The following is a 58,161-nucleotide window of genomic DNA, read 5'->3' as shown; positions in this document are numbered from 1 at the left end:
TGTTATTTTTGTATTTAGAGTGTTAATAAGATTTATACTCTGATATTTTATTTATTTAATTTAAAATGCTCATGATAATCATTATACTTAATTTATTTTAACATATATAAACTATCTGATAAACAATGATGCGATTTTCATGCAGGAAATTTCTGCAACAGTAGTAATTTTTATTTCTCTACCACTAGAATAAACTTCTTAAAAAAGTGAAAGTGTTGACAGTTAAGAAGTAAGATTTGTCTAATATAGACTATAAACAAAGTGAAATAATTTTTATACATATAAAAATTTTAACACCAATTATTTATTTCTTATTTAAAAAATGAACAATGTGATATTTCACTCATCAAACATAACTGAATAAAAAATTTTTGTCGAGTTCAAAAAAGTAGTAATTTTTATAGAATAAAATAAAAGGATGTAATTCATTTCTGTAAAGTGTTGACAGTTAAGAAGTAAGATTTGTCTAATATAGACTATAAACAAAGTGAAATAATTTTTATACATATAAAAATCAATAAAAATTTTAACAACACCAATTATTTATTTCTTATTTAAAAAATGAACAATGTGATATTTCACTCATCAAACATAACTGAATAAAATTTTTTTGTCGAGTTCAAAAAAGTAGTAATTTTTATAGAATAAAATAAAAGGATGTAATTCATTTCTGTAACTAATATTTATTTTACTATTGTTATATATAATATTAACAATTTTATACTGAATTATTCTAGTCAATAAATAAAATGTACCATTTGATAATTAAATATATAAAAAGGAAGAAAGAAATCAATTTGTATCTAAGATGACATTTTTGTACTATCTTTTAATAAGTAATTTGATGATCTGCAGATCTCATTGAAATACTGAACAGGAATACAATATTCTAGGAATTTAGTCTCTTCATTAAAAATGATCCCATTTTTTTTATTGAAAGAATATTTGCCATAAATTTCATTGTGTGCAAATGATATGTCAAGATGTAATAAAAAGAAAATGCATTTTTTTGTAAATCTTTCACGATTCTATAACAACACCAAAATAAATATATTTTAATTATACCCATATGGTTTTATGTTTATTTGAATAGGAGTGCTTTTTAAATGGATAGTTGATGTATTCCAATATTGAAGAAAGATTTGAAACTTACAATAACCACAGAAACTTAAGATATTTTTTTTCTTCATCAAGTATTCTATTTAAACTAATTTACTATTCATTGGATATCTAACTAACTGACAAATTGCCTCTTTGTCTTTGAAATTTTAGGACGTTAGGCTCAAACAAATTTTATCATATAATTTGGCTGGTAAATATAAAAAAAAAATTTGATTTAAATAAAATAAGGAAAGTTTGATTTAAATCAAATAAATTTGATATCTTAGATAGTGATTTTTGCAAATAAAATACAAAAACAGTATCAGAAGCATAGACCTTTAATTGTTTACAATGTGTTGCATGGCAAATATCCAGTAGAAAAATCTGTTGAAGTTTTGTATTCAGTACTCGAAATGAGAACCTTTTTCAAAGTGTTTAGGAAAGAGGATCCCACTTTGTAAAAGTCAACGTTGAAATCCTTGCTCCACTTTTTGACGAGAGGTGAAGAGAGTTGACCCACGTAATATTGCACTTGGTACATATCCCGAGTAGAGAAGTCTACTCGAGTAGATTGTCGAGAAAGAAGAGGAGATTGTAGTTTGAATTTTGCAATCTTCATGGGGGGTATCCACATCAGGATGCACAGATCAGTACAATCAATCTAAAATAAAGCTAAAATGAGTTCAAATTATGGAAGAGATGGTTGACTGTGGAAAGCTAAGCACAAGCGGCACTAAGGGTCGTCTTAAGATTTCCCTGTCACTATTTCCGATCTATTTTTATGCCTAAGCTTGGAGAAGCGCACCATTCAATATAATTATACTTGTAGTGTTTTCAATATTATGTATTCTTTCAATTTAACTTTCTACAAAACAAATAATATAAGAATTCAGAAGACCCCAAAAGCATTCTATGATGCTATCCAAAAAATAACAACGGGAAATGTTTTACACAATTGTAGCAAAATAAAGAAAAACACTCAAAACGTGGCACATTTTACACTTCATTTATGTTGCGACATTAATTTTTTTCAATTTATTTTAGGCTCACGACCTATTAGAATTTATAAATTATAGAAAACTCTTATAAATGGTAAAATGTCGCGTACATTTTAAGAAAAAAAAATCATAGTGATATAACTCCTGAACAATAAGGCTGTTCACATATCACCTGGTAAGCATAACATAAGCAGATACACTGGCAGGGCTGATTGTGCTCCGGAAAAAATCCGGATTTCCGGACTTTTCGCTAACCGTGACCCGGAAGTTTCCGGAGATCGAAGGTTCAGATGTTTAAAAAAATTGGTGATCACAAAAGATTTCGGAAATCAAATTTCCAAAGGTGGAACTTAAAAACGCATTTTATTTTATTTGTTTATAAGAGAGCTACTTTATAAGCTTAAATTCAAGATTAATATCCCTTTTTTATCAGTAAATAGTTATTATAATCATAAACTCAAGAAAAAAAGACATACTATTTGTAAATTTCAATTGCTTCTCTAGGTCATCATAGGTACGTGTAAAATTTTAAATATATTTTAAGTAGACTGGGAAATATTGAGAAAAAGGAAAAAACCTTGTTTAAATTTTTTTTCTAATTTTCCGGTTTAAACTTTTTTATTTATTTATTAATTTTTTTTACTCAAGAAATTTTCCGGAATTTTGACTGGGGCTCGCAATCACCCCTGCACTGGTGGTTTTCTAAATTTCGTTTGCATTCAGTCAACCATCTGTAACAACATAGGTAAAAATAATGAGAATTTAGTCACAAAACAGAATGTGTCAAAAGTTGCTGGATCCAACAACACTTACTTTTGATTGAAATAATATTCGGCACGTATAGGACTTTTGACTAATAATAGTCCACAAAGATAAAAGGACCATTTTATGATAATATTTCTCTGAATTAATAGGTTTTGAATCAATCTTTTTCAATGCAACAGCGTCTACATAGAATGGCCTCAGGTCATCCTTGTTGCCACCACGCGACAGAACGGAGCTGCAAGTCTTGCATTTTATTTCTTCATCGCAAGTATCAATCAAGAATGTATCAAAAAGACTGGAATGCAGATAAATACAAGTTTCACTCACGTACAATGTATTCTTTTGAAGACCGTGTTTGGGAGTCACTTTCTTATGACAAAACCAACTCTCTGACAAATCTGAAAAACTGTCACAATATTCCTGAACACTGTTAAAAGTTTCAGGGCAGGTTGATAACGGATTATCACAATTTACGCAAATGACTCGATACGTTTCGTGACACTTTATTTTTGATTTGAAGAAGTCTTGTAATGTATGGGACTCTGATGCGCTTTCTTTCACACTTTCTGGAATTAATTCCCCACTTGAAATTTGTATCCGAAAATTGATTTCCACTTGGTTAACATCAACATGTTTTTCACAATCAGGGTTACTAATCTTTTCTGCACTATTTTGTGATGAATCAATTTCGAGAAGCCCATTGGTTATTGTAAGATCTGAATTATGACAGTATCGAGAAATAGTTAAAATGTCATTGTTTAGGTCAATTTCCTTAAACAAATTATCATGTACCAACACTGATGACGGAATTAAAAAATTTTCGGGTGTTAAAATCTTAACATCATGGAGTAGTTGACAACTATTACAAAATTGAACGGATAAATGAGTTTTTGTGCACGTAACTTTTATATAATTTATCTCCGTATTCTGAAGATTACATTTAACAGAGCATTGAGCTGATAAAATGTTTCGGTGTACATCAATCACAACAGAATACATTCTTAGTTCTTTCGTAGCATTAAGTTTTTAGAGATTTATTTGCTTAACAACTAAGTTTGAACTAAAATTGGCTTGTCTTTTATTTCACATTCTTTGTTTATTGCGGCTGTTTAACAGTATCAATCATCAAAAATTGATATTATTGATATATTTGTTAAAAAACAGCTTGTCTTTTAGTTTTGAAAATTGCGTTCGTAAATAGATAGAATACTTAGTATTTCAAACAATGACATGAACTCAAAAGTCAGAAAAATTTATTCTGCATTACAGTTCACATTACATTTTAGTTCTTTGAAAGCTAAATGCTAAATAAAATCTTAAGCATACAAAATTTCGTTTGTTCTTCGGAAACCCAAATACCGGTCAATGGACTTGTCATTCTAAGAAGTTTTCTTTTAAAACTGTAATTGCTTTCTTTTACCAAAAAGTAATATAGTGTATTTATTTTATGGCAGAATAAATTGAGTTTAGCAATGAAATTTCATTTTCTAAGCATCAGTTGATTCAAGCTTCAGTTGATAATGTTAAATTATGAAATAATTTTTAATCAATTTGTTCTTTCTTTCAAGTTTTTAAAAGATTTATAAGTATATTTAGTTTGGATTTGCGTTAAAAATATCTTCATGAAATAAAAATTTGTACCTTTTCAGTTATAATTTTTTAGGAAGAGTAGTAGTTGTATAAAACATTCAGAATGTTTAAGTTTTTACATTAGCTGCAGTTAAAAGATTTTCTTTCTTTGTGTTGATATGCATAATAAACTTTTTATGACCTATACATAATGGAATGATTTCATGATACGAAATATCCCCTACATTATTACATTAATCAGTTGTTTAACTTGGTAGAATGGTTATTTTGGTTACATAAGTAAAAAAATAAATGTTAAAATTTATCTTTATTGCATTGACTAATCATATTCATCTAACAAAAGGACCGATTGGTATGATTTACTATGATTCAGTTATAATTATTAATTCATCGATATGCAGAATAGAAATATTAGTTCATACAACATTATAATTTTAATAACAAACTTAGTTATAGCATAACATTAAATCACCTTATTTAAACTGCTTAAAGAGTTAGATAGCCTATATCATTTGATGATTTATTTTTTATAATTGTGTGTTCATTATTCTTTCTTCTAGAATCATGTGTGAAATATCCAGTCTACTTCTACGGCAGTTAAGAACTGTGTTGATATATTTATCTATGATCTGTTTAGTAAGTCTTTTTACAAAAATCATTTTTATTCTGTATTATTACTCAAAAAAAAAAAAAAAAAAATTAATATTCTTCTATTGTTCAATTCTATGTTGACTGATGTAATATTTTGATAGCTTTTCTGATTTTTAAACTTTTTTTTTCATTAATAAATATTTAATATTTGTTTTTAAAATTTATATAAGATGTTTTCCAATAGCCTAATATTGAAATTTATAAATGTGTTATTTAAATGAAATATATAAAATTTGACTGCTGCAACATTGAAAGGACATGGAGTAAAATATTTTTTTATTTTTAAATTCCCTTACTTCTATAAGCAATTATTTTTTTTAAGTTTAATTTTAAATTTATTTAAAGATAAATTTTAATTTTACCAGAAGCATTGAAAGTGCACATAATGTGATACACAGAATCATAGAAAAGTGCAAGCTGAGAAAAAGTTTATTTGACTGATGTTTCAATTACTATTTGATTGATGTTACAAATACAAACTATTGAAATTTTAAAAAAAACTTTTTTTTTTCATTATTATTACAAAATAATTTAAAACTACAATTTTTGATTTAATATTTAAAATAGTTAATTAAAAACTTAGATTTTTTAATGGAGTGATGCTATTTAATTTTTTATTTATAAATTTTTTTTTATGTTGTCCTTTATATCATGGAGTTCCCTTGTTCTACCTTGCAATCAATATTTTCCGTCGTCACAGAAACTTTTTTAGCATTAATCACTTAAAAAAAAAATAGTTAAAATCAATTTGGCAGAGACTGATGAAAATAAATTTTTTCTCTCATTCGTGCACCCACCTTTTTGTTACGATTACTTCATTGCATTTGACTTCCAGCCATCAAGAATTGAACAATAAGGCAATTGGTTTTTCTTCTGGGCATAGAGTGTTGTTTTTCGGCATTTAGTTGTCATTTTAGCGTAGTGCAACTTATTCATTTTTGGTGATGTCACAGTATTGTAAACATAAACTTTAGATACAACTTTTTATGCTATGTGATTTGGCCCGAATACATGCTTTTCAAAGTTCAGTTTTTTTTTTCAGAAATGATTTAAATAATGAACAATTACCTGAGTTTTTGGCAAAAAATGAAATGCTGCTTTAGTTCTGAAGAATTTATGGAACCACATTTGCAATGAAACATCTGCTCACGAAACATTGTTTCGTTTTTTGTGTCTGCGACAAGAAATCTGCAATTTTTGAGCAAATTTCCAAAATTAGGTGAATGAAAGGGGGGATACCAATTAAGAGTCAATAAACTGCTTGCAGAAAATTTTGTCTAAGTCTGCTTATATTATTCTAACATTATATAAGATAAAATAGAATATCGTCTATATTATATAAAACGCTAATAAGTATGTATCAATAAAACCGATGATATTTCTTTTCTCCCGTTGGCAACAGTTTTCATTTTTAATTGATGGGCTTCGGCGCGCAAGAGCACGTAGTGAGCATCATATGGCTAATCTACATTATATAAAACGCTAATACGTTTTAATCGATAGGCTTCGGCGCGCAAGAACACATAGTGTGAATCATATGTCTAATCGGGTGAATTCTCACCAAATTATCAAAACATTTCTCACAAAATTATCTTCATCGAAGCCGATGCTTTACATCCGGCATTCAGTACTACAGTGTAACGTCCCATATCCGGACGTCCCTTTCCCGGAAGGGTTTTAACAATCAAAATAAACAAACATCTCTCCATCTTCCCCTTTCCTAAAAAAAAAAAAAGCCATAAATCACCAGAAAGGGGAAGTGAAGATCTATCAAGACCATTGAGTGACCGTTAGTGACGCTCCTCCCTTGGAATGTAGGAAAAAGAGGGAGATTTGTTTTCAAAAGACCGCAACTGAGTTCCCTCCCCCCCTCCTTTCCCATGCAGGTGGCTAGTAAAGGAGGCATTTCCTGGAACCTTTCTACTGAAAGAAGAAATACTGTGGAAAAGGGTAAACAGGGCAAACGTTAAGGTGGAGGGGGAGTCAAAATGGAAAATTTGAATAGGTCTAAAAGGATACACATCCTTGAGAAACGAAACATTCGTTCTTCCCCATACCATGTAATATTTAGGAGGCTGGGGGAAAAAGGGGGTAATGTTCTTTCTTTAGCAGATTCCTTCAGTCATGGAAGAAAAAATAAAGAGAACCCGATCAGCGAGCCCCGCCTTTATGCTTGATTGATAGCCAATGATTGGAGAGAAAATAATAATTTGTTACTTCCCCACCCTCAACTTAAATGATCTCCTCTTTACGCTTATTTTCTTTCACAAATAAGGAGGAAATGAATTTTTCTCCTCCACCTACCCACCTTAATGAATGACGGGAATTTCCCTTTCTTGCTTGAATCATTCTAGTTAAAAATGGCGGATTATTATTTTCATATGTAAATTTTTTTTCGTTTTCTATATTTTAAGCAATAATATTTTTTTTCTAATATTTCATATTTTATTGATTAGATATTCTAATACTAAAACATTGATCCCCTTAAAAATAATGTTTATTTATTTTTTGCTTCTTAGATTTAGATCATTTTAAGCTTTATTCCAGAATGACATGAATTTCCCCTTCCTGCTTAAATCGTTCTAGTTCAAAATGGCGGATTAATATTTTCATAACTGTTCAATTTTATTCGTTTTCCCTATTTTCAGCAATAATATTTTTTTTCTAATATTTTATATTTGATTGATTAGATATTCTAATGCTAAAACATTATACCCTTTAAAAATAATGTTTATTTATTTTTTGCTTCTTAGATTCAGATCGTTTATTAAATCATTTTAAGCTTTGTTTACCTTGGGGGTCTATTATACGGAAAAATCTATTATACGGACTTCTGGAAGTTCCACCGATTCCGGATACGCGACTTTACACTGTATTTCATATTGTTTTACAACACATGGTTTTAGCTCTCTGGTGGGAAAGACTTTAAAACAAAACTTGCAACTGTCACTTTTCTCAACAACTTAAATTTAGAATAGTGTGATTAAGAAAAATATGTGAACCGTTTGCAATTTCAAATTAATATTGAAATGCACAGGTTTAGAATTTTCTACAGTGAAAAGTTTTCGGAGCTTCAGTGTTCAAAAAAGTATACAAAAGCTAGACGTAAAGAACATATCCAATGAGCGAGTTAAGCGAGCATCGGATTGCAAAGCAATCCGAAATGAACTGCGAAAGCAGTTCCGAGGGTTGGCGAGCAGGGGGAGAAGCCTCCTAGTATTTATTTATTACCTAACTTTTTCGCGCCAACTGTCACCGGTACGTGCCAGCAAGAAACACGCTCAGTTCTCGGCCGACATGCCGGCGTGCAAAAGCGTATTCTCATTCACCCCCCGGCCGTCACCCATTAGTGCCAGTGTTCTGGAACGTTTTAAAAAATAAAATTTTTGCCAGAAGATGGCATTGTATGTCCATATGGTTTCAGATAATTTTAAGAATCGAATCACCAATCATAGACATGGTTCTTCTCAATGTTATTTTTTCTGAAGTGTAATTGTGCAAATAAGTCCAACTCATTAATCTAACAGGTAAAGGTTAATATATATTTTTCTTCAACTGATTGTTGGTTTTTCTTCACAATCAGTTTCACACAAATGTCTTTTAAAAATATACATTTAAAAAATCGTTCTGAAACCTTAAAATTCTTATTGCTTTAAAGTTATTTAAATCTTTTTTCTTTTAGGGTATGTGTACGGCCATACCAGGACCTACATTGCTTGATCTGCAACGAAATGTTCATTCTGAAACGAATGAAATTTCAAAAGTATATATCGGTCGTTCTATCGGATATCTTCTTGGATCCTTCTTTGGTAAATAAATTAGAACTAAAAGCTGATTTTTTTTTTTAAAAAAAAGCTTTTTTTTATCTAAGAATGTTGTTTTAAGCTGTTCAACCCTTTAGAGATATTGATTTTAAATTATAATGTTGACTTTGAAATTATTATTTAAATTAAACTAATTAGGAAATTTTTTTTATTCTCATAATTTGAAAACGTTATCTGTCATCACTGTCTCCTTACATGTTTTATCTCAAATTAAAAAATGAAACTGAACCTGCTTTTAAAAACATTAAGAATTTTGTACTCATAACATGTTAGCTTTTCACAGTAAGTATAAAAAGAGATTAAATCAATAATTGAATCAATAATTGAATCAGTTGATTTTTGTCTTGTCAAATCACTACGTGATTTAAATGGAGTAATTTAAGTCACATAATTATTTTCATTATCATTTGATTTAAATCATGATTTTAATGTGATTAAAATCAGTCCATTTTCTTTTCAAAATCAGTTGATTTTTTTTATAAAGTTTATAAATTAAAGTCGAAAATATTTTCTGAAATTTTTATATAGAGAAGTAATGCCTAAGTTATTATTTAGTCTTTTAAGTAGACAAAATAAAGTGATCGATGAGGATTTTAGAACTTTTAAATTATAATTTGCCATTAGTTTAAAAAAAAAAAAGAAGCAAATGATCGAAATAATTTGCTGTTTCATGTACATCAATCTTTCAATTATATCTATTTAGTTTTATGTTTAGTGAAATTAAACACAAGGTCTTTTAAAATTTGTTTGTTTGTTGTTGAGTTCATTTAAATTTCATTTGAAATCTAACTTATAAATTGAGTATGGATGGTTGACTGGATGTGAACAATAACAAATTTCCTAAAACCGTAAGAAATTTAGAAAAACTTCCGACGTATCCCTCCACTCGTGTTATGTTTACGAGACAATGTGTATTTAATACACACTTAATATTCTAGGAAGTTTAATTATTGTGATTTGTGTTTAAATTTACACATCATTTTACCATTCGTAAGAGTTTCCTACAATTTATCAATTCTAGCAGGTTGTGAGTCTAAAATATATTTACCAAAATTAATATCACAGCATAAATAAAAGGTAAGGTTTGACATTTTTTGACTGTTATACCTTATTTGGCTATATTAGTGTAAAATAGTGTTATTTTTTAGATAGCGTGCTCGTGGAGTCTTCAGAGTTCATTTGTTTAATGGAAATTTAAAGGTAAAGGACGCGTTATTTTCTAAATATTACAAGTATAACAATATTCAATGGTGCGCTGTTTCATGCTCAGACGTAAAAATCAATCAGAAGTAGATTACAATGAGTTTTATCCTCTAGTGCCATCTCTGCTTACTTTTACACGGTCAACCATCCATTTGTTTCTACAAATTCATGAAAGTGTTGAACTGCTTGTATAAAAACAACAAGAATTTTCTTTTAATTCAGTGATATGTTTTCAATAATGTTACAATATTAATCGTTTGAATTAGAAATGTTAAATATTTTAATTGAAACATTGTTTTTAGATAATTTTAGGCATTTCTAATCATAGATTTGGTAAAATGAAAGAAAATTACATAAACATTATTTGAATGAAAAAAAAAGAAGTCTGTTTTCTTATTGCGATTTTAGTCAACCTGAATATAAAGTACATACTTGAATAATGTTTTCTATTTTTCAGGTGGTGTTCTGTTGGATCGTTTACAAAAACCTCAACTTCTGATGTTTTTGTTCAGCTTTATTATGTCAGTGTGTACGGCAGCCATACCATGGAGCGATGATCTTCTTTTATTGGTTGGAATAATGGCTTTTAGTGGTTGCGCAATGGGAGCATTAGATACTGGTAGGGAATCATTTTTTTTATTTATTTCCTTTCGTGTTTTTATTAGACTAGGTCTAAACAGTCAAAGTCAATGGTAAAAAATTTAAAGTGCTTTGACTCATTTAGGTCACAAATATGTTTTATTATCAGTTTTGAGTTATTTAACTTTTTTTAATGCACCTTACAAAATGGTTTTTAGGCTATAAAAGACATCAAGTAAGGTAATCGTAGGGGTTCATATATGCATATATATATATATATATATATATATATATATATATATATATATATATATATATATATATATATATATATATATATATATATATATATATAAAGGAATAAATTTAAAAAAAAGGGCAGGGCGCTTTGAGTTTTGAAAGAGCACTCATTTGACGTCTTAAATATTTATCAAATTGTGTAATAACTGATTTTAATGCTCAACAATTTTTAAATTATCCTCTCCTACAATTTTATGAGTGTATTTCCTCAAGTAATTTTCTTTGATTATCAAAATAAGAAAAAAATTTGCAGTTTATGAAAGTAATTAAAGGCATGCTAAAAGGCAAACATTATGCAATTTTTTTTCTTCAAAAAAAGTAAATTAGCAAAAAATGATTCATTGATAAACAACTTTTAAGCTTTCCTCTATAACTTAGACCAAAAATTATTAGGAAATAAACATTTAAAGATGCATTTTTTTTTTAAAAAAAAAGGGTTTTATTTAAAAAATTAGTTTTACGATTTAAAATTACTTAAATTATTAATATCCACCTCCCTTGAAAAATAAAATACAATCCCAACAATGTAAATATTGGTAATACATAGTAATCAGAATTATACCGATAAATACAGATACTTTTACCAGTGTGGAATTATTATTTAAAAACTATGAATAATTTTTTTCAAAATGGAATCTGAGTAAAAAAAAACAGTTTCTTTAAGGGATTGCTGCTTACTTTTACCAAAAGGTCACATTTATTAAGATCAAAGGGCCGTGCTTCAAAAAATGCTTAGGGAGAACACTGGTATATATCTGTTATCTATTGTAGTAGAGTTTTTACATTAGATAGATCACGTCTGTGAGATGCTCCATTTGGCTTTGTTGATCTTCTGTTGATCTTTAAATCCATAATTTTTGTAATCTCTATCATTAGAATCAAGAAATCTTTAAAAATCCATTGAAGTCTCTGAAATTCTTTGAAAAATCCCGGAAATGCTTAAAAAATATCATTAAGAATCCCTTTAAAAAAAACTAATTCTGAACCTTTAATGCATTTTACTTGGATTATTTCTTTTTAGGTTTGAATGTTTGGTGCTTAGATCTCTGGAATGATGAAAGCAGTCCTTTCTTCCAAGCTCTTCATTTTTTCTTTGGACTTGGAGCTTTTGTTGCCCCCATCATAGCAGCTCCCTTCCTCTCCCATAACGACCACAACGACCTGAACTCCACTCTTTCCTCATTCAACCAATCTTCTTCTCCTCTAGACTTCTCCGACTACGAGAAGGCAAACGTTATTTACATTTACAGTATAATTGGTGCTATTTCATTGTTTGTATCTTTGATGTTCATGTTTTTGTTTCTAACTTCTGTAAAACTTAATTCTTCTGATGAAATGCAGAAATACAAAGATCCAAAAGTGCGTTTTAAAATATCCATTCTTCTCTGTGCCTTTTTGTTGATTTGTGTGTATTGCGGACTCGAAATCGGATTCGGGCAGATGATAGCAATTTATGCCGTGAGGAGCACTCACAAGTTTACAGAGTCTTTAGCTTCCTATTTCACTTCCGTTTTCTGGGGGACATTTACTTTTGCGCGTGGTATATCTATAGTTCTAGCTGTGAAATTCAGCCCTTTTGTGATAATTGCTTGTGACTGTTCCCTAATGTTCTTTGCAGCGACACTATTAGTTTTGTTCGGAAATACTTATGAAACCTTTTTGTGGATTGGGACGGGAGTGTTGGGTGTCGGATTTGCCTCGTTCTACCCTTCTACTATCACTTGGGTCGAGCAGTACGTAAATATTGACAATAAAATCGGCTCCTACTTTGTTGTCGCTGCGTCTGTGGGTGAAATGGTCGCACCGCTGACAATCAGCCAATTTGTAAACACTAAACCCGAGTTTCTTTTTTATGCCACAATAACTTGCGTCTCTTTATGCGCAATGTTTATTATTATTTTAAGGATAATAACTACACATGTGGGTTTAAAGATACCCATCACAACTGAGATTTGCTCACCCACCGAATTACTGGAATCCGAAAAACAGTGTGACGAAAAAGGTACCATAGGTGAAAGAGAGACCTTAACGAAAGTTTAGATTATCTCTTTCTACTTTTAAAATTAAAAAAAAATTATAAAAAGTTCTCTGCTATTTAAGATGTTTCATTCCTGATAATTTGTACTATGTATTGAGACAATTCCATTATTAGAGACACAACATTGTCAAATATTTTATAGCTTTAGATTTAAAAAAAAGTGAAACAATTTTACTAGTTTTGGTTAAAATAGATCTTGGGCATTATTTATATTTGCTAAAATTTCTATTTATTTTCATCAGTAAAACAAATTAAAACGTTCTGTTAAAAATATTAAATTGAATTATATTATGCAATATATTAAATCATTTCAAATTTTAATTTCTTAAAGTATTTGCAGTCATACCTAGCTTTATTTTAATGAAAAATATTGAAACTGCTCAATTTTTTTCTGAAGTTATATGCATTGCATTTAGTGTGTGTAAATATTATAATGGAATCTCCCTTTGATAAAGTTTCTTAGTTATTCTTACTTTTCACTTAAATGCAGTAATATCTTTGCAAAGTCAAACATGCGATCAACTGATCTGTTATACACATTTACTGCTAGGCCCCTTCTTTTTATGCTTACCTAAAAATAACTAAGATATTTAAAAAAGAAATATTATTAGTCTGTTTGAAGCAATAAAAAAAGCAAGTTGAATTTGCCCTTACTATTCCTTGATTATTACTCTGCTAAGCATTTATTTTCATACTAGTGGTATTAAAACAAATGACAAAAATATATATGAAAAAATGTGTATAATTTTATGATATACATGAAGCAAGATTTTATCTGCTTTTTTTTGCTTTTCATGAAAGAAAATAGTGTTGAAATGTATTCTCTGGTGAAATCGATAATCAAAAATATTGAAAATGCAAAAAAGTCGAAGCTCACACTCAGGGTTGTTCTGGGATTTTCGTATGATTCTTCCAGGTTTAAAAACTAGGAGCAGGGCTTCCACGCATTTCTCGTAATTCTGTGTATCTCAAGACTATTGATTTGCGGAAGTCCACGAATCGAAATTCGACAAGAAATCCGCCGATTTTCACAAGTTAAAATTTAAATTGCGAAACTTTCGTTAAATTGCGATAAAGAGACACTTTCATAAATTTCTTTATATCTATATTGAAACCACAATTCTGTAAAGATTATTAAAAATGCTATAAAATTTAAGAATAAGACTTTTTGTGCTTTGAGGAATACAATATATTTTGTCCGTAAAACTTTCGCTCAGCCTTTTGCTCAACTTGGTGTCTTGAAATAGAAAAAAGTGAGGGTCTCTTAGAGACCATTTATATCAACCAATGTTCCTTAGACAAAATGCAGCCAGAAGAATCAACAAGTCTATTACGGTTTAGATGTAACTTATAAAATTCGTGTCCAACCTGACACTCTCATATCCTTTGGGGGAAACCTTTGATGATTTTTAATGGAGGTTCCCCTGGAAATTAATGCCGGCACCTCGTATAAATTAAATTTTTTTAAAATTTACAGTGTTGAACTTCTTAAATAGCTGAGAATAGTTTATGAATGTCGTAGATCTATATTACAAACTACATGGTTTAGATGGGCACAGTTAATAAATGAATGTTTATTTTTTAACTGTTAGTGGAATTGAATTTTAACTGTTCTCTCTTTTAAGTGTTCATACAAAAGCACATCATCCTCTGAGATCCCACAATTTGCTTCATAAATATCTGTGATTTTTAATGTAGCTAGATCAAATCAAATCTCAATTTTTATCGTCTATAGAGTACTTATTTTATCTCATTGTTGAACTACTACCAGGGGTCAATCTTTAAGTTTTGCATAGCTTATAACTTACAGTTTGTCTCAGCCCACCTGAAAAAAGAATTTCCATTCAGTAATTTGTAAACACAATTTTATCGGAAAGAAACCTATTTTACTCTGGAAGAAACTGTACAATAGGGTTGATGTCCTCTTAGACTAGGGGTGCACAACTTTTTTGAGTGAAGGGTTGCAAACATGATAATTTTTATATTAACGTTGGTGTTCTGTTCACCAAATATTTTAATCAGTAAACTTAACATATTTGCAGAAAACTAAATACTTTTATTTATTTGAATTTAGTTAAAATTAAAAAAGTGATAAATTTTTTTAAAAAGCTTATTCCATTTTTCACAATAATTAATTTATCAAATATATATATATATATATATATATATATATATATATATATATATATATATATATATATATATATATATATATATACAGGGTTATTCATAATTCCCTCCGGGGCTTCGAAGCGTTATAGTTAAAAAAAATGAATATCTCAAAAAAGAACATATGAAATTATTACGAAAGTATTCAAGTTTTAATTTAAGCAGTTACCGGTAGATGGCAGTAACATGTACCACTGAAGCCAATTGTAGTAAAGAAAAATGGCGTTTACATGCAGAGGGAATTATGAATAAACCTGTGTGTGTGTGTGTATATATATATAGCATAAATATTTGGGGGGAGGGGATATAAATTCTAACCAAAAAGAAGCTTATGGAATGAAAGTGCAAAAAAGTGCACATTTTATAGAGTAATATAAATTTGAATTAAATATTTAGTAAAAGAAAATGTATAATGTTTAAATTAAAACCAAATGAAAAGAAATTTTCTAATGTGTTCTGAAGCTCTTGTGGACTGCATGCGGCCCTCAGGCCAGGGGTTGTGCACCCTTGTCTTAGATTGAGAAACATCCCTGATCCATATTATTTTGATCGTCTCCTGCTTTGGTTACACAATAATCTGCCTGCAAAATTGAGCTCTTTACGATAGACAGGGACCAATACAGATTGCATCTTTAAGATTGCTTTCATATTAGTTACTTTTTTTTATTTTTTATGAAAGAGTTTCTTCCACTTGGGTTCGAATAAACCTATTTCTTCCAGGCTTTCTTCTATTTTTTTCAACACAAAACAAACTACTTGCCACCCTTGCACGTGTGTTGAGCTCATACTCTCTTGATATTTCAGTAGTTTGTTGCCAATGAAAAGAATTATTTTCATTGTTTTTTTTAACAATATAATACACATTAGTGTTTTATTTCATAGCAATAGAACCTTAGTTTTTGACGAAAAAGTTTTCACAAAATTTAAAAAGTAGAAATTTTGGATGGACCCCTGACTACCCTGTGATGGGTGTGATATTATAGTAAATCTTGTTGTGACCATTTTTTCTTCATCATTTAAATCAACATGTGCTGGCTCTTTTTCTGATTAATTTAGTTATTGGTTCATGTGTTTTTGACATATCTGGAATATTTCTCATAAATTTATCTTCTTCTTAGGCATAGGCATTTCTAAATTTTTCTTTGATGGTTTATTACTTAAGGCTGTAAAGTTGGTTGGAAAAATAATGGCTTATATATATATATATATATATATATATATATATATATATATATATATATATATATATATATATATATATATATATATATATATATATATATATATATATATATATATGTATATATGTATATATATGTGTGTGTGTGTGTGTGTGTTACAGCTGATTTCTTTAAAAATAAAAAAAATTATGGGGAAAAAAATTGTTGGTATAACAAATGTGAATTTTTTTAAACTTACCTTTTCTAGAATGATTTGCATATCTTCATTTAAGTTAGGTTTAATCTCTCGTTTTGTAGCTTCTCATATCAAATTGTGTCTAATTTTGTTTTAATCAGCGGTTTAAATTTTTATTATTTGTTGAATACTTATTTGTATTTATTAAATGTTTTCTGTATCCTAAAACCATAATTGCAGAGATAGGTTAGCATCCCCTAGGGAATGGGTGTCAATGAGATAGAAAAAGCAGCAGTGTTTCAGTGATTGGCTTCAGTTCAAAGAGCTGGAATTACTGAGATTGTACTCTACTTAAATTTTTCTCAGCCATATTTTTTTGTGTCTACATTTCTTAATTTCATTCTACTATTAGCATCTAACATTTAAGATATTTTTTTTTCATTCTTTTATGTTCAGTATTAGGTAAAAAAAGAGAAAAATTATATATTTGTTTTAATTGAAGTATTAGAATCTCTTTTACATTTAATTTATTGACTAAAATATTTTTACTTTTAGTTCTACATTAAGCTGAGTTTTTACAGTATTACTAAGCTCTCCTGCTAAACTGTAAGCACCGGTGACTTAGTTTTTTTAAATATGTATGTGATATATTTCTAACTACTGAAAATGGTGTGTGATGTTTTTATATATATATATTGCCTTAAAAACAGAGTAAAAATATGACTCTTAGATCAAAATATGATTAGGTATATGGAAAGTATTTGTCATGTTATCAAATTTGTAAAAATGTGAAGATTAGTTTCCTAAGAATACAGGAATGATACAGCTGCGACTATTGTGTCCATCAAAATGTACTTTATTGCGACCATTAGAGTAAAACTATTTATTTTATGCTTATTGGCAACATTTTTCCCCAAGCTACAAGAATTTCGAATTCTAAATTAACTTTAAAAACGAAACTAGCTAATTTGAAAAGCTAGTTGTAGAAAGTGGAAAATGTACACAGTGTATAATGGGTAGTTTGCTATGCATCTTTACCTATCTATATTTAATATTCATATTTGCGTATGATTTTCACTTCATATGTTATGTTTCTCCGAATTAAAAAAATCGTTTGTTGTACTTACTTTATTATCCTTAACAGCCTGCTATTTTCATTGTATTATTATTAACATGAGTATTTATCGTTTAACTAAAAATGTGCTAGCATCACATATAACGCCATGTTCTAATTGGACCAATTATACTTTCTTAAAAGAACGCTATATTTTTTACTGAGGCAAATCTTCTGGGCCATTTTCTGTTTTTGCTGTATTATTCCTGTGATTCATGCTTGGCTATGAATTGCAATCAAAAAGTTTAATTATTGATTGTTATAAGATTATACAAAAGGTCAACTAAAATATGTACCACTATTTGTAGAATCCTTGGTCAAAAATATACCATTAAGGGATTGCAAATTAATATTTAAGTAAGAAAAAAACAAAAATGCTATTGTAATTGGACTCATGAGAAAAGCTTATGTAAAAACCTGTTGGATTGTCTGTTAAAAGTGTTTAGAAGTGGAAAGAAACACGTCCCCAAATGCTCTCAGACTACATGTATTATGAGCAGACTAAATAACTCCTTTCTCAATCTGCAGGAAAGCAAACAGGTCTTAATGATTTTACACCTACTTTCCTCACTATTGATTTGATAGATTTTAATATATTTTTGGGACTTAGCTTTTGACAAGGATTTTATTTATATAATATTAGGGGCGGTGATTAAATAACACCCATTATAGTAAAACTGTTTCATTTTGTCGTTACGTCTGGAGTGTTATTAGTACAATCACCTAATTATGATGAATTCTTCCAAAAACATGTTTTTTCAATGTTACAAATACAGTATTCTTTTTATACTTTTGATTTTTAAAAAAATATTTTTGTAACAAGTATCGTTTCGTATGAAATATGTTGTATTATTTTCAGGGGAGGTTTACAACTGTTAGGTTAAAATTTTATGCACAGTTTTGAATTAGTGTGTTCTGAAAAAGATTCTTTTAAATTTTAGAAAAGGGGAGTAAACTCTAAATCATCATTAACCTGCTAATCATTACTACTTGCAGCTCTGAAATTTTTTATCTTACATTCGATATCATTTAGAAAAATGTTACAAAAATTATATAATTTTTATAAACTACATTAAAATTAATGATGAAAAAAGTTACATATTAAATTATAACTAATGTAAATTCTTTCTCACTGCACATTATAAAACTAAAAACAAATGAATTATAAAATTTATTAAATATGCAGTTAGTTTATATCAATAATGTATTTTCCATTGATGTTTTCTCATCTAAATTAATTGACTCTTTGTTGCATATCTAATTGCTTCCCTCCCTTTAAAATTTATTAGAATGTTGAGCTTGAGCAAAAATAAATTGTTTTATTTTGTCAGGTTATAACAATTGAATAGTGGTTTTAAACTATTTAGTTGGAAATATTAATTATTTTAGCTACTTCATTTATTTTTTTTAAATAAACGTAGGTATTATTCATACATCAGATGCTTTGCTTGGTAAATATTAAAAAAAAACCTGATATAAATCAAATGAATCCAATTTTTTTTAAAAATTTATTTTTGAAAATTATGATTTTGGCCAACTGTATGTTTAACCCTTATTGTGTATCAAGGATATTTGAAAAGAACTATAAAATTTTCATTCTTTAATCGCATTTCTTTTTCTTATTTTGTATTACACACAGTATTTGCATTTTATTGTTAGTTTTTGCTTATTTTGTAATGTTTCCCCAAGCATCCTGTACTTCAGGTTCCCACTTCATGTATTTTATACTCTTGTCATACAGATACTTTAAAAAAAATATTTGTAAATTATGACTAATTGTGATAAATTGTGTAGTTTTACTGAGTATTTTTGTGTGTCAAACAAATCAAGTACTTTTATATTTTTAATTAATTGGAAAATGTTATATGCACTTGAATTGTTATGGAATCTCATAAATGTCTACTACCTAATAAATTTGACATTACTTTTTCTCTATTCAGCTGTTTTTATTGCTACTTACCAATGCCAGCAAGCATGCTTGGGAAGCAAGCAAATTTAAAGCAGAGGGTGCGTTTCTTGTTTTTCAGTGGCTCCATCTATTGCCAAAAATGTGATTTCAGCCTCAGACACACAAGTCACTGTCTGTTTTATAGGATGGGCCCATTCATACAGCCACAGATCGTAATTTTGACCTGAATCGAGAACAATTAATGTCCAATTCAATACCCCCAGAGGTATTGATTTGTCCTAGGAACTCGGAGGACTTGCTGACCCCCACAAATTTAGCGTGCACTAGTCACCATTTTTCAGCCGGTGGGATTCGAACTTCTGTTCTCACGAATACGAGTCCAACGTCCTACCCTCCAGGCTATCCTGACCCAAAAAGTAAATGATTAAATTGTGTTCTATCATGCACAGTGACGTGGAAAGGGTTGCACCGCCCCCCTCTCATTAAAGGGAGAATACATTCCACGACTACTAAGTCCTGAGTACTGAAATCAGTCTTCATAAAAGTCAGTGAACTAAGTTCCATCAATAATTATCTTTTCCAACTCGTTTCTTATATTCTTTATTTTTTCCTTTAAAATGTAACATATTTTCTGTTAAAAATTCAAATAATATGAAACAAAATGTATTTTTCCCAATTATAGCGAAATGATTAAGTAATGATGTCATCTCAATGAAGGAATGGGTCATCTGCTTTACTGTTACTAAATCTAAATCTGATTGAGTTCGATCAACGTATTGACATGCTGGTCGAAGTTAAGTAAAAATTATACTGAAGACAATGTTGAAGTGGAAAATATGACGTTTATTTACGTCGCACTAGAGCTGTACAGTGGGCTATTGGCGACGGTCTAGGAAACATCCCTGAGGATGATCCAATTAGAATTGTGTGTTTATAGTGTTCTGTCAAACATCTTTGAAGCATGGAGTCTCTGTTCTTCATCTTTGGAAGTTATAATAATCCTATGTAATGAGAATGCAAGAACAACAAAATAAAATAAATTGTTTCTTTATTGGCGATCGAAATGGGCTGCAGGTGGCGTAGAGCAGAACTCTTTTTCTTATGGCAACACTTCACATGCTTTCCCCATTAGCGTGTGGAAAGTCATAGAGGAAGGAAGTACGTTAGTTTCTCTCTTGATTTTCATATAGATTGAAATCTTTTAACTTGAAAAACTATATGGAACTGAAAGCTACATTAAACATAGTTCTAAAGAAAAATATTATGGAAATTTTAAAAAATATTCTTATTCAATAAAAAGGAAAAATATTAAGAAAAGGGAAAATATCGTAGTACATTCCTATACAACTGAAAAGAGGAAGAGAGGGAAGGGAGAAGTGCTAAAGGCATGAAACCGGTCTCTCCCCAGATGGCGTATTCGAGTGTTGCGATCGCGAATTGTTACACATGTGCAGACTTATCTTATGTGCTCATTACCATGTACGGCTGATAAGCCCTCGTCAAGAACTATAGATGAGGGATATCTCGGCATTCTGAGGTGGTCATGTAACCTAAAAAGAAATGAAATGTAGAGATTCTGTGGAAGTCAAGTGAGATCATGTCTTGGAGGAAGTGGAAATTCATGTTTAATTCTTGGTCTCAGGAAGAAGGGAACGAAGAAGCTCTCCTCATTCTTTATCAGTTCCTGCATTTCATTGAAAAGCTGAAAGCGGCTGGCAGTGTCTTTGGGTTTCCGGGGCTAGGTCTTTTTCTCCTTCGGCTTCTTCCTGGGTCTTGCACCACAGGTCGTTGCAGTTGATGCAGGTCGGATCTGGGCTTCGAACACCTTTCAGGCGGACAGGATCGGGAGATGTTCAGCTTCGCTGGGTGGGGCCAAATTTTTGGCATCGGTAGCACTGTATTTGGTAGCGTCCCGGAGACGCTCTTATCTGAACTGGACTCCTAGCAAAGATCTGGTGTTGAAGTTGCTCCTATTCGGTCTGGTATCTGATGGGTTGATGAGGATTATACTCCTGTCCGCTTCTTCTCTTGAGCTGAACTATTTTCAATGGATTGAGTCCAAATTCTTGAAGATTCTTCTCCAAATCTGAGATGTTGGTCTTTAATCCTCTGAGGAAGATTTTCAGCTTTTTTACTTGGTGTAGAGTCATTTGAAGAAGTAGTAGTGGATATGGGTGGTTCCTCTCGCTTCGTCTGAACTGTATCTGCTGGATTCTAGTTCAAGGCGGTTGGGCTCGCCGTTAGAATCTGTGTCCACTGTCATCGTGATGCAAGTCTTCTTTTTTTCCTTTTCTGTTGTTTAACAGAAGGAGTCTCAGTAACGGAAATCTGGTGTTGTTCCCCAGTCTTTAAGCTGGTTGTCAAGGCTATTTCTATCGGTGTGGAGGTGGTCAGCTATCATTTCAGGTCTCTCAGCAGATCCTTGATCAACAGGTAGCGTTCGAGCCTGTATTCCATTCCGAATTTGTTTACATAGCAGGTATCATCTCTCGCTTATTGTTGTTCGTAATGGTCTTTATTGTCTCTGCAAAATCTAATCTTTTCGTCGATGTTGTCTGGAGTCGCTTTTTTACTGGTGATCTAGTAAGGTAGTATCTTGAAGAACTGATTGTCGGTGAGCTTTTTAGTCTAGGCACAGCTCAACATTCGTGTTTAAGAAAACAAACTTCTAGCGATACTTCATTTTCGTCGCACTTAAAGCTGTTGGTGACGGTCTGAGAAACATAATGAATATAATCTTACAACATACCATCAAAATTTTTATCGTCAGCCTCCCCCGTTTTGTTAGCCTATTGACCTGCGCTCGAAATCGAGAACTTAACAGTAGAACAGTTAAATGAGGGCCGATACCGTGTACCCTCGGTCAATTCGAAGGCTGATCAAAGTGGTCAACCACGTGCTCCCTGTTCGCTTTCAGTGATGCTTGACGTCGGTGATCTATCCGGCAATTGTGTTTTAAGATCAATTCAATCCACTGCATGACGTCAAAGAAAATGGACACGGCGCAAATCGCGTGTTTAAGATAAGGAACTCAACAAATGCTTGTTTAAGAAAACGGACATTGCCTTTTAAAAAGATGGACGTTGCGTTTGATTTTGTTTTTCAAATGTCAGCTATGACGAGTGTTTTTTTTTTTTTAAATCAATGGATTCAAATAATTTCGTTATTTGTTGGCGTCCACGCGCCTTATAATATAATGATTATTACATTGACGTTGTATGCACTTAGATTTTTAAAAACCACTTTTTCGTTGAATGTTCTGAATAGAGCCGTGGTGGTTCAGGGAATAGAGCATTCGCCTTCCAATGAGGTGAACTGGGTTAGAATCCCAGCGATGGCTTGTCGATACGAATCCTGCACCAACACTCGCACCGACCACAGTTAACCGCTTGAGGTTTTCGTTGTTTCCCTCTCCATGTAACGCAAATGCGGGTTAGTTCCATCAAAAAGTCCTCCACGAAGGTAAAATTTCTCCCAATACTTGATCCAGGAGTTCCCTTGTCTTCTGGGTTGGGTTCAAAGTGAAAAGGCTGCAGAGTTGAACATTGGGCAGCCGTAAACCCAAAATCGGGTCGGTTGTTCAACGACGATTATAAAATGAAATCTTTTGAATACTAAGATATGCATGAAGAAGTATATCTCAGGGATGTGATTCTTCCGCGGATTCACGGATTTCCGCTTTTTTTTCAGATTTTTCCATTTTTCCCGCTGATTTCCGGTGAAATTTTTTTTTGCACAAGTTAAAATATTTTATGAGGAATTAAATTTTACGCGAAGCGAAAGTATTGAAGTCCTCATTCCTCCCTCAAACATTGATTTTCGTATTTACCTGATTTAAAAGTTGAACGTTGCGATTCTTAATCAGGCGATTTAAATGTCGTACATTGCGATTCTTATTTACGAGATTTAAAAATCCAATATCGCGATTTGTAATTACGCACTTTTAAAGCCCTATATAGCGATTCGTATTCATGCGAGTTTAAAATCCAATGTCGTGATTCGTTTTTGCGGTTGTAATATCGAACATCGATTTTCCTATTTATGCGTGCTTTAAAAATTAGACAGTGGGATTCGTATTCGCGCTATTTAAGAATTACGTATCGTGATTCGTATTTACGTGATTTAAAAATTACGCATCATGATTTGTATTTTCGCATTTTTTAAATCCGATGTAGAGTTTCATATTCATGTGATTTAGAAGCCTCATTTCGGGATTCATATTGTCTTAATTTAAAATCATGCATGTGATTCATATTTATATATTCATACAATTTTTAAATTAATCATCAGGATTTATAATCACATGGTTTACAAGTTTAAAAATTGCACTTTTTTGTCAAATTTTTGTGTATATATATATATATATATATATATATATATATATATATATATATATATATATATATATATATATATATATATATATATATATATATATATATATATATATATATATATATATATATATATATATATATATATATATATATATATATATATATTCTTGAATTTCCTCTTTTTTACTTTCCAACTACTCTCATCCCTGATATCTGTAATATACTCAGCCACCTTGATACCGAAAGCTGACTATGCTTAGTGTTTAGAAATGTAAGTACAAAATTCTTCCTATAGTTGTTGAATTTGGGTTAAATATTGTTTTCAACCCATTGTCAAAATGGGTCTTGGTTTGGATTTGATGGCGTCTACGTATTTTTCAACTGTGTTCAAGAGTAATAGTGCGTCTTCATTGCATGTGCTGCTATGGCGACCGCTGCTGTTTAATGTATTTACATAATAATAATTTAAAATATTTTTATATTCTTTTTATTAAAGTACTGTCTTGACGGTGATTTCAATATAAATATGAATGCTGAAGAAGGAAAAGTGTATTGTGACGTCTTGAAACACGTACATAGGGCAAGATTTGAAAACCAATCCGACGACAAACATCAATGGAGACAGTTTTTGCAACCCATGACTTGAAATGCCTTTAAAGGAGTCAATCCGGAAAGAAAAAGCATTTGACCAATGGGTAACCAGTGATAAGGCGATCACAACTTTTACTTTAGTTATTTTTATTTATTTTCTTTGTCCTCTGCAGTCTCTCTTCTTTATGATGCTTTAACAGTCTTTTTCTTCCTAGCAGCAGCACTTGATACTTTCGCTGGAACGTGCAAACACTCCAAACAAGCATATTAGGAGAATAAATATTGAACATAAATTAACATCTAATTAAACATGTAACATAAAAATATTATAAACAATTAAAACATTAGGGCCTTAAAACTATTAGAACTTAGAAAAGGTATAAAAATATCAAAAACATAAACAAAAAGTTAATAGAAAGTGATTCAGTTTGCTGAACTTGTAGTAGCTCACGAGCCCTCCAACTTCTCTCGTAGATGTTTTCTTCAAATCCCCAGGTGCTTCTGCGTTGAATATAATTCAGGTAAGGAAGGTACTTAAGTCTGTAGAGGTAGGCGGCAAGACAGTCAGGATCGGTTGCCAATCAAATTCCGTCTTGTATGATTGTTACCAATGTGTTCGTCTAGGTTCATTGCATGTCTCGCCAAAACTACAGCTGTCAATGTAAGGGTAATTGCTTTCAGGGGAGTTAGAGGGTATCCTCGAAAGAGCTCGGCTTAATATTCTCTTGGCATGATATAGCTATTTTCTCTTGGCTCTTACCTGATAGAGGTTGCTATATAGCCTGGTATGAAGAAGGATTTTTCTTCTCAGGAAGAGTAAGATCGAATTTTTAGTTTTCGGAGGGAAACTTTTCGAAGAATGAACGAAGCGAAAGAGCTTTACTTTGACTAATCACCATTTAATGAAAAGCTTAGTTTTAAATAAATCTGTAATTTTAAATAAACTATAGAATTAAATAAAATATCAACTATCAGAACATTTTTCTGAACATTTAAAATATTTTGACCTAAGCCGTTATAAACAATCACATTAAAGAAGTATTTGAATTCTTTAAGAATTGTAGCTCAACTCTAAATTTTCATTCAGCACAATTATTACATCAATTAAATTTAACGAAATCGATTGTAATGTTATTATTATTATGATTAATAATTTTAAACTATATAATTTATCATCTGTATCAATGAGGTTTGAAATTGAAACACATATAAGAATTTGATATAATAATGTGATTTCAGCTTAAAAATATAATTAGAAATTATAACTTTGTTTCAGGATTTTATGTGATTATGATTGAAACTAATGTACTGATATTTAGGCCGTGGTATAGACTTGGGAAATAAAGAACTAAATTAAATTCATATGTCATGTTCAGTACAGAACTGAGAAATCATTCTATAGTCTTTAATAATATATCAACAAAATATTTTCGCAGCAATTTTATTTATTATTATTGAGCACAACATTGTTAAATATGATTTTATAATTAACTCAATTTTTTTCCAACCAAACTTTTTTTTAATTCACTTTTTCATAAATCTTGATCCTGAAGCTTTACTTTATAAAACTTAGTTTTTTTTCACAAATAAATTTTTCAAAAATTTATTAGCTTCCAGAAAAATCCCCTTTAACTATAAAATAAGTTAAATATAGTTGTTTGGTTTCTGTCATAGGAAATGAAGAAATGTTAATCAGTTTGCTCAATCCAAAATTTTTTTTAAATTTCTTTGAAATTATATTATGTACAAAAAAAAAAACAATTATGTGCAAAAACCTTTTTTTACACATAGAGTATTCAATGAACAACGCCCGTAAACTACATTTTTAAAATTCTTTCAAAAGTAAACTTGAACTATTAGTCATGCTCCATGTCACAAAATAACATTAAAGTATTATAAAAATTGCACCAATAATTTATGAGGTAGGAAACATTCAAAACATTGAAAAAAGTCTGAATAGCAGAATTAAAAGAAAGTAGTTTAAAGCCCAATTAGAAATATTTCTCAAGAAATACTTTAGTGGTGTTTAGGTCATTGAATTTCTCATACTTAAAAAAAGTTTTAAAGCTTTCAAAGGTTTAAGAGACAGGCAATGCAACATTAAACCATTGAGCGCAATAAGTTTTCAATTCACTTAAAAGTTCACTGGAAAGTTCTCGAGATATGGCGAAATACGTAAAAAGTAAAATTAACATTAAGGGGTTCAAACATTGCATCGCTTTCCTGACCAAACTATTGGGACAATATTTCCCAGATTGCGGCTACCCCTATATACTGGGGATCAAAAATCCGAATCCGCCGAAAAAAAAAGTTTTTCAGAGTAAGTGCGTTTTAGTGTCTGATTTCTTAACTTAAAAATATTGTCTGTTATAACGAATTGGCATGTTTGAGGTCACCCTCTCGAACCATTAAGATTGCGTCCTAGAACGTAAACATCCGAGCATTAGATCAAAAGTTATTTTTAGATTTTTTGTTTACTGAGCACTGTACACTAGAATTTGATTTTTCTTTTCTTTTTGAAATTTCGATTTTAATGCCATTACTTGAACCTCCTTTGGGCAGTGCTTCATTTATAAATTCAATCTCTGCTTTATTTTTCTCTTCACTTTTAAACTGTAGAAGACTTTTTTCTTTATTTGTAAATTATGAAAAAATTATTAATCTGTTTGCGTAAACAGTTAATTCACTAAAATGGGACATTCTCAATTAATTCCCCAGTTTTAATAGTCATTTATATCATTATTAATCATACACAATTATAATAAAGGAGAGTTTGATTAGAAATTTAAAAGTCTTTGCTGCAATACTTAGAGAATTTTTATTGACAAAACCCGAAAACATGACAGAATTTTCAAGTCACTTTTTTTGGAGTAAAATGCATTTTTATTTAAAAGGGAAAAATATTGACTTAATATCTACAAGATAAAAGATTCTCTAATCGCTAACACCAATGACAGGAAAAAATACCATTTGTCTTTTTTTTTCTTTTCCACAAAAAGTTTAAAACTAAAGATTGTTGTTCTTTCATTATAAAGCATTCGCATAATATTCTCGGATCATAGAAAAATTTATGACGAAGTTATTTATCTACCATTTTACAATTATAAAATGAAATAATTATTAAATTTCACTTGCATTTTAAAATGTAATACTCAATTGTTCAATGAGTTTAACTATTATTATTATAAAGCGGTGTAAAATGAATATTTCAACTAAAATAATTACTATTAAATAGCGGCTAAAAATTTTCTTAAGCATTTATAAATATTGACTTTTCTCATTATTGCTAAATAATCTCTGTGCCTGCTTCGAAAAATATATAAAGAATTTCATAATAACTGAAAATTAAATAAAATTTAAAGAAAAATTGTAAATGGTCATCGAGCAGAATCATTAAGTTTAATTAATCAATATAGAATTGGAAACAAAGTCTCTGTTAAACAATAAAAAAAAATTTGAAATCTTTTAAGTAAACAGTTAACTTTATTGTAATAATCGTTTCATTCTTATGGATTAAAAGTTATTGTGAAATTATTAATTTTAATTAGTGGGTGAGTAGGAAAAGAAGTTCGCTGCTCGAAATACATTTAATGAAAGTTATGAAAATATTACAGTGGTTGTGGAGGTAATAAACTATAATTTTTTATATCTTAGTTTTATTACGACCTTTTGAAAAACGTTTAAAAACACAATGTGACAGAGACAAATGATTATGTCGACGCTATTACAAAAAATACGCTTTACATTTCATTTAATGCAGAATTTGACATTAAATCAGAAATAACGAATAAATGAATAATAATTCCATATCTAAATTTGCGAATGACACACCGAAAACAAAACAAAAACATGAACGCACAGCTGTTTGGCGATTGTCGAGAACGCTCCTTTAACGCCAATGGAAATTTTCGCCAACTGTGTTCCATCCCTGATATAGGGTCTGCTTGTACGCGAACGGTACCCATGAGAAAAATGCTCAGAAAGTCGAGTCATGTTTAACTCAATTTTATAGAGTGAATATTAGATTATTATTATTTTGTTTTAAGCTGTCGAGAACGAATAATTTTACGAGAACTGAACGAACAAAAAATTTTAAAGCTTGGATCTTAAATCCAAGATAATGTATACTTTACTTTTTGCTGAATTATTCTATTTCATACGAGAATAAGAGATGGATGAGAAAGCATTTTTCCCTAAAAATCACTTCCGCCTACGCAGGTTTCACTCTCCCACTAAAGGTAGAATAAAAACGAGGTAAATCAGTTTTCTATTAGAGAACCTTCGGTGTATTTGGCGAGTAATGACAGGTGTGTTTTTTCAATAAGATTTCCTCCATCATTCATTCAGGTTGGGGAAAAAACTTCGTGGCGAAAAGTACAAGACAGCGTTCGATTCTTATTGACGTTATTTTTAATTATTCCGTTTACAGAAGGTATATTTCTCTGGCAAGATCCTTTCTTAGCTAGAACAAGGGTTGAATATTTGAAAAGGAGTATTTTATGCTGTGTCCATTTTCTCAAACACGCATTTCGAGCTGTATCTGGAATAAAAAGCTTACCGGCAAGATAGTAGACAAGGGCATCATTCAGGATTACAGCGAAATTCGAACCTGCTACCTCCACAGCGCTTTCGGAGAGAGATCTCTTGGTTAGGAGGCCCTTCCCAAAATTTAATTTTATCAACTTTTGAGTTTAAATCACTCGTTTGTAACCGATTGATGTCACGCAGAGGACTGATCGTTAAGACACGGTTCCCAGCAGATCACCGAAGTCAGGCATCACTGACTGCGGTCAGTGTGCGGGTGGGTGACCACTTGGATCAGCCTGCGTAGGGACCGAGAGTGTTTGATATCGGTCCTCGTCAAACTGTGCTACCGTAAAGTGCTCGACTTTGCGCGCAGGTCGTCGGGCTACCGAAGCGGGGGTGCCATCCCCTCTGCAGAGGATCAAAATTGTGATGGCATGTCTTCGGTTCATCCTCAGGGATGTTTCCCAGACCGTCGCCAATAGCCCATTGCGCAGCTCTAGTGTGACGTAAATGAACTACAACAACAACATGAAACCGATTGCTCATTTTGTGATAGCTAAGTTTCCAAACTTTTGTTGACACTAAACTGTTTATTTTAAACTCCATCCATTTTATTTATAGGAGCGCCATGACTTCTTCTAAATATTACAGATTTTTCTTCGTCGCTTTCACAACAGTATGTTTGTATATCGCATACTTTGGATTTTCAGGTAAGCTATCATCTTTTAAAAATTACAATTTATTTGATTATTTTTTTGGGAAGCAAAATTCTAGAAAACCATTTTTTGAACATTATGCCTATTATGTATAACCAGAATTGAAGTATTAATGTTCTATTATGATTCATATGAGGTATGTGTCTTTAAGTTTTAAACCTTAAATAACGAAATCATCTGAGTGTAGAAATAATAAATAGTTTCAATTAGAAATCAGGATAATTAAAAACTCAAATGACCTGTCATTGAAATTTTGTATTTTAAGGTATCCGACAAGTTTTGATAACTTTTTTTGAAAATTATTTATATAAAATTTAAGAAAAAAACTAGTTTGTTTCATTATGTGTAAAAACTTATAAATTTAGCAAAAAAAATATTATTAATTCATTTTTGTTTTTTAAGTGGCCATTTTAAGGTAAAATGAAGGCATTTTTCTGCATAGATGATAAATACTGCAAAAAAATTTCTATCGCTTAAAACAAAAAATCCTTTGGGGATTTTATTTATCTTAAAAGCAAGTGCATATACTACTGAATTAGGAATCAATGTAGTTAAAAAAGTAAATTTTTAAAAATTTTCGCAGTAGTCTTTGCAAAGAAACATGCATAAAAAATTAAATTCTTCTTTCTCTTAGTCTGTAGTTCAAAATATGAGTACTATAATCACAAACACTCATGAAAAATGGTGAACAATTATTTTAAAAAACAACATGATATGCAGTGTTTTAGGTGGTGTAAAATGTGGAAAAAAAAATCTGATTTTGAGATAAACGCATTTAAAGACTTAAAATCATTACTCTATCCACTGTTACCACCTTGCACAAAAACTGCTAGAACTTGCTAAATAAATGGAGTACAAGAAAAGTAAAGTATTTTTAGAAAGCTAAAGATTACAAGAATTCTAAATTTATAATTAACTCAATTTCGAAAATCTGTATCCAAAATCATATTTTTGTATTAACCTTAAAGGATATAAAAAAATGACGAGGGGGGGAAAATAGTCAGATTGTAATTTATTTAAAACATTTCATTGTATTGTGCGTCGTAAAGTTATTTCAAACATTTAAGTCATCAATAGTTAAAGTGCTTTATCAGAACATTACTCTCTGATTAGTTGTTGTGGAGTTTGAGTCGAGGGAAATTTTACAGGAATCAGAAGGGCCTCCCTTAACCGATCAGTTTCAGACGCTCTCCAGCGTTGAGGTAGCGGGTTCGAATCACGCAGTAACTCTGGGTGTATCTCCGTGCTGTCCTTCTCTGAATTGTACTAGCTGTCTTTCTTTTCTACTTGACCACGGCTTATAAGAGAGCAGTGGTGGCTCAGGTGGTAGAGCCTCCCACTGAGGTGACCCAGGTTTGAATCCTAGTGATGGCTGGTCGATACGAATTCTGCACCCAGCTTGCACCGACCACATTACTGATGTGAAATATCCTCAGTGGATCATGGGTAAGTTTCTTTGCCGTATGGCTAACCATGTGATATTTTCGTGGTTTTCCTCTCCATGGAACGCAAATGTACGTTTGTTCCAACAAAAATTTCTCCACAAAGGCAAATTTCTCCCAATGCTTGATCCAGGAGTTCCCGTGTCTTCTGGTTTGGATTCAAAATAACAAGTCTACGGAATTAAACATAGGTAGTCGTAAACTCAAAATTGGGACGATATGTCAACGGCGGTTATAACATCTGTGTTTCTACTTGACAAAGGCTCATAATCTGCACTTATGTAATTGACCACACAAATTTTGCCCACTTGTGACAATTGATCCGCTTGAGGGCCGGGATAGCCTGGTCGGTAGGACGCTGGGCCCATATCCAAGAGGTCGTGGGTTCGATCCTCGCCGACCGAAGACTCCCCGTGTAGTAAATGGTGACTGATGCACGTTAAATCTGTCGAGTCTCAAAGTCCTCCATGATCCCACAACAAATCAATACCTCTGGCGGTACTGATCCAGGAGTTTCCTTGTCTTCTGGATTGGTTCAAAATTACGTAACGGAGTTGAACGTAAGTAATCGTAAACCCATGAAATTGGGTCGGCTGTTCAACAACGGTTATAAAATAAAATAAAAAAATTGATCCGCTTATTTATTGGTACACATACAAGCCTGCATGTATGTGTACCGGTAAGTAAATAACTAAATGAGTTAGACGACTTTTATGTTAAATCTGACAGATTAAAAGAAGAAACGAATTTGTTTGTGTTATGAAAATTGTTTCGGAAAATATTTATAATTAGTATGTGAACAAAGTATTGCTCAAGTGAATAGTGTGACAATTAATATTAATTATAACTTCATTTAACTTATCACATATGAATAGTTTGATGAGCATAGACGTTATTTAAAAAATTTATTTAGCTCCGTTGAAAAAATGAATTGAAAAGATATGCAAATGAATCCTATGTATCACATTTGTCATAGTTTTCTAACTCTAGAACATTCTCCTAATCATAAGATGTTTATGAATGTATGATATTGATATTTTTTGTAATTGTTTTGCACAATTTTAACATTTTTATTATTTATTTTGTTTCAAATGCAATTATGTTGTAATATAAAATGCAATTTTAAATGAAATACCTCTGACTCCAATCGTGCATAAATAAAAAAAATATTGCATTTGAAATTTATACTAATTTAGTGATAGTTTTAATATTTTACCGAGGAATTTTTCTAATGCGTCTCCTTGTAAAGAAAGTTGCTAAGTATATGAATGCACAGAGAAGACTCGAAATTTCACATGAGTATTCTATTTACATTTCTAATTCTCAAAAAACGTTATCGCAACATCTTTTTAATCGTGGTTTATATATATATATATATATATATATATATATATATATATATATATATATATATATATATATATATATATATATATATATATATATATATAATAAAATACAAGAAAACACGAAGAAAGTTAAGAAAAACAATAATACTTATACAATAATAACTTTAATAAACAATATAGCATTAAACCAATTCCCTTAAGAATTATGAAATATATAAGTTCCACGATCTTATTATTAACTTTTCTTTCTTTAATTTACATTTCAAAATTCTTTGTTTCGATCTTATAAAAGCCAAAATGAGCAAAATTTTGCCTAATAAAAAGAAAAGTTTAGATAATTTATATTTCGTTATTAACTTTCAAAATCCTATTTTCGATAAGATCAAATTTCACAACATTTTTGAAAATTTTAAAGCTTTATTTCCATTAAAAGATTTTAACATTATTAAAAGTTTTAAATATAACAAATCTCTTGGTAGAACCATATTTAACTATAATAATATAAGCAAAAATATAGGGAGTATTAATATATCCGATTATGAATATCACTGTGAGGAGGATAAATATTTTGATTTTGTTGATAAACATCATAAACATATTATTACTGGTAATTTAAATATTATAGAAAACTTGGAACTTAGGAATTTAATGTTAAAAGGCACAAAGTTTAGACCCATTTACCGTATATCAATCAAAAAGATTCTAAAATACTTTCTTAATGATCTCAATAGTTTTTGTTTAAAGATATCAAATAGATTCTCTTTACCTTTAGGTATGCTAACAGAATGGAAATGGGGAGTTTATTATTACTTTAAAAACTTTATTTTCAATAATAAGGATAATTTAAATAAGTATAACAATTCAACAAATTTTTCTAATATTGTTCAATCAATTAAGCAACTTCAAAAAAATTTTGTAATTACTCCCATAGACAAAGCTAACAATAATTATGCTATATTCTGTAAAAAATTCTATGCTGAACTTTTAAATACGGAATTAAAAAATAGTAAAAATTTTGAACCTAGTAATTTCAATAATAATATTGTCATTAAAAAAATTTTAGCTCTTTACAAGAGATTAAAAATTAAAATTAGTAATATACAATTTCCTTACTTAATTATCAGTCCTAAATTTCATAAAATTCCAGTAAAATTTAGAACTATCACATGTGGGTCTAATACTTATTTAACTAAACCTGGCACCCTTTTCTCTAACTACTTAAATAAGATTATTAACTATATTACTAAAGAAGGTTTCTCTTGGATTGTCACTAATAATCAACCGATTTTAGATTTCATTAAACATAATAAAATTAATTCTATTGCGACTTTTGATTTCCAGGATCTTTTCAATAGCATTCCCCTTTCTAAACTAAAAGATGTCCTTTTGAATTATTACCATGATTTTAAAAATATCCTTTGTTGCGATTTTGATTATTGGGAAATTCTGATTAATCTTTGTCTTTTTAATAATTATCTTTACAATGGAAGGGATATTTTTCTTCAAATTAATGGAATACCACAGGGATCTAATTATTCATCTCTCTTAGCTAACTTATTTTTGCATTATTATGAAAAAAATTTTACTCTTAGTATTAAATTTGTTTTTAGATATATTGATGACTTAATTGTCTTTAATTTCCTAGACTTTACTGTTTTATTGAGTGATATATACCCTGAGGAATTAATCTTACTTCGTAATCATGATGATAACATTAATTTCAATTTTTTGGATTTGGGTATTATGAAAGTTGAAAATATCTGCTTTGTTGATTTATACGATAAAAGAAATGATTTTAATTTTAATATTAATAAACTAGTTACTTGGAATTCTAATGTTTCTAGGAGCATCTATTTAAATACCACTTTTAATGAAATGAACAGAATTAAAAGAATATGTAGTAATATTTATTTATCCAAAAAACAAATCGATAAACTCTTTCAAAATCTGATAAAAAACAATGGATACCCAACTAATGTAATAAAATTTTATATAAAATCATTGAATTAATCGTATATTTTGGTGGATATATTTATTAAACATTTTTTTGTTAATTTTTATGATTTTCCCATGTGCAAATCCATTTCAGGTAAATCCATTGCCAAAATTATTTCTTTGTTAATTTGTATAATTTTTCCATGTGCAAATCCATTTCGGGCAAATCCGTGGTTAGAATTATTTACTAAAAATTCCTTTACTAAATAATTTTCTTTGTTAATCTATACAGTTTTTCCATGTGCAAATCCATTACGGGCAAATCCGTGAATAAAATTGTTTGCTAAAAATTTCTTTATTAATTTATACAATTTTCCATGTGCAAATCCATTTCGGGCAAATCCGTGGCTAAAATTATCTACTTAGGTTTTTTCTTTGTTAATTTTTCCATGTGCAAATCCATTTCGGGCAAATCCGTGTCAAAATTATCTATTGAAAGAATTCTTTCTTTGATAATTTAAATAATTTTTCTATGTACTAATCCATTTCGTGCAAATCCGCGGCTAAAATTATCTGCAAAACAGGCAATTTATGTTTCTCTTTTCTATTTTATACTTTTTCTTAAATAAACATCTATCTTCTAAAACTATTTATGATCAATTTTTAAAATTATCCAGTATAATATTACCTTGCGCACATCCATTTCGGGCCCATCCTTGGTAACTAACAAATCAAAACTCAGAATAACAAATCACTTCAACAGTGCAGTAAGAACGACACTTTAAAACCCTCCTGTTACACTCGATTTGCGCTTTTGTTTTCATCTTTTGTTTTCATATTTTGTAATCTGGCAATCTTTCTGCGAAAACATTTTTAAATCATTCTTGAAAAATATCCGTCCATGTAAGTTGAACTGATTTTGCTGCTCGCTTTATAGTCTCCCCTTTTTAATGTTTTTTCTTTTTTTTTTTATTTTATTATCTGTTTTTACATGTTATTTTTACTTATTTGTACTTTCTGTGATCTTTTTCATTTGTTGTTATTTTTAAAAAAAATTTTTTGAGTGCTCCTCACACTATTGTATTAATTTATTTAGCTTTGGCTTTATTGATACAATATCAGAAAGCACTCTGTTTTGCGGATATAATCGTGTGGGTTGAAGAAAAGATTATTTTTTTAATTAACATTTCATGATTTTTTTTTTTAAATTTTTTTAATTTTTTTTTATTATTATTTTTAATAAACTGTTGTTTGTTATTTTTTACTTATTATTTCCCCCCCCCTTTTTCATATGTCTTTTATTTTTCTTTGTTTTATTCTTCGTTTTGATATATATATATATATATATATATATATATATATATATATATATATATATATATATATATATATATATATATATAATGTCCATACATTCGAATGTACGTCTCAAATTGTATATTTACTGTTGTTTGCAATCATCATTGCATCAATGGAATAACAAACTGGACTTTATGTATCAGTCGTTATAATGGAAGGGTCGGAGTAATGAGGTCTTATTAAAGAGTGGTCCCGCAGTGGACTGATCGTTAAGACACGGTTCCCAGCAGATCACCGAAGTCAAGCATCACTGGCTACGGTCAGTGTGCGGGTGGGTGACCACTTGCATCAGTCTGCGTAGGGACCGAGGGTGTGCGGTATTGGTCCTCGTTAAACTGTGCTACCGTAAAATGCTCGGCTTCGCGCGCAGGTCGTCGGGCTACCGAAGCGGGGGTGCCATCCCCTCTGCAGAGGATCAAAATTGTGATGGCATGTCTTCGGATCATCCTCCGGGATGTTTCCCAGACCATCGCCAATAGCCCATTGTGCAGCTCTAGTGTGACGTAAATTAACAACAACAACTTACTAAAGAGTGCATATCTTTCTCCTGTTTAGGGCCGTGATTAGAGAATCGGACTCCGATCCAAAAGGCCCTGGGCTCGACTCCGCTGAGACACGCCGAGTACTCCGCGCTATACGTGTTCGCATGATCTGTGGAATCGAAAGTTCTGTGGTCGATTGCTGAGTACTGGGATCATTTCCTTTCTCTTTATATCTAAATTGAGGAAGTTCCCTCACAAATCAGATCTCCTCTGCATAGAATCAAACTTGTCATGGAAATTTGTGCCATTCTTTCTGTCTACAAGTAATTACAGAGGGAGCTATTGACTTCACCAGTGTTAAAACAAAATTGTTTTTCGAGTGAGTCATCTATAGTGCTTCTGGTTTTTTCCTCTGATGAGTAGATGTAATTGTTTTGATAGAGCAAAGGTTATTTAATCGGAAGAGTACAGTAAAAGCTCGATATAACGAGTACGACATATTACGAAAAGTCCGCTACTACGACAGATTCCCGAATCCTCACCAAAATGCTAATATTAAAGGCACAAAGATTGTATATTTATAGCAAGTTAAACTTCCTCTCTTACGGCAAAAAATCCCTATTTATGGAGTTATGTTTTTCTGTTGTCTAAGTCGAAAAAGGTTAAAACGGAAGACATTTTTATTTATTTCTGGTATGAATGCAGGAAACTCACAATTTTTATAATGCAATGTGCGTAGGACCACCAGATAGATTGTTTTTCTTTCCTAACAATTCTTAGAGATTCTGCATCGAACTTTAAAAGAACAAATTTTGGCTGCTCCTGCCGCAACCTTAAACTGTGTGCGTTAAGTTAAGGTCACCAACAATTATAGTTTTTATGTTGGAGGAAAGAGATGGTTAATATCGTCTTCAAGATTATTTTTTGCTGAATCGTAAATTTCTGGGATTTTAATGTCTCTCTTGAAGTAGTTTAGGAGAATGGAGATTTGTTGAAAGCGCTCCGATGCGCAGTCAGTTAGGGCTTCGCTCAAACCACTGCTTGGAGAGCTGGGGGTAGTAAGTTCAATCCCGGCGGCTGGCTAAACAACCGTCTTGTATACGCAGCAAGGTGCACGTTAAATTGTCACAGTTGAAAATCTTCTCGTATGTTCTAGTGTAGAAGTTTGGAGAGAGGAGTACCAGTTCAGGTGCTGTTCACGTCATTTGACCTGGATCAAACTACGCAGCATTTCTGCAATGGCCATTAAAGGATAAAACCCTAAAAATGGTAGGTGATTGGCGAGGGTTGAATGATAAAGATTGAGATATGGGTGATTCTTTGGAAACATGACTATTCGGGGAAAAAAATTCTTAACATTTAAAGTCTTCAAATCAATCTAATTTTTTTTGCATATTTATTTAGTTACATTTATTAATATCTTACAGACAGCAGTGTAGTTTATTGACATTTGCTCAAGAAAAAAATAAAATAAAATAGAAATTCACCAAATTTTGAATGCCAGGAAAATGACATATTAGCTTAGAAAGTTAAGAAAACAGTCATTTTAAGCTAATAGTAAGTAACTCAAAAGTTGAAAAGTTAATTTTAACTTTTTATGTAAATAAATTCCAAAAATAATTATTGTGAACAATTTGAACACACCGTTTCTTCTCGGGTTCTCGTTTTTTTCCCTCAGTTTTTTTTTTTCTTGATTGTTTTTAGGCCCCAAGTTTTAAAATCCCCAAGTTTTACACCCCAAGTTTTTAGGCTCCAAGTTTCGGGGCATCCAGGGAATACTGTTGAAAGATCGGTTTAGGCCAGATCCTCAACTCTGTTTTCAAAAAGTCTTTTAAAAATCTCTTCAATTCCTTTGTTTAGTTTCTTTTGACTCCAGTTTCTTTTAATGGTATCAAAGTTGAAATTTCTCGGGAAAGATGTAATTCTTAAATCATCATAAACTGGATAGACAGTAAAAGTATGTGTTCGATATCTTTATAAGTTTTACAAACTTTATTGTTCGGGTCTTTCCCGAACAATTTTGACTGACAGCTACCTTGGGCTCCATGGTTAGTTAGAAATTGGTTGATATAGAAGTTGGAGTAGATTTTTCGATTACTGACTTTTGGGATAAATTGGTAAGTGTGTCGATCTTTTGTATCATCACTATCCCATCTTTGCTGCCATGTTAAAAGGTTATTCTTCATAAGTTCTGTTCTTGTTGTCTGTTTTGAAGGTATGTCATATAGATCTATTGTTGATTTTTGACAAGTTAATTTAGCCTGTCTATCAGCTTCCTCATTGCTCTCATATCCTTTGTGGGCTTTAATCCAGTGGAATTAAGTAATATTTTTGTAAGTATTCTTTATCATTTGAACTAGGTAGGACTGGGCTATAAATCGATGTATCGAGACATATCGATTTAGCGCATATATCGGCAAGACGATACAGCGACTTTCATTCAAGGCGATGCATCAGAAATCTGATTTAAGCCGGCGAGTAAAGACAGCGAGCGCAATACAATATAGCGATATAAGACACGCAAGGAAGGAAGAAAACGATATAGCGATATAAAACTCTTCTCTTACGTTCCGATTTCGACTCGCGCTGTGGAAGATGATGTTCGTTTCGTTATGTTGAAATGGCCTTGATGGGTGAGCTGTAGAATCAGAGTTTTGAGAACATATATCGTTATATCGCATGTTCCTTTTCGCACCTCTTAGCCTTTATTTTCTTCGTCGCGACTTTTCTTGTAGATTATTTTCAGTGGGACTAACTTCGTGATCGCCACTATTACCTTGTTCTGAAGGAAATCTATTATAGAAAAGAATATATAAAGAAGAGTTTTTTTTTAAAAAAAGAAGTTTTTTTTTAAAAAAAAAACTTCTTTTTATTTTTAAGTGTGAAAATTATCGGCAATTTAATTTAGGCGCCCATAAAGAATTGAATTTGTTAGGTTATTTTTTTACTTTCTTTTAATTTATTAAAAACTTTTTGGATGAAACTTCTAATAATTTAATGAGTTTTTATTACTGATTTTAAATTTATAAATCTTGTTTTTATTTTTAGAAATAAAGTTAAAACAAAATTTATTTTTGTCATTTGGATTTGGACATAAGTCAATCAACTTTGCTTTTACAAAAAAAATTTGACAGGTTTGCGTATTTTATTCATTTTTTTAAATCATTTAGCACTTCGTTTTATTAGAGAATATAATAATTTTTTTAAAAAAATATTCTTTTCATATTATTTGTTAATTAGCTAAATATATTATCGAATATCACAATTTTTTTAGTTTTAAGAAATTAAATCTTACTTTGTTTTTCGTTCATAATTCGGTCATTATTTAATTTAATTATTTATCTGAAATGATAAGGCCCAGCAGTGGATTGATCGTTAAGACACGGTTCCCTGCAGATCACCGAAGTCAAGCATCACTGGCTGCGGTCATTGTGCGGGTGAGTGACCACTTGGATCAGTCTGCGTAGGGACCGAGGGTGTGCGGTATTGGTCCTCGTTAAACTGTTCTACCGTAAAGTGCTCGACTTCGCGTGCAGGTCGTCGAGCTACCGAAGCGGGGGTGCCATCCCATCTGCAGAGGATCAAAATTGTGATGGCATGTCTTCGGATCATCCTCAGGAATGTTTCCCAGACCGTCGCCAATAGCCCATTGTGCAGCTCTAGTGTGACGTAAATGAACTATAATAACTGAAATGATAATAATAAAAAATAGTGTTTTAAAAGCGTTTTATTTTCTAAAATTTATTTAGCACTTTGCTTTAAACATACAAATCATTTTTAACGTTTCATTTAGAAATTTAACATTACGATCAAACTCAATTATGCAATTATTTATGCATAATAGTACAAGAAAATATTAATTTGTAAAAAACGCTTTAAAAAAATTATTAACACTTTGTTTTACGCGTATTATGAATTTCTAAATAAACATTTCAATAAATGTTTTAAGTAAGATTTGAACATTGTAGTCAATTTATTTAATATCTTTCTTAAGCAAAACATATATATCTTCAAATTTATAAATTGATTTAAATCAATCTGAGTATGAAGTTTTGATAGAAATATGCAGCCTTACAAGTAAATGAAATTAAAAAATACTATATCGCGACACATCGCTATATCGCGATGCAAAACTGACGATGCATCACGATATATAATTCCTAATATCGCCCAGTCCTAGAACTAGGTAATCATTCGTGTTTGTGTTGCTAAGGGCTTGAAGACTGGAGTGTGAGTCAGAATAGAGGTTTGTTTCGCTATTTATATAATTTTGGTCTATCCAGTGGAGTGACTGAAGTATCGCCCATAATTCTGCTTTGGAAACTGTTGAATAATCTGTAAGTCAGAAGTTGCGAGACTCTACAAGACCACCATCGACATATATTACGAATGCACATCCCACTTTGTATTCGCCGTTATAAATTAGACTGGATTCGTCCGTAAATATCTCAATTCCATCTTTTGTTGGTAAATTGTAGTCGAAATTTATGGATTTTAATTCTATGGGATGTATTGGTGGGAAGTCTGGTAAAGGTACGAATGGATCTTCACCACTTTTATGGAAATAAATATTCGCCATTTTTTTCTTCTGTATTAATAATGAAATCTCATAGGACGGTCCCGGCCAAAACTTGTAGTGCATCGGTAGAGGTTGTCCTGTAGACTTTTGTTACAGAGAGAAGAAGAATTCGTTCTATTTTTAAAACAAGAAAGTTGGTTCTTTATTACTGAAATAAGACATGTTCTGATAGGATGGTATTCTAATCAATCTCTTAACCTAAGATATTGATTGCTGGCGTTATCTATTTTGTTTATAAATTACTTAAAAAAAGTGGACAGGAAAATGACTGATTTTCATGTGACAAGCAAATTATTGACAGAAAAAACAAAGGTTTTTTCAACAAAGGTTTTGGAAATAATACCCTCTAGAAATTCTGGAAATTATTCTAGAAATTCTAACAATAGTTGAGATAAAGAGAATTAGATATTGAAAATTTTATGGGAAGTTTTGAAGCTAGTTATTATTGGAAATATTTTTTGTGACATACCAGGAAAATGACATTTTGAAATTTAACTAAATTTTTTAAATATACAAAATAGGGAATGCTAGTGCAAAGTCATTTTAAAATGTTAACAGCAATGCTATTTATGATTTTTTTTTAAAAAAAAGTTCTTTTAGTAATATAGTACTAGATCTTAGAGCAAAAGACTGTAAATTGTCGTATTTCGTGAGAATCACCCATATGTTTAAAATTTATCTTATAATCAGACGCGTTGAGAATAATTTTTGAAAAAAAAAAAGGATACAATGATTCCTCTAGACTTCTATAGAATTTTCTGGGAACTAAACTCAGTGGCCCAAAGAAGGCCAAGGCCTACTATGCCCATCTCAGTTTTCTTGCCCTTGGGCTCTGGGGTGCAGGAGCAGATGTTTCGGTAGGGTGGTCAGCCGAACGCGGAAGACTTCAGTGTTTAGTTCCCATGCATGATTGGGACTCATTTCATCGACCCACTGAAGGGATGAAAGGCTGAATCTATCTTTTCCGGCCCGAGGATCGAACCCAGGACCTGTGGCACAGGAGCACAAAAGCACTACCACTTGCTTTAAGATCTAACTCTAACATAACCTTTTACTTAGAGTCCCTTTTCACTTAAAGCGAGTCCCTGTGTCAAATATAAATTTTTTACATCCTCATCCATTTAATAATAAAAAAATTCATTATTATTCTAACTTTTGATTTACAAAACAAAGAAATTGAATAGTCAAGGCTTTTAAATACAATAGAAACTGATCAAATACCTGCATCAAGGAAAATCAATGATGTAATTTGATATTCAGAATTTTTCTAGCTTTCACTTTGAGCTGTGAGTGTATATATATATATATATATACAGTTGAACCTGTTTATCTCGAACCTGCTTATCTCGAAAACCTGTATTTCTCGAAATTTCTTAGTTTCCCGACATTAATGATTTAATTTTAATGTATTTTTCCAAGTTTATCTCGAAAAAATTTCTTTCAAAACCTGTGTTTCTCGAATTTTGAAGGAGAATGTACATCATCGTAACCGATGCCTGGACAGCAGAACTTGTTCAAACAAGCTACATTAGAAGAACCGAAAAATTCCCTAGCCCCATGGGAAGTAAGAATGAGCAGATTGGGGGGTCGTTTCTTGGTTTTTCCGGTTACTATCGTGACACTCTCCAACCAATTGAGTGTATTCGGACAATGAAAAGTTGATTGATGAGGGGGGCGTCACCACTAGGCATCAGTTTCCACAGATGGATAAGAACAACACAAAGAGAAATTCATTTTAGTTATCAGTAGAATTTTTTTAGGAGGTCGTTGGTTTGAGAGTCTCAGTCTTTCTTAAAACATTGTTCAATTGAATTTTGATTAAGTATGGCACGGGCTAAACGTTAATTGAATGTTCTCTCCATTGAAGAAAAAATGAAAATTTTAACATTCTCGGACGGAAATCCATTAATGAAAAAAAAACGAAGTTGCGGTGAAGTTCGGTTTACCAGCAAGCACTCTTTCTACAATTATTAAGAATCGAGAAGCTGTGGAGCAAAAATTTCATAGCAGCAACAAGAATGCGAAAAAAAGCCGAGAATGCACTTTTCCGGACGTGGATGAATGTGTTTTAAAATGGTTTACACAATGCAGGAGCAGCGGTATTCCTATCAGTGGACAAATAATGCAACAAAAAGCTGAGGATTTTGCTAAAGAGCTTGGCCATGAAGATAATTTTAAAGGCAGTAACGGATGGCTAGAAAGTTTTAAAAATAGGCACGGTATTATTTTTCGAAAACTTTGTGGTGAAAGTGCCTCTGTTCCGGAAAGTGTATGCGAAGACTGGATTAAAAACATTCCTGATTTAGTGAAAGGCTATGAGCCAAAAAATATTTTCAATGCTGACGAGACAGGACTGTTTTATCAATGTTTGCCAGACAAAACTGCTATGTTTAAAGATGAAGCATGCAGGGGAGGAAAACAAAGTAAAGCTCGTTTGACATTGCTCTTAGCTGCAAATGAAGCAGGCACAGAGAAACTTCCTCCTCTCATGATCGGACGCTCAGAAAAGCCTAGATGCTTTTCTAAAGTAAAATCCTTCCCTTTTCCATACAAAGCAAATAAAAAATCTTGGATGACGAGTGAAATCTTTGGAAATTGGTTAAAGTCCTTAGACAAATCCATGCGATTAAAAAAAAGAAAAATTATTCTTTTTATAGACAACTGTAGTGCGCATAACAATCTGCCTGAACTGAAAAATGTTTGTGTTCAGTATTTTCCCGCAAACACCACCTCAAAGCTTCAACCTATGGATCAGGGAGCAATCAGAAGTTTTAAAGTTAACTACAGAAAACAGTTGATCCGCAAACTCGTAGATGCAATTGATGAAGGATTCCCTTCCCAAGATAAATGTACTGGATTCTATGAGAATGACAGACCACGCATGGAGAAATGTAACACAGAAGACCATTCAAAATGGTTTTAAAAAAGCTGGGTTTAAGAATGAGCGTGAAGAAGAGATGGGGATTATTGAAGAAGAGACTGAAATTTCCGAAAAGGAAGCTGAGGAAACTTATATCCCTGATGAAGAAATGATCGAAATAAATTCACAAGATTAGAATGCAATAAAATCTGGATTAAAAGTGAACATTTCCTTTGAAGAATTTTTGCAAGTGGATGACTCCTTGGCCACATGTGGAACTTTGACAGATTCGGAAATTGTCGATAATGTCAGATGCATTTCCGAAGACGAAAATGAAGTAGACGAAGAGCATATAGAAGCACCGAAAGTGACAGTAAAGGAAGCTGAAAAAGCTGTGGAACGTTTAACAAACTTTCTTGAATGTCAAGAAAACGTTGGACACGAGGGGTTCGCTGCTCTCTCCAACATTCGAAAAATTATCGAATCAAAGAAAATCCGACGTCAGAAATCATTAAAAGACTACCTATGAGGTGCGTATGACTGTTAAAAACTTTTATTAGATGTAATTAATATGTAATCATAATTAAATTCTTTACAACATAAATGATTTAAAGTTTCTTTTAATTAAACATTGCTGCCCGAATTTCATTTTTTAAACTTACCTGTATATCTCGAAACCTCTCTATCTCAAATTTTTTTCCCTTTCCCGCGAGATTCGAGATAGGCAGGTTAGACTGTATATATATATATATATATATATATATATATATATATATATATATTTATATATATTTATATATATATATTTATATATATATATATATATATTTATATATATATATATATATATATATATATATATATATATATATATATATATATATATATATATATATATATATATATATATATATATATATATATATATATATATATATATATATATATATATATTTATATATATATATATATATATTTATATATATATATATATATATTTATATATATATATATATATTTATATATATATATATATATATTTATATATATATATATATATATTTATATATATATATATATATTTATATATATATATATATATATTTATATATATATATATATATATTTATATATATATATATATATTTATATATATATATATATATTTATATATATATATATATATTTATATATATATATATATATATATATATATATGTATTAACTATGATAAACTATTCCTAAAGCCACTGGACGGAATAGTTTGGATGTATGACCTTTTATACTGGATTAGTTAAATATTTTTTAGTTACTTTTTAATATTTGTAGCCTCTTAAAATTAATTTAATTTTAATTGTCCAGTATAATAAACAGTTTATTTATTTATTTATTTATTTAATTATTTTTTATTTTTGTATAAGTGGAATGGGCTCTGGTTCGTAAAGAACCACCCCAGATAAATGCAGGTGATACGTGTATACTTTAAAATTATGTAAGGTTGTATGAATGAAGAATAAAACCTATAAACGGTTTTCTATTCCTGTATGCAGGCTCTGATTTTTAAATAAGTCACCCTATGAAAGATGGATATGTGTATTCTGTAAAATTATGAATGAAGGATGGGTCTATAAACGGCTTTCTATCCTGACAGACTGACTTTTAAATTAATTTCCCTATTAATGATTTTTTTAATTTTTTTTATTTTTATTTTTTTATTTATTTATTTATTTATTTATATTTTTTTTATTTATTTATTTTTTGTTTTTTTAAGACTGCTAATTTATTCAATCCGTTAAACATTTTTATTATTATTTCAATTTTATTACCTTTTTACTAATTGTTTCTCATAGATGGCAGCACTAATATTTTACCTAAACATTTTTTTCTTCTTCTTCGATCAAATGTTTTTTTAAATTTTATTATATTCGATTCAAGCTATAAGCAATATTTTACATCTTCGCGATTTTTGTTAACTGTTTTATTATTGTACTTTTAAACCTAAACCGCGTTTTAATTCACGCCGGTAAGTTTGATTTCCTATTACATTTTTCTTTTATTTCATGATTTTTTTTCAAAATAAGGTTTTTTGCGATATCGACACATATAAAGAATAATTTTTATCTTAGGATAATTATTCTTTATTCAGAAATATCGCATTATTTATGGCAATTAGATGTGTCTTGACAACGACTATTTGCTTATACCATTCTTGTTTCTCTACCATTTAGTTTTTTATTTTTATTTTATTCATGTTTTTCATGTTAATTTGTGTATATATATATATATATATATATATATATATATATATATATATATATATATATATATATACTGCGACACCTGTTAAAATTCTATACAGATATTTTGGAATTTGGTTACAAAAATTACCAACGAATGGCTCTGTACGCTGATGCAGAGTTCTTGAAAAGAATTCAAATTTCGTTGGACGTGTGATATTTTTGTTGGATATATAACATGTGATATTTTAATACCAAGAACACTATGTTCAATAGCGTGTCTGTAGAAAACCTGGTTTAAACCTCCTCATATGCTACAACTTTTAACTACCACGTTTTAATCCTTTCTTTACCGTATTTAGACTGTATTCATGCAATGACCTGTGTGTACAAGTGCCGAATTATTTAGTCATCGTCGTCAGTGTCATACCGTTTGAAAACCATCCCAGACTATTTTTAACTGCAACTGTTTAATATTCCATTCTCCTTTGATGGATAAAATCCACCAAAAATATAATTTGAATGTTCTTGATATGTTTTTAAGACGAATTAAGTTCCTTCTCGTTCTATTTAGGATCGAAGTTTAATAAGAAATCTGAACTTGAAATGTTCACACTTCTCGGCGCGGTGTACTGTTCAATGATGTCACTTCAGCGGAATGGATTGCCGAAACGAAAGGTTTAACACTATACAATTGACATGGGTGGCTTGTAGCGTCATCTGTTTGTAACTTTTGTGACTAAATTCAATTACTTTTTAACGTGATTAATTTTTTTTACAGGCAAAAATGAGTTGCAAGAGATATCAGATGATACTGAGGCACTTACTATTCATGTCAACCGTGGCAGACTGGGCAACCAGATGTTCACCTACGCCACCCTCTGCGGATTGAGCAGACTGAACAAGAGGAAAATGCAGATGATGCCCAAGAATTACGATGTCCTCTCCGAATATTTCGATATTCATGCACCCTTGGTAAAAAGTTTAATTTGTATCTGTTTCTCCCTTTTTTTTAATATCGAACTTGCTGGCTATGCAACGAATATTACAGGCCAAGTCATTAAAAAGTAAAAAGCATATCATTCAGCAGTGCGCGAAATACGAGAGCACTCCTTTTGGCTGAAATTCTAACTGGCATACCATTCCAATTCACAACTTGTGATCGGAAACCTGTAATTAATCCCGCTTATTAGTTCGTAGTTGAATGTGTCAAAATGTATAACTTGACATTGCCTTAATATAAGAGAATGCTTTATCGGGGATGAGAATCTTCGTGTCAAATTTTCTTTCCGCGACGTTGCCAGATACACAGAACAAAAATATGCCACGCTTACGATAAAATACATAAACAAATAATAAATGTAAATTAAGTAAAAGAAGTAGACGAGTAAGAATTATAGTTCAGTGAATTCAATGTGCAATACGGTTCTGTATAAGTAACTGATCGTTCATTAATATTCTAACTTAATGTAGAGAAACTTTAACTATCAACTTTAATGCGCCATTTTGCTGATAAAGATTAGCTCTCGCTGACGTCATAAGTCACATGTGTGGGTTTTAGAGGTCTTCTTGAAGTATCCAATGAAGTGAACGTTAGTGTAGAACTAGTTCTCAGTCAGTTTTCAACACTTAAAATGCTTTGAATATCGGCTTATTCAGTAGTTGAAATCGATGCGTTCCTTTTAAGTCGTGTCGGTATGATTCAGGAGAGCACATGAGATACGATTTAGGCAACGTCTTAAAGTATTGTTCCAAACTTCAAACAATAGTTCGATATTTAGCAAAGAAAAGGTAGAACATAACAGAATAAGTTGTTTAACAGTTAAATAACGTGTTTAATAATCTCAACATTACTTTAGTTCTGCTGTATCCTTACACAAGATGCTCAAAAATTAAGTTGAAAACTGACAAAATAGATTAATTTAAATGATAACGTAAATACACAACAACTTCAGAATAGTTCTCCACGTTAAAAAAGCTTCTTAATTTATCCGATATAAGGTTTTTTGTGCAATGCTTCTTGAGAAATCAAAAGTAGTACGATTTAGGAAATGTACGTTTGGGTAACTTCCTCTGTCGGTTTTGCCCTCTGAAATATTTTAAACCTAAATTGAAAGCAAAAAAAACTAATATTTTTTAAACTTGATAAATTATATTTTGTACATTAAAGCACATATCTTATTTCATAAATTGATTGTGCCCAGATAAGGTTGAACTAGATCAATAATTTAAATGTTACGTATCAGGCTGTCTTCTTTGCGAACGCAACGACCTACAGGGGGCGTTGTTATTTGAGACGAATGACTTCTAGCAGAACAACAGGATCATCAGTTGCACAGGTGATTTCTAAGTGTAGCATGGTAACGTTCCTTCTTTATTGTAGCTTATTAAATAAGAATAAAAAATAAAAATGTTTGATATTCTTCCTTCTACAAGGGAAAACAAAATGGATTTTTTTTTAGGGAAGGAATATCAAAACACATCGGAGAATATTTATAAAAAATCTTATTATTAGAGCTAAAACCTAGTGCTTGAGAAATCGTTCGATTAAATTTAAAGATATAATGTGAAAGGGTTTGTTTAAACTTTACATTCCATACTTTTCTGAATCATTTTACTTCAACCATTAAAACATGCAAAAAGTATACAGAAACACATACTGTTTTACCATTTAATCTTGCAAAAAAAGTTTTTTGACAACAATTTCTGGCAAAAAATTATAAACTAAATAACGTAAAATAAAGAATGCTTATAATAAAACAAAATTATTCTAAAAATTCCTCATATTGAAGTAAAGAAAACTATCACAAAAAACTTCCTCTTTCTTCAAAACTTTTTTTAAAAGTTCTTAATCAGACGTAGAAAATAGAAAGAAATGATTTTCCATTCTGTAGAGAATTATCATCAAATTAGAAAAAAAAATGGCTTACAAGTAAATTTTTAATAACAAAAATCATAATACTTACTTGCTTTATAAATTCGGAGAATCCAAATGAAATGTTCTTCATTTGGATTTTCCGGATTCATTCTCAAATAATATTTACATAGATTATCCCTTCATTACTTTTAGAGGACATACCACGCAACAAAATTTTATAATTGTAAGACCTTGATATACTTTTCAATATGTAACTTAAAAACAGAATAGCTGAATTTTAGTTGAAATTATTCATTCAAAAAAAAAAAAAATATTTAAATATAAAAGACCGGGGGCGATAAAAATGTATTAATAATCAACACAAATGATACTATTTCAAGTAATTCGGATGATTCTTATTGTTTTCTGAATTATATCGATTCAGAAATATGCATACTATTCTATAAAGAAGAAGAATATTTTATAGCTATTACAGTTCTGCTCGTTTTGAAATCATGTTTATTCATTGTAATGAAGTAAGCAATGCTGACTTCAATTTGTAAAGAATTGAATCCAAAAAAAGTAATTTTACCGTAATACGCACATTTGTAGTAAATGAGCTTGAATAGATAAAGATTTTTTGAAACAATTTCCTGGTGTTTTAATACATTCCTGGTGTTTCAGGCTTATTTTTCCACAAAAAAGTTCGTAAGTTCTTCCTATAGACAGGGGTTTCCAACTTACATGAGACCGGGGGCCGCAATTAAAAACACCAGTCAAATGGAGGGCCGCAACTTTATAAAAATCTTATATAGGACTCTTTTATGTTTGAAGGAACATTAAATATTACTGTCAGATTTTTATCAAGTTGTACAAAACAAAACGATTGAATTACAAATTTGATTAAGAAGTAGAATTTTACCTGAAAAAAAATTTTTTTTGCACCTCTGGTATGTTGCATTTCACAGAAACGAAGAAATTAGAGTTTTTTTTTAACGAAAGAAAAGTATTTTAAACCCATATAGATTTATCAAGGAAATTGTCAGCAAAAAAATGACAACTAATATATTTTAGTTCGCGGGCCACAAAAAAATCCGGATGTGGCCCGCGGGCCGCCAGTTGGTAACTCTACTGTAGACAATTACTCTTGGGTGGAGCTTCTTAGCTGTTTCTTTTCCTGTGTAAATATTCGCCTCAAGTTTTGTTGTTATTCGAAGCCAGGAAAGATCTGTTTCACCTCATTTACACGAGGACTGAAAACTGGTGACTGAAAGCAATAATCTAACGACGCAGTGCTGAGAATGACTTTTTCACGATACTTGAAGTTAAAAACATCTACTTATGCAAGGATAGGCGAAAAGTAACCAGTGATGGAAAGAGTCAATCATCGCCTGATTTTCAGCCAGGCCCTGAGTTGTCATCGCCCGATAATGCATGTCTGAAACAGGCTAGGAGAAAAATCAAGCTTTCTTGTAACGTCACGTGTTTGATGCCAGGCCTCGTGTAAATGGTGAATTACATAACAAGCACGCTTTAAAACTGGTATTTGTATAGATTTTGGACAAAATTGAGGCAAATATTTATATTTTGGCCGTAAGCTCGGCTGTCATTTTAACGTTGATGTATCACAAAAGGAAAAGACAACCTCTGTGATTGATGAGCTTGATTTTTCAGATCAACGAAGCTACGTTTGTCGAAAAGAATCCTTGGTTGATTCTAAGCTGGCTAAGGGATGAGGACCATCGAATTCCTGTTGACTCGAACATTATCAAGGGGAATGCCTACCCGAATTCTTATACGTTCTTTCACCATATCCACCGAGAAGTCAGGGAAGTCTTCCACTTCAAGCCGTCCTTCGTAAAGCATGCTCAAGACCTTCTGTGGGAGTTCAAACGACAAAAGCCTCACACTCAAGTTTATGTGGGAGTAAGTAAAAGTGCCATGCATATATATATATTAACAGGTTTTGAATTTGATTTCATTTCAAAAGTCTACTTATTAGTTGTCGAAAAAAAGTATCTTTTTAACATTGGATTTATAGGCTAGTGTCAATTTGATTTGAAAACATTGGATAAAATTCTTTTCTATATCAGAAGTTTGAAAATAAATTTCAAGCTTGTTTGATAAAATTAGAGTAAAAATCAGATTCTTAATTCAAAATGCCAGCTTTTCTTACATCAAAATTTATGAAACGAATTCCAAAGTGATTTGATGAAATTCACTAAAAAATCCAATACTTGATTCAAAGTGTCAGCTTTATCATTTTTTCATACAGAAAATGACTTAAAATAATTAGATTGAAGAGATCCGACTTTCAATAGTGAACTTTGTTTTATTTGTTTTTCATATCGGAGTCGGCATCTGTTTATGTAATTTGTTATGAATGTTAATATTTAGAGTGTATATATGAGTATATATTTAGCCCCCACGAATGATAAAATTATCCTATTATAATTAATGAATTAAACCGTACCCTTTTATCTTTCCTTTTTTTTTATAATACTTCTGAATTAAAGAACCTATTTGAATTCAGAAAATATTTGAAAAGCTTGTAGGAAATAAAATTGATGTTGCACTCAGAAGCCAGTTTTTTGCGATTTAAAACTGTTATGTTTAAAGACTTTACTTGTTATACATATAGAATAAATTTTTAAACCCGGAAATTTAGATCTTTTCAAAATTTCTCTTGACCTGTTTCTTTATGAAACACTTTATTTGAAGAGTTTAGTGGTAGAACCGGCTAAGTGGCACTTGAGTGAATTTGAGCAAATGATCGCAAAAGTTTATACCGTCTTTCTTTTTGTTTTTTCTTAATAGGTATGGTAAGTGGAAATAGGAGATAACTTTTTGGTCATAGGTATTATTGATATTAGTTAATTGGGGTTGTTTTAATATGTACTATATATACCCCCTGTACTCAAAGTAGGTATCACGATACCTGCTATGAGTACAGGTTTTTTTTAACAGTCTACCGAATAGGATAAGTACCTTAGAAAATTGTTGATTATGGTAATTTTTGCCCATCAGGAGTTGATCTCAAACCATAGAATTAGGCCAAATGATTGTGTTCGCATTTTAATTTCGTGCATGATTTTGAAATGTTGATCATAACCGATTTATTTATTTAGTTTTATTTAAAAGAGAAAAACGAGTATTCAGCTGTAATAATAAACTGAAAAAGTTGAAAGTACAAAATAATATTTATTTTCAATTTTTTACTAAAGCGGTGTGTCTGGAACACAAACTAATGCGATCAGAAAAAAAAAAATTATGTTGAAGCTGTTTAAGGGTTATTTTGTCTTTTTTTAATTATTGGTTCTTAAAAAGAGAGAAATTCCTTTTTAATGCTGCCGTTTCTAGTTTTTCATTTTCACCAATTTTTTTTTCTCCCCGAGTCGCGGCATTCGATGCCAAGCAAGAGCTTTCGCAAGTTGTTTATTGACTGTGTCGCCAAATAACGTAGCCGGTTCTTCAATCCACTGAATACTCATATAATGCCACTTAGCCGGTTCTACCACTGAGTATCTTCGGAACAGGGCTCGAAAAAACTCGGAAATTTTACCCGTCCCCGAGGACGGCTGGTCCAACAATGCACCCGTCCTCCTTTGAAACTAACCCGTAGCTTCTAAATAAATAAAAATATAATTTTCTCTTATTTATTACAAACATTTATATTAATTGCACAATAAATTAGTAGTTACTAGGATTACATTATACAGTAATAAAAGAAATACTAGGTTACCAATTGTAACCTAGTTTTTCTTTTATGAAATAATTTATTTATTTCATGAAATAATTTAAATGACAAAGGTCAAGTTATCTGGAATGTCAGTTTATCCGAGGTTAATGAGTTTTTTAAATGAATCAAATATGACGTTTGCCAATTCCACAATCAAGCCAATGATTTACAGAGGTTTCTGCACAGAAATCTGAAAGTGGTTTTCCATTTAGGTAGATGTTCTTAATTGCGTTTAACGCTTCTTGTTTAAGACCAGTACATAATGTGTTTTTTTGTAAGTTCATCGCTAAAAAGCCCCTTTCAACCGCTGCAGTCCTCCCAGACGGCGAAAACATCAATTTCACCATGCTGCTGTATTGTGGGTCATTTTGCTGCATTTGGTCTGACGAAGGAATTAACAGGATTTCTAGATTAGAGGGTCATTTTAGAAGTGAGGTGCTACGCTAGACTCTTGTAAGATAACAAAAATTGAAAATGTATCACGAACATTAACGGGAAAATGGCCGTCCGCGCGGACGTCGGATTCGAGGAATTCATTGTCCGCCGAGAATTTTTCACCGCCGAGGACGGGAGGACGGGCGGTTTTTCGAGCCCTGCTTCGGAATGAATACATTTTGAAATATAAATGAATGTTATGTATTTAAATAAAACTAAAATAAGAACTCAATCTTTTTAAAAAATTTCACCAAGCGGATTCTTCACTCTCTTCATTTGTGAGTGAATGATGCAAGTTTTTGGTGCAAAAATTATGTTTTCACTATACCACGCTAAAAATTAGGTTTATTCATTAGTTCTAGAATAATTTTTTCAGTTCCTCTCATATACAGTATATATATTAGAGAAAAAAGCAATATCTATATTAGCAAAATATTTGTGACCACCATCTCTGGTTAAAACTTTTAGGTATAATTTATATATATTTTTTTTTCAGAAGAGAAAAAAAAATAATAAATGCCATTGGGAGAATACTTTAAATTAAAAATAACAATTAGTTACCCTAATTGATACTACGATGATGGATAACTGATGGATAACTACGCTACGTCAGAAACATTACCATTTGTTTTTTACTCATTTTATTTGTTTTGAATTTCCTTTTCTGAAATCATATTTTAAAACTTAATTTTTTTAAATAATGCAAGACAATTTTGCACAAATAATGTTTTTTTTTAAAATATTGTTTGTGTTTAGGTTCATGTTAGAAGAGGAGATTACTTAATCAACTCTAGAGGAGGAGGAGGCTGGCTGAAGCATCGTAATGGCAGGGAAGTAGACATGGCTTACTTCAAAAAAGCCGTCGAACATTTCACAACAAAGTTCGAAAATGTGACATTCCTGGCAGTGAGTGACGACAGAGAGTGGTGCAAGACGAACCTCTCTCCTCTGGGAATCCTGACAGTGCCGGACAGTCCGAGTCCTGGACACGACATGGCGTTGCTTGCCGAATGTAACCACACCATCATGACATACGGTACTTTTGGTTTCTGGGGTGGTTATCTGGCAGGGGGTGAAGTGGTGTACTTTTCAGACTTCCTGAAACCGAACACTACGTACAGAAAAGATTATTTTAAGTACAATAAAATGTATCTACCAGAGTGGAAAGGTATTTCAACGACCGAAACTGGATTTTGGGAAACATATACTACTTCTAAAAATACTAGATAGCATCCTCAAAGTGTAGATGCTACTTTACATTCATTATTTCTGCGTATCATGTTGGTCAATTGAATAATCCGGTTTTTTGCAGACAGCAGCCGCCATTTTGTAATGAGCCAGTATATTAAGAAAAGTCTTTAGTTCATTTTCTACTCAGCTGTTCTTGAGAGTTTAGGCTCATTTCAATATACGATGAATTACACAGATTGAATTTGCTTAGGCTTATGGAGATAAACTTTTAATAAGGCTATTTACGATAAGTCTCCACTGTTCCTGGCTTATTGTGAATTGTCTTAAGTAACTCTGGTTAATGGAGTGATATATTTTCAAATTATCCGATAAGTATGTGGGCTCACTGTGATAGGCTTATTAAAAAGCGCTGGAGGCTTTTTCTAAAAAACCTGGGGCCATGTAAAAAGGACTGCTTCCGTTTGCAATATTAAGTTATCTCTTGATGAAGAGATACTTTTTTTTTCGTGTTACGAGAGTAAGTCAGAAGAGAGATCTAGTTTTCTATGTGAAACTTTTTATAATTGTGTTCACTGACTTTTGTCTTAGCTTATTTTACTTTTATACATTTGTGATAATGCTGACACATCATTTTCATAAGCACATTATGACATATTAGAGCTACATACTTTGTTTAGTCATTATAATAAATGATCTTTAGAACACATTTGAATTTTTGTGTACTTTATTAAGACGAATAATGATCTATTTTATAGGCACAGAATGATATATCGGATTTTCTATATACTTTACTTAGTTTATTATACAGAATGCTTGCAGGTTTTCAATGTGTAAAATATGTACAATATTAATTTAATTTAAAGATTGATTTTTTAAATGAAAAAATTTTGGCAATTAGATAGATAACATTTGTGGAGTGGAATCTTTTTATAGGCTCGTAATGTCATTCCGCATACTTTGGTTGCCGTGGTTACGCTAAGAATGCTTGTCATTATGTTGAAGAGTCAATTAGCATTTCATATCTGTATTCTAAGTGTGTAATTTACTTTAAGAGTGATATAGCCTTATAATAAATTTAAAACTACGTTTTCTTGTTTTAATTTTAACTAGAGTACAAGAGATGTCCAAGCCAGAGGCTGAATATCACTCGGTTAATATTATTTTACCAGTTACTCTAGTATTGAGGCTGTGAATGGCAACGAGTTCTTATTCCTATTCTAAAAAAACGTATTTTTATGAGTTGTTACTTGTAATTTATTAATCATTGATGGATTGCCGGTAGGCAAATAAGTGAAAAGACATCAGCTTAGACATATATATTAAGTTTTGAAGCGTTTGTTTAAATGACCAGAGAGTGATAATAGTCTTTGCAAAAGCGTGGAAAGACTGTTGATGATTTTGCTATTTTTTGGTTGTGCTCGTTAGAATCGTTAGAACTTTGGGAAATTTAGTTATAGCAGTAAATGTGGAATACTAAATGTTTAGCCAAAATATCGAACTTTTTTTTTATTGCTTATAATAAAACTTCAAACTATTTCAAATGCACTGAAAAAAAATCATCTCTATCTACCTTTTTAAAAAAGTTATGAATGATTTTGGATTGTCCTAATACAGGAATTTGCTCAGCAAACAGACTTTAAAGTGCTTTTTCTCATAGATAATAATTTTGTGTTTTAATCTTAATTAAATGTTTTAATCTTAATTAATATTAATTAAATTTTCTATTTGAAATAAAGCTTTGAAGTAAACTTTTTTTTATCTTAAGTATAATACACTTATTTAAGCTGTGTATGGAATAATTATTACAATTTACAATACTGAATGTTGCATGACTGCATAGTTTTTGTTATATTTTCATGTATAAAAAAATTTGTTATGGAGCTCAAATTTTCTATTAGTTACTCAATTACGTACACATTGAAACATACAAATTTTCACACAACTTAATTTTCTACTTCATTGTCATTGTATTTTTTCATGCATGTTTTTTGTTATATTTTAAATCATTGATATTTTTAGTAAAGTTTGGTTATTTAAGTTTAAGGGGGCAATAATGTCCTTTTATGAAGTGTATAGTCAGGATATACAGAGGGAAAAAAGGTTAGCTTCCATAAGCCGGTCCCCGAAAGGTTGGTAATTGCCTTTTGCTTATAAAAACATTCAGGAACACAGCAGCAAAAGATCATCTGCCATCCATTGCTGGGAGGAGGAATGTTTCCTCTTATGATTTATGGTCGGTCTGTTGCTGGATTTTTACACAATATATAAATTGTACTGTGCTAGTTATCAGCATAATTTTTTTGATATTTTGTATATATATATATATATATATATATATATATATATATATATATTCTATCTGCTAGCACATTTTGAGATAGAACTAAAGAATTAAATGGTGAGTGGCAGCGTTCCCAATCAATAACTGGTTTTGTTGACGTAGTGCTTGACTGTCAATTTGCCTATTATGCGCCTGCTCTGAATTTGAGTACATATGATTTTCTTTTAAATCTGAATACGTTATTCATCCTGAAATTGTTTGTTTCTGAAATTGATGCTATATGAAATTGATGAAATTGATATTGATGCTATAACAGGAAATCATTGTTTTCCTGTTATAGCATCTCGTACTGAGAAATTTACTGTGTTTGTCACGCATTCCGTGAACTAAATTTTTTATTGTTTATATAATTTTTTTGGTGAATCACAGTTGGAGCAGCCACTTTCATCCGAATGACATAAACACTCTGCGTGGGAGTTCGCCACTATACATGCGTATTTCAAGCAGTGGATTTCATCAGAAATTTCAACGCAACTTCCGGTGGTATTTTGTACCCAATCCGGAAGACAAGGGAACTCCTGGATCAAGTAATGGGGGAAATTTTCATTCGTGGAGGATTGTTTGAGGAAACAAACCCGCGTTTGAGTTGCATGGAGAGGAAATCTACGAAAGCCTCCCACGGTTAGACAGACGGCAAGTAACTCTTACCCATCATCCATTTACCACTGAGGATATGTTACTTCAGCCGTGAGTCGGTGCAAGCTGGATGCGGAATTCGTATCAGCCATCTAGCACTCTGATTCGAACACGGCTCACCTCTTTGGAAGGCGAACGCTTTTTCTCCGGAGCCATCTCGCCTCCCTCCCCCCCCCCCTGTTAGTGTTAATATAAGCAAGGAAAAGTAAACACAAAAATACGCTTTAAATTTGAGAGGAACGTTTGCAAAGGCACATTTTTTGCAGAGTCTGTTTTCCTAAATTCGCATTTCGAGCAGCGTCCATTTTTTTAAACACGCCATTTTAGCTATGGTCCAAAACAAAATGCTCAATAACGATCTTTTACTTTCGGAAGTAATTGAAGAATTCAGACAAAAAAAAAAAATGAAGATGGGTCGCACGCGTTTAATAGGTTATACCCTATAAATTACGATTTCCTTGGATATACGGTGAAAACTCGGTATAAGGAATGCGGTATATGATTCGCTTGTACAACACGTCTCCAATTTTCCGTCAAAATGCTAATATTTAATCCATAGTACTTGAATATTTATAACAAGTTAAAACTACTTCGCTATTGCGAGAATATTTTAATGAGGCAAATATGTTTTTCGGCTCTTTAAGTGCACACTGTAACACGAAAGAGAAAAAAAATGAAAGTCATTTTTATTTAATATAGAAAAGTAAAGAACAAAACAACATTCTACTTTCTCTTACGATCTCAAATCTTGAAGTTTCTAAAACAAACATGTGACCATCGCTTAAGGTACATTATTTCTTGAAAGAAAAATTCTTCTCTCTTCTGCTGTTTTTGAAAATATCTTGTCTCTTAACTTCTGGAAAATGCGACTTCTGTTTACCGCAACCTATCATGACACCTATTTATCCACTTAACGATGTTTACTGTTATCAATGATGTCAAAATCTATTT

The 58,161-nt window shown here is 31.0% G+C and overlaps 3 protein-coding genes across 4 annotated transcripts; 2 read left to right on the top strand and 1 right to left on the bottom strand.

Moving 5' to 3' along the window:
* Nucleotides 1–1,423: 1,423 nt before the first annotated feature.
* Nucleotides 1,424–4,003, bottom strand: LOC107453826 (uncharacterized). The gene is made up of 2 exons (XM_016070789.5): nucleotides 2,913–4,003; nucleotides 1,424–1,762 (listed from the first exon to the last, which is right to left on the bottom strand). The coding sequence occupies exons 1-2, from the start codon at nucleotides 3,861–3,863 to the stop codon at nucleotides 1,448–1,450; spliced, it is 1,266 nt and encodes a 421-aa protein (XP_015926275.3). The 5' UTR covers nucleotides 3,864–4,003; the 3' UTR covers nucleotides 1,424–1,447.
* A 69-nt stretch (nucleotides 4,004–4,072) lies between these two features.
* On the top strand, nucleotides 4,073–14,556 carry LOC107453814 (sodium-dependent glucose transporter 1A). Of its 2 annotated transcripts, none has more exons than XM_016070776.4 (5): nucleotides 4,073–4,266; nucleotides 5,015–5,090; nucleotides 8,788–8,914; nucleotides 10,590–10,751; nucleotides 12,033–14,556. In XM_016070776.4, exons 1-5 carry the CDS (start codon nucleotides 4,166–4,168, stop codon nucleotides 13,049–13,051), a joined length of 1,485 nt encoding a protein of 494 aa, XP_015926262.3. In that variant the 5' UTR covers nucleotides 4,073–4,165; the 3' UTR covers nucleotides 13,052–14,556. The 2 variants fall into 2 exon arrangements, with proteins under 2 accessions (XP_015926262.3, XP_015926261.2); XM_016070775.4 differs by having other exon boundaries at nucleotides 4,165–4,290.
* A 13,938-nt stretch (nucleotides 14,557–28,494) lies between these two features.
* LOC107453825 (galactoside alpha-(1,2)-fucosyltransferase 1) lies at nucleotides 28,495–55,774 on the top strand. Its single transcript, XM_071185053.2, has 5 exons — nucleotides 28,495–28,513; nucleotides 29,674–29,762; nucleotides 46,793–46,986; nucleotides 50,543–50,794; nucleotides 53,799–55,774. The coding sequence occupies exons 2-5, from the start codon at nucleotides 29,681–29,683 to the stop codon at nucleotides 54,270–54,272; spliced, it is 1,002 nt and encodes a 333-aa protein (XP_071041154.2). The 5' UTR covers nucleotides 28,495–28,513; nucleotides 29,674–29,680; the 3' UTR covers nucleotides 54,273–55,774.
* The last annotated feature ends 2,387 nt before the right edge of the window (nucleotides 55,775–58,161 follow it).

The sequence above is a fragment of the Parasteatoda tepidariorum genome, chromosome 5 (assembly GCF_982258835.1).
Source record: "Parasteatoda tepidariorum strain Cologne lab strain chromosome 5, Ptep-v5.0, whole genome shotgun sequence".
In the NCBI taxonomy this organism is placed as follows: Eukaryota; Metazoa; Arthropoda; class Arachnida; order Araneae; family Theridiidae; genus Parasteatoda; species Parasteatoda tepidariorum.
The sequence above is the reverse complement of the archived record's forward strand: the minus strand, read 5'-3'. Positions and strand labels throughout refer to the sequence as shown.

What these genes read in the sequence shown, in the direction of transcription:
- LOC107453826 (XM_016070789.5), bottom strand. Translation starts at nt 3,863, where the DNA reads ATGTATTCTGTTGTGATTGATGTACACCGAAACATTTTATCAGCTCAA. An exon ending in GAATATTATTTCAATCAAAA is followed by an intron (nt 1,763 to 2,912) that starts GTAAGTGTTGTT and finishes GCTTTATTTTAG; the next exon opens with ATTGATTGTACTGATCTGTG.
- LOC107453814 (XM_016070776.4), top strand. Translation starts at nt 4,166, where the DNA reads ATGCTAAATAAAATCTTAAGCATACAAAATTTCGTTTGTTCTTCGGAA. An exon ending in TCTTCTTGGATCCTTCTTTG is followed by an intron (nt 8,915 to 10,589) that starts GTAAATAAATTA and finishes TCTATTTTTCAG; the next exon opens with GTGGTGTTCTGTTGGATCGT. An exon ending in AATGGGAGCATTAGATACTG is followed by an intron (nt 10,752 to 12,032) that starts GTAGGGAATCAT and finishes ATTTCTTTTTAG; the next exon opens with GTTTGAATGTTTGGTGCTTA.
- LOC107453825 (XM_071185053.2), top strand. Translation starts at nt 29,681, where the DNA reads ATGACTTCTTCTAAATATTACAGATTTTTCTTCGTCGCTTTCACAACA. An exon ending in TCGATATTCATGCACCCTTG is followed by an intron (nt 46,987 to 50,542) that starts GTAAAAAGTTTA and finishes TTGATTTTTCAG; the next exon opens with ATCAACGAAGCTACGTTTGT. An exon ending in ACACTCAAGTTTATGTGGGA is followed by an intron (nt 50,795 to 53,798) that starts GTAAGTAAAAGT and finishes GTTTGTGTTTAG; the next exon opens with GTTCATGTTAGAAGAGGAGA.